Source organism: Gastrolobium bilobum, unplaced genomic scaffold, assembly GCF_033153095.1.
Source record: "Gastrolobium bilobum isolate Gb01-03AN ecotype WA unplaced genomic scaffold, APGP_CSIRO_Gbil_v1 utg6075, whole genome shotgun sequence".
NCBI classification, from domain to species: domain Eukaryota; kingdom Viridiplantae; phylum Streptophyta; class Magnoliopsida; order Fabales; family Fabaceae; genus Gastrolobium; species Gastrolobium bilobum.
In genome coordinates, this window is record NW_026896808.1 from 26,106 (window position 1) to 98,194 (window position 72,089).

General features: G+C 36.9%; 1 protein-coding gene and 1 non-coding gene across 3 annotated transcripts; one reads left to right on the forward strand and one right to left on the reverse strand.

The window, feature by feature from the left end:
- The first annotated feature begins 1,541 nt into the window (after window positions 1-1,541).
- Window positions 1,542-55,065, forward strand: LOC133302161 (guanine nucleotide exchange factor SPIKE 1). 2 transcript variants are annotated; one of them, XM_061501910.1, is made up of 30 exons: window positions 1,542-1,760; window positions 1,859-2,021; window positions 2,288-2,406; window positions 2,519-2,640; window positions 2,738-2,793; window positions 2,938-3,035; window positions 3,142-3,279; window positions 5,687-5,998; window positions 6,537-6,824; window positions 7,609-7,776; window positions 7,876-8,073; window positions 8,192-8,235; window positions 10,930-10,999; window positions 11,976-12,137; window positions 25,156-25,263; window positions 25,436-25,473; window positions 26,980-27,124; window positions 28,225-28,351; window positions 28,842-29,035; window positions 41,658-41,788; window positions 43,785-43,860; window positions 43,974-44,084; window positions 45,354-45,536; window positions 45,714-45,857; window positions 46,001-46,174; window positions 47,197-47,544; window positions 47,644-47,976; window positions 51,410-51,595; window positions 53,429-54,403; window positions 54,647-55,065. In XM_061501910.1, exons 1-30 carry the CDS (start codon window positions 1,701-1,703, stop codon window positions 54,899-54,901), a joined length of 5,526 nt encoding a protein of 1,841 aa, XP_061357894.1. In that variant the 5' UTR covers window positions 1,542-1,700; the 3' UTR covers window positions 54,902-55,065. The 2 variants fall into 2 exon arrangements, with proteins under 2 accessions (XP_061357894.1, XP_061357893.1); XM_061501909.1 differs by having other exon boundaries at window positions 2,519-2,622.
- A 9,234-nt stretch (window positions 55,066-64,299) lies between these two features.
- LOC133302162 (small nucleolar RNA R71) lies at window positions 64,300-64,406 on the reverse strand. The gene has a single exon (XR_009750294.1). It is a non-coding gene; the product is annotated as a small nucleolar RNA R71 (small nucleolar RNA).
- Window positions 64,407-72,089: the final 7,683 nt, after the last annotated feature.

A 72,089-nucleotide genomic window follows, 5' to 3' on the forward strand; every position in this document is an offset into this window, starting at 1 on the left:
TTTCGTTAGTTTCTTCTTGTTCGTTGGATGCTCAATATCCAGTTGTCTTTTTTAAGAGATTTATTTTTCTTTTGAATCAAATTCATATTCTCTTCTTCTTTTTCCCTCCTTGACTCTGAATATTCAAGCATTAGAAGAACCCAGTGGCTTACGCTGGAGTGTTCAGAATAAAAATAAATCTCTTAAGAAAGACGCCTGGATATTGAGCATCCAACGAACAAGAAAAAACTAACGAAAAGATGATACATAACAGTTTTTTTATTTATGAAAAAGAAGGAAGAAAAATTTTCAGTTTTTAATTTTGGAAAAAGTAAGAAAAATATTTGGTGAATCACATGGACTTTAACGGAGTTTATTGTCTCACTAACGGATATGCTTAATTATCTTAATTGCATAGTTTAAGGTGATTAATTGATTCAATTAAAAGTAGAAGGTGCCTTTTTGGATAGAGCTCTAAGTATAAGGTGCTAAATTGTAATTTAACCAAAAAAAAATTTACTCTTAAAATAATAATACCTCCCTTTTAATGCAAGGCACAGCGATGCATCATAAAATAACGTATCTAACCTTCATTCATTTTCTAGCTGTTGCTTTCCTCCAAGACCTTCGAAGCTGCGTAGGTATAAAAAGTAAAATAAAAGAAATGATTTTAAAAGGCAACAGCTCCGCCACTTCCCCCGCCCACTATAGTTACTTTTCTTAGAAGCAAAAAAAGCTTGTAAAAAGAGCTGTAGAAGGAAAATGTAAAATAGTTGAAAAATTAAACCAAAAGATTTCAAAGGGAATTATTTTGTGTGTCCAATTTTTTTTTCTTAAGTTGCTATAGTCATTTTTTTTTTCGGGATAAAGATATTCAAAGCAAGTTGTTAACATTTATTAACTATTAATTTTACAATAAATACTTAAGGGGGCGTTGGGTAGAGGAGAAATTTTTTTTTTATCCAGGAATTCAAATTTTCAAAAATATGATTTTTACATTCAATTTACAATAATATTTGAAAATTAAAAATTTAGAAAAATGTAGCTTCCCGAAAATCCCCAAGAATCCGGCATATCAAACGAGCCCTAAAAGTCATTTTGATAGAGTAAATATTTAACAAATGCATGATTACTCAATATTAGTATTGATATTCAAGAAAACATAACATCGGAATAATGTCCTTTCTTTTTTATTCTTAAATCTCAATTACTTGTTAACTTACATTTTTAATTTTTAAATTTAATATAAAATAAATGTTCACTATACTTTCTTCCATTAAAGTGATATTTTGGAGGATTAAACATATTATATTTTTGTTTTTGAAATATCAAATAAACATTTATCTCAGAAGTATATAAAAAACAAAACAAAATAGAATATCAAGCAAGTTGGAAATAATATTAGAAAGAGACATTGGGTCCGACACCTCTCCCCTGTGTACAAATGAGCCCTCTTTGGCGTTTTCTCTCTTTGGACTTCTTTTGACTTGTTTCTCTCGCTTCCCTGCACTTCCTTGCATAGGTAACCTACCTCTTCTGCTTCTCTCTCTGTCTATTCCCAATCCTCGCAATGCTTAATCATCATCTTCTTCTTCTGCCTCAGATCCAGCAAATGCTCCAGCTTACGTCTACTCTCTTTAGCATTTGAGACCAAAACAACCTTATCTCACTCTCGGTCTTCGATTTCTCCACCCTTGCCGGAGAAAAACCCTAGATCTGCAATGCTTCATCTCCGGCACCGCCGGGATTCCACACCGGCCACAACCAGGTGGCGCAACAAGGTAGGTGACCGTGTCTCGTGTAAAGTCCTCGGGCGGAGTGAGTGCTCTCCAAACGGTGTGTTTGATGTGACGTGTGACTTGTTTCCTTGTTTGTGCAGTTCGACGAGAATCTGGAGCAGTGGCCACACCTCAATGAACTGGTTCACTGCTACACCACGGATTGGGTCAAGGATGATAACAAGTATGGCCACTACGATAGCCTCGGTACGCCGTCGTTTCAAAACCAGATATACGAGGGCCCTGACACTGACATTGAGACCGGTATTTCGCTTTTTTTATTGATTATTGTTATTTTGTTTTAAAATGATGAAATGGGGTTTGAAAAAAGTGTGACTTAGTGTTGGGAGAGTGCGTGCTGTGAATTTGAATGTGAGTGTGTTTATATAGTTGAGGAAAACTATTAGCATGTGGGTGGGCTCTAGGTTTTGAAATGATCTACTTGCTGTGGAATGTGGATGCTGTGATTTAACTTTAGTGATTGTTGCAAAGTTATTTATTTATTTTTTTAATTTGAATGGTGTGCGCAGAAATGCGGCTTGCTGGTGCAAGGCGAACGAAGGGTGAAGATATAAATGAAGATGACATTCCTAGTACTTCAGGAAGGCAATTTATGGAAGCGGCAGATGGTGACTCGGATGTTCCAAAGGTTGTTGGGGTTTAGTTCCATGTTTTAATTATATTGGGTGATTGTATTTCGAAACAATATCAATTCTGATTTTGTTTTGTGCTTTTTTTTTTTCTTTTAATTTATTATGCAGCATATTGGTCAGTCTCCTCTTCCCGCTTATGAGCCAGCATTTGATTGGGAAAATGAGAGGTCATTGATATTTGGACAACGGATACCGGAAGCTCCTATATCACAGTATGACCGTCCTGAGATGTTGTTTCTGAGTAGAATGATTTTTTTGTCTGCTTTTCTTTTCATTTTTTCTCAACTGAGTTTTTCTTTGTTGTTCTTTTTCTGCTCGGCATCTCAGTGGAATGAAGGTCTCTGTAAAAGTTCAGTCTTTACAATTTCAAGCAGTATTAGTTGGTGAGTGCTTTGCTATTGGTATTGGTGGGATAATGTAGATGAATTGCTTCCTCTCTGTGTTGCTGTAATTTAGTTTTTAGTGTTTAGGCTGAAGGTGGATTCAAGTTTCTGACTCAAAGCTTATTTTTGTTCTCTGTTTTGTAGAACCATTTTATGGTACAATTTGCTTATACAATAAGGAGAGAAGAGAAAAATTGTCAGAAGACTTTTACTTTCATATCTTACCTACTGAAATGCAGGATGTAAGCTATACCAGATCAATTTTATCAAATTTTCTTGGATATGTATTTTTTTTCCTTTTTAAATACATGAAATTAATGGGTATATTCCCATTTTCACAATTTCCAGGCCAAAATTACACATGAACCTCGTGCAGTCTTTTACTTAGATGCGCCATCTGCTTCAGTTTGTTTGTTAATCCAGTTGGAGAAGCATGCTACTGAAGAAGGCGGGGTTACTCCTTCTGTTTATTCACGTAAAGATCCAGTATGTATTGATATTTTTCTTCGTGTATCAATCATAGGTGATTTTGTATTTATGGTGTCAATTTATTGGTGATTGATTATGTAATTGAGGGTAAAGGCGGGTCTTGGAGCAACGATAAGGTTGTTCTTTGTGATAGGAAGATTACATGTTTGAGTTTGGGAGACGACCTTTTTGCAAAAATGCAAGTGTAAAACTGTGTACAATCGACCCTCACCCCTACCCTCGCAAGTCAGGGAGCCTTGTGCATTAAAATTTGCCTTGTTATTTTATAATTAAGGATGATTGATCCTATATTTATTGGAATTCTAATATATTTAGGGAGAAGGAGGATGGAGATGGAGAGACTAGGTGCCTCTTGAAAGCCTTGGGCATCGAGGTTGTAGACCCTTGAAGTTTGCAATACTTAGTACTTTTATTTTGTTTTGAGTGATTTGATCCATTGTGCTTGAAGATCATCCTTATTTTATGTTAGAGATATATAAAACAATTAATGTAGCCTCACCCAATAGCTTAAACTTTTGGGTTGAATTGGTTTTTTACATGGTATTAGAACCTCACATCATGGATTCGATCCTCATTGCCCCCATTTAATTAATTAATCAAGTCTTGTGGAGTTTCTTAACACAAGTAGGTGAGCCTATGTACTGTCCATCTTTCAAGCCCAATGAGCTTTCATGTGAGGGGGTGTGTTAGAGATATATAAAACCAGTAATGTAGCTTCACCCAACAACTTAAGCTTTTAGGTTAAATTGGTTTTTTACATTTTAAAAAAAGAAAAAAAAAGAAATATTGGCTCGGATTTCGATAGGTGTGTAACACGAGATAAGCTTTTTTATGTAACATGAGAAAAACATTTCTCTTTGTTAAAATATTTAGTTCCAATCACATCTATTTATTAATTGTTTTTTGACATATTTTATTTCATGGGGATAGAAATGAGAAGATTTTGAGATATTGGTAACTGTGCGAAACCGTAGAAAACAAATGTAATATGGTGTTGGGAAGCTGAGCCATCATAATTAGTGATTAATAGAGATAGTGGTACACTAGGAATTAAAGATGCATTTGTAATAATCATCTAGGAAAATAATTTTCTTTTGTAAATATCAAATGCATTTATTCTCTCTTTGTATAAGTTGAAAGAGAAAAAAATTGAAATATTATTAATCTTTTTGGTAAAAAAAAATGTGCAAGAGTTACATTATTAATACATATAAACCCACCAATCACAATTTCCCCAATTTCACGAAACCCTAGGTTTATAAATTCTCAAGAAACTCAAAGAGAGTCTTAGGCCATTACCTCAATAGCTCCAAACAAAGGAGATGAGATCCAAGCTTGAGGGGGGTGTACTGCACATAAATAGTTCTAGGGTCTCACTAACTTTGGCATAATTGCAAATTTGCCTCAAAACTTTCAATATTTGCACTTTTGTCACGAAAAATGACTTAGCTCAAAATTAGACTTTTTGCCTAATTTAGCCTCTTAATTGCATATAAATTCCCGTTTAATGATTTAATTATTATTTTATGGTGCACTAGGAATTAAAGATGCATTGGAAATAATAATCTAGGATAGTAAATGTCGCTTGTAAATTCTCTATTTGTATATAAATAGATGAAGAGTTTTTTTGAGTTGCAACCCAAGCAATTCAACCAAACGTTGCGTGTGTTAGACAGTATTCTATTTTCTTTACAGTAAGAAGGGTGGTGTTAGTTTGTCTATGGTGCACTAGGAATTAAAGATGCATTGGAAATATTCATCTAGGAGAGTAATTGTCTCTTGTAAATATCAAATGCATTTATTCTCTCTTTGTATATAGATAGATGAAGAGTGTTTGTTGAGTTGCCACCCAAGCAATTCAGCCAAACACTGCGAGTGTTAGACAGTATTCTATTTTCTTTACAGTAAGAAGGGTGGTGTTAGTTTGTCTATGGTGCACTAGGAATTAAAGATGCATTGGAAATATTCATCTAGGAGAGTAATTGTCTCTTGTAAATATCAAATGCATTTATTCTCTCTTTGTATATAGATAGATGAAGAGTGTTTGTTGAGTTGCCACCCAAGCAATTCAGCCAAACATTGCGAGTGTTAGACAGTATTCTATTTTCTTTACAGTAAGAAGGGTGTTAGTTGTCTTTTGTTTCTCTGAAAGCTGATGTGTACTCTTTTATTCTTTCAATTTCTTTAAATTATTAATTAACAAAAGAGAAGCAGGGTATAAATATGCATTTTCCAGTATGACTTGATTTTTCTTCTAGAAATAAATATGTTCTTTGAATTCTGGTTTGCTCTGTGGAAGCTTGCTTATTTTAGTATATAATTTGCAGAGTAATTGGTATTCGTGCATGAAATGATATATTGTCAGAAATTTGCTTGTGCTTTAACGTTAACTTCACTTGAACAGGTGCACTTGACTGAGAGAGAGAAGCAAAAATTGCAGGTGTGGTCTCAAATCATGCCTTACAAAGAGTCCTTTGCATGGGCCATTGTATCGTTATTTGATAGCAGTATTGGCGCAGCTTCGGCTGGGCCTGCTTCTCCAAGCAGCCCTCTTGCTCCAAGTGTTTCTGGTTCAAGTTCCCATGAAGGTGTTTTTGAGACTAGTGCAAAAATCTCTTTAGATGGGAAGCTGAGTTACTCAAATGGAAATTCTGTTATAGTTGAGGTTTCAAACTTGAATAAAGTCAAAGAAAGCTATACTGAGGAATCACTTCAGGTGTGTGTGTCAGGTTTCATTTGGTTGAGACTTTTCTTCTACGTGACTGAATTGAAGGGATAAAAATTCTGGCTAAAGTTTGGTGCTATTTGTAGTAATTTTAAGTGATATTATTGACTTTGACAATTTACATGTGACAATATTGCAATCGTTCAGTATCCATTGAATATTATTGATTTTTTGCTCTTGTATGGGTTTGTTATTATGTTCCTCCATCTAAATAAATGTTAAATTGTGATTTTGTCATTCTTTATGATTTGTTTCTTCCATTCAATGTGATCTAACTTGTTTTTAGTTGGTCTTATTTTTTGGGCTGCAATAAAAAAAAAAAAAACAGAAAATCTGCACTTGATCTATTTAATCTATTGGACACTATGCTGTGCCACTAGTTGTTATACTTTTAAGTATGAGTTCTTGCTGACTGTCCTTTTCTCTTTCCTTGAGAAGACAAATTACTATATGACTGCAATGATTTTAAAATTAGTGTTTTTTGCACTGATTTGTTCCTTTTGGCTGGTAATTCTTAAAAAATGTCAAGGATCCCAAGCGTAAAGTGCATAAACCTGTCAAAGGTGTTTTGAGACTGGAAATTGAAAAGCATCAGATTTCCCAAGCTGATTTGGAAAATGTATCAGAAACCGGTAGTACAACCAATGATTCTGTTGATCCAGGGGATCATATTGCAGATTCATCATCTGGAAAGTATCCAAGTACTGGTGGTGATGATCCTCAAGGTAGTATCTCCAGGTGGAATGTCTACGACGGGAAAGAAGTTTCAGGAAATGGAGCAAATCAACATGGAAATTCAGATTTTAATGCTGATGATGTAAGCATTATGTCTTATGACTGATTTAACACCCCATAGTTACCCATTAAAGTTAAATTTTAGTGTAAAATGTACTGTTTAAGCTATTCATGGTAACAATTTTTTTATCTTAAAAGTTCATTTGTGTAGCCAAGTTCTCAATCGATAGGTTCTTTAGAGTCTTTGCAAGGAAGATAGTGGTGGTTCTAGATATTTGAGTGTATGATCAAGGGAATAGCTTTGTGGTGTATCTAGCTGTTAAGTTTTATCATTATTGAGTAGATTACGAGAATGAAGTTATTAGCTGTTATAAGTAACTCTTTTCCAAAGTTATTGAGTAGATTAAGTTTTATCATCATTGAGTTGATTCAGGGAATGAAGTTACTAGCTGTTATAAGTAAGTAACTCTTTAACCAAGTTATGCTGAAATGCATATATAAGGGTGTGGTCTGCACATGGTATAATTATGTAAATTTGGACATATGCAATGGTAGAGGTTCATTTTTAAATGGTTTATTTCTAATTAATGGTAGGTGAAAAGGGAACTTCTGTACAATCCCTAATCACTTCAAGGAGAGTTTAATTTTCGACACTTGGTAATTCTTAATTCCACTTCTCTTGCTGAGCACTTCTTGAGGAATATATAAATCTTACTAGTCTATATCGTGTTTGGTTAAGATAGTAAATGCCAATGGTGCTTAATTTTGTTAAAGTTGTGAAGGTATTTCATGATTCTGTGGTTAAGTTAATCTCATTTCTATATGCCATATCTCTGCTAATATGCTCTATATTGATCAACTTATAGTTCCATGCTTTTGACTTCCGCACTACAACAAGAAACGAGCCTTTTTTGCAACTTTTTCACTGCCTGTATGTGTATCCGTTGACTGTAAGTTTGGGTAGGAAAAGGAATTTATTTATACGGGTTGAGCTCAGGGAGGATGATGGTGATATTCGTCGACAGGCCTTGGAGGTAATGGTCTTCATTTTTGTGTTCTTTTGTGGCAAGTCATGGTCCGTGCTATACTTAATTTTATTTTATTTGTTTTTTGGGTGTGACTAATCTACTCAGGCAGTGTACCCTAGAGATCCAGTTTTTGATGCATCATTTCAGAAGTGGGGTCACACCCAAGTTGCTGTTGGGGCTAGGGTTGCTTCTTACCATGATGAAATAAAACTTTCCCTTCCTGCTATGTGGACACCAATGCATCACCTTCTATTTACTTTCTTTCATGTTGATCTGCAAACAAAATTGGAAGCTCCTAAGCCTGTAAGTTCGTTTAGGTGTTCCACTTTATTTCTTGTTTTTTATTCATGCTCTTTATGGCTGGTTGTCTAGGGCTGCTTATTGATTCTTTTGAATTGATTATCCTTTTTAATTTTTCCAGGTGGTAATTGGATACTCCGCACTTCCTTTATCATCACATGCTCAGTACGTTCTCTTTATTTGATTTTACTTTCTTTGGTTAGACTTGAATGTTTATTTTGCTAATGAGAGTTCTTGCCAGACTGCTGTTGCTTAGCCAAACCAAATGGACTGCTATAATACAAATGTCAATTAAAACTTTAATGACTATAATGGTTATTGCAAGCATGCTACTCCTTAGCCAAACCAAATTCCCGCACTGCTTTCTTTGCATTTTTTCTCGCCAATCTAAACATTTGCAAGTTCTCTTCATTGGGACTTTTATGCAAAGATCTAAAGTATTCCTTCTTCTGTTTAATTGCCTCTTGCACCTCTCCATTTCATTACCAAGTTTCCTTTGTATGAAATCCATTTTCTTTGCTTTCTCCCAACACCCTCCTTCCCATATTATGAATACACATAGCCATCTCATTCCATATTACATTTGCTCCTCCATCAAACTCCTTTATGCAACATTCTTTCATTGAACTCTCTCTCTTTTTCCTCCTTAAGCTTCTACTATCTTATCCTTGGGTTCTGGGCCCTCTTCCTCAATATAAGTACTTTGTTGAATCGAACCTCCCGGACTACCAACTTATGTTGCGTAGCGACACACTCTCCAGGGTAGACTTTACAGTCTACAGAAGAAGTTCTATCTTCTCTTCTAGCCACAAAGAAATCAATCTGACTACGATTTTGGCCACTATGATATGTGATTAGATATGACTCCTTTTTTCGAAAAAAGGTGTTCTTTAGTATCCAGTCGTAGGCGAGTGCAACATTCAAGATATCTTCTCCAGTCTTGTTTCTTGTCCCATAGCCAAAACCTCCATGAATTCTATCAAATCCTCCATTGCTTTTATCAACATGACCATTTAGATCTCTTTCTAAGAAATTCTTCTCCTCTCGTGGTATGACCCTCAAAACCTCCTCCAAGTCTTCCCAAAATTGGCTTTTATCATTTGGTTGCAATCCAACTTGGGGTGCATACACACTGAGAATATTCAAGTTTAAATCACCCACAACAAGCTTAACCAGAATAATCCTGTCGCCTTTCGTTTTGAAGTCAACAACTTTTTCTCAGAAACTTTTGTCGAGCATGATTTTAACACCATTTCGACTCTTGTTTATACCTATGTACCATAACTTGAAACCAGTTCCATCCACTTCCTTGTCCTTTTCTCCAACCCACTTAGTTTCCTGCAAGCAAACAATATTCACTTTTCTTCTAGCAAAAACATCTGCTAACTCCCTCAATTTACCTGTTAAGGTGCCTTTGTTCCAAATTTCCAATCGCATCCTTAACCCCTGGGCTGTATTGCCTGCCACGTGTTGGGACCTTGTCATATTTCTCACCAAATTCGGGTGAAGACCTGGCACCTTGCCTTGAGGCAAGGACCCTAGCTCATTTATCACTACACCCAGGGCCCGATGTAGCGCCTTTCCGTGTGGCAAGGGACCTAGCCCATTTTTTGCTACACCCGGGCCCCGATGCAACGTGGTGCTATGAAGGGTACGCCTCAACGAAAAATCATAAGGGTTCATCTCATAAATATAGCTGCTTTTTATGGCTGGTTTGCTACACCTGGCGCCAACCCTCTTCCTTTATCCTGGCTTGGGACAGACCATGTATGCAAGCACACGTAGGCGGAGTTTAGTAACAAATAAGGGAATTAGGAGAAAAGTTGAACACATAGCACACATAGAAGGTTGAACACTTTAATTAGAATTAGGAGAAAAGTTTACGCGGTGATGTTTAGCAAACTTACAAGTATCACAATCAAAAGACTCAATTTACTCTTTTGAAATTAAAAAAGGAAATATAAACTTTAACGAAGGAATAAAGGAATGTCCAAGATGCATATGTTGAAGCCAATTTTGAGAACCATCTGCCACCTTAAATGAAATGACATACTATAGAATATCATCTGCCACTTTGAGACCTTGTACGTAGTCATAGAATCTGAAGAAGTCAAGTTGGCCTAGCTGTGGTGAATTCCCTTGATCCCTCCTGCGCTACTAGGGCCTTGGTCATTCCCAAAATGAGCAAGCTGAGGCTAGAGGGCATGTGAATGGGTCCCTGGTAGTGGTTGGATGGTCAGGAGGTGGTAAACCACTTGTTGAGGTCATTTCTCGAAGAAGTTGGAGGGACAATAGTGGGCAGTGGGCAGCTGATGGTGCAAATGGAGTCCTGAGCATGATGAAGATGTAAACAAAGGGAGGAGACCAGCTACAATGAAGGTGACTGCTATGGAAGCTGCGGTAAAGGCAGGCTAGGAATAATTTGCAGATGCAGAGTCTCCCCATATTGGGAGCTCTGGTACCAACTTGAATGGGTGAAACCTGAAAATTATTTTGAATGATTCAAAACTATACACTACATTACAAAATATATACTAAACTTTAAAAAACTTTCCTAGAATTTAATAAAGCTCAATTTAATAACCAATTCTAGTTACAATAATTACAAATGTAATAGATGTGGGACTGTTATAATACAAACCTGAAGAAATTATTTACAAAATAGTAATAACTGTGACCCATGTTGTGTTGTAAATCTTTAATTGCGTCTCTTATGGGTTTAATTTCTCTCTTAATGATAATTGATATTTTGTCCATTATGTGATCGTGTTTTCGCTGCCCCCTCTTTTCTTTTATATTGTCAGAATCAATGATGTCTTCAAAACTTACACTTGTAATTATGTTTGTTGTTCTATACAGGCTGCGATCAGAGATAAATCTTCCAATTATGAGAGAGTTGGTTCCTCATTATCTCCAAGATACAGGACGGGTATGTGTTTATAATATTAGTGTATACCTGTATATGTTAATCGACTTGTACGTGTTACTTTTTATCCCTTTCTCTTTGGTAGTGTGAACCTATGGGTATTTTGGGATTGTGAAGGGAGGAAAAGGGAGGGGAAGGGAAGGTTTAATTAAAACATTCCTCATGTCTGTCAGTTTAATAAAATGGGGAGAAGAAAATGAGAAATCATCATGTGATCTTCCATGACCCTCCCTTATTGTTTTTTATGAACATTTTAAAGTCCCCCTAATTTTGGAGGATTTTAAACATCCAAAGAAAATAAACTTATTACTAAACCTCTCATTCTCTTCCTTTTTCATTTCCCTTCCGTCCAAATATCCAAACTTCCTTAAGTGACTGATTTGTGATAAAGAAGTGTTTTCTACTTTCTTTCTGTATATTTCTGTGACTTGCCAGTAAGCTTACTCTAATATATTTATCTATAAACATCCAGATCATAAAGGGGGTGAACCGGAGCAGTGGTAAAGTTGTTCTTTTATGACCGAAAGGTCATGGGTTCGAATCCAAGAAACAGCCTATTTGCAATTATGCAAGGGTAAGGCTGCGTACAAGGATTACCTCCACTCCACACTCGTTAGTCGGGTTTAACGGGGAGTGGTTTTAACTTTTTTTTAACTATCCAGATCATGCATATATCAATAAAATTTTCTTTTGCCATCTCTCTGAAACTTAACATTTTTTTGTTATTACCAGTATGCTGTTTACCCTCACTAGTCGGGGTTAAATAAAGAGAGTCTTTTTTATGAAGATGCTGCTTCATGCATTATTAAACGATTAAGATGGTTGTCTAATTCTTGTTATGATGGTTGCCGGTCTTGAGAATTGTAAAAAGATGTTTGATATTATATTATACTGCACTTGAGTTTATGTAGTTCTGGATTGTTTTATGCAATTACGTGGTTGAACTTGTGCTATTTTATATATTTTTTTTTTTTGATAGGAGAGATTGGATTATTTGGAAGATGGGAAAAATGTCTTCAGACTGCGTTTACGGCTATGTTCTTCTTTATACCCTATCAATGAACGCATTCGAGATTTCTTTCTTGAATATGATCGACACACTCTTCGAACAAGTCCACCTTGGGGTTCTGAACTACTGGAGGTATCTTTTTTGTCCAGCTTCACTTTTGGTATGACTTGGGTCTTCTTTCTTGTTTGTATTAATTGTTTCTCCTGTGCTTCTATCGGTTTTATATATTTTGAACTCATTATTGGGGGCTTTTTTTTATACCTTTTTGAACGGGAGAGTTTTTTCATTAGGTTTCTGGGTATGTCAAGGTATGCTTGCTTTGTGCTTGATTATACTGCCTGCCTGTATGATCAAAAATTGTTTTCAGTTATACAAAAATGAAAAGAAAGTGCTTGGAAACCTTAAATCTTCTCTCTCTCCCCTTATCGCTGTTTCTCACACATGTTGTTAAATTGCTCTTCTGTTTATAGTAAAAAAATGTATGTTGCTTTCTTACAGCTTAACCTGGATTAATTTATGGATTTTGTTTCCTTAGGGTGATCTTCATATTGTTTGTTGATCGAGTGGCCTGGTCATGGAAATATTTGAGAGCAGTTTTATTAATTTTTCTACATGTTTAGATTATTTTCTTTGTGCGTTTGTGCTTGTCTTTCTTCTGTTGGTTGATTTAGCGATAATTTTTGAAATATGAAAAAATGTTTTTTTCTGAATTGATACAATGATTTACATTGATAGGGGTATATATATAAGAGTAAATGAGAAAAAAATAGATAGGAATGACTCAACAATGAGTCATCAGCCAGCCCTATCGTATTTAATAACGAATTAATAGGAAATAAAAGCGGAAAGATTCTAATCCTAATTTCCTACACTCCCCCTCAAGTTGGGAGGTAAATGTTGATCATTCTCAACTTGCCAATCAGGTCTTCAAAGGATGGCCAGTGTAGGCCCTTAGTGAGGATATCTGCAGTCTGCTCTTTGGTAGGAATATACATCATACATATTAGATATATTGTAAGCTTTAGCTTTGTTAGCATTAGTTTAGTTTACTAATGTACTTTGTTATTTTACTTCTGGATGTATAGTATATATTCTCCTTTTCTGTTTGTAATTACTTCAGTTTGTTAGATCTATTAGTTTCTGATCTGTTAGACTCTCTTGCTCTATAAATAGAGCTTCTCTGTATCTCGCTCAATTAAGAATCATAATATGAAAGAATGGCTTTCTCATTCTCTCTCTCCTCTCTCTCTCTCTTCCCCTCCATCAAACTCTGATATGGTATGAGAGCTCTCTTTTTGAGGGCCTGATCCATTTCCTCTTCAATGGCTTCTGTTACAAAACTTCATCAGCAAATCATAGCAACAGTGTTCAGAGTGGTGCAAACCAAACTGTTCGAAGTGGAACGATGGAGAATAAAGCTCTTACACTTTTCAACTATCAGATTTTAGTAAAACTCATACGATAATTACTTGTTTTGGAACCAAATTGTTGAACCTATCATTAGTACACATCAGTTTCACAAATTTATGGTTAATTCGAAGATTCCGCTGAATTTCTTGACAGAGGAATATCGCGAGAACGAAGCAGTAAATCCTGCATTTCAGGAGTGGCTTATGCAAGATCAAATGTTGCTGCCCTAGTTGCTTTCAACTATTTCAGAGCCTGTAATGAACAAAATTTTAGGAGTTAAGCATTCACATGAGGCTTGGGATTAAATTCACAAGATGTTTCATGGAAAAAAATGAAATTTAAGGCTAGGCAACTTAGATCTGACCTTCGTTTTATCAAGAAAGGCACGAAATCAGTGTCTGAGTATCTTTCCAGAATCAAATCTTTGTGTAACCCCTTGAAAGCGATTTGAAATCTAGTCTCAGAAGAAGATCACATCAATTATATCCTTGAAGGTTTACCTTCAGAGTATAATTCATTTGTTCTGAACGTGCAGAGTCGTGAAAAGGCATGCTCACTTGCTGATATCGCTGTGGATCTAATGGATTATGAACAACTCTTACTGAAACAGAGTGAAAGTTTGCTTGCTGATCCAGTCTCTGAATGTCGCTCAAGCTCAAAAACCAGTGCAACAAAATCCTCTGTTCAACTCTGTATCTTCAAACAGTGAATAGAGCATGGACCAATTGAACCAGACTTCAGGTTCTCATCTTCCAGGTCACTTCAATGCTCCTAACACAGATCGTGGAAGGTATAGAGGATGATTAAATAGAGGTAGAGGTCGTGGAACTCGTACGAACGTACATTGCTAGCTGTTTTGCAAGTTTAGACACGATGTCCACTCTTGTTGGTACATGTTTGATGAGAACTTTGTGCCAACGCTTCCACCTCCCACAGTTAATACACTAGCTCATTTTTTTAAGTTCCACCAAAGCAACATCAATTTACTTGTCAACCATAACAGAACCAGTATCGGCAACCACAACAGAACCTATATCAGCGTCTTTATCAGTATATTTATCAGCCTGTTGAAATTGCTGTTCCTCAAGCAATGATTGCTGCACAACAACCAACTCTACTTCCTACACCAACCACACAATCTGCTTTGGAGTGGTATCCTGACGCTGGAGCAATAGGAGTGCTAGAGGGTTTACACTCAAGTTTTCCCGATTCTTTAAGAGGATCAAGAACATATTTTCTCTAGCTGATAAAAATTAATTCCTTTGAATGAGCTACCTCTATCCCTAGGAAATATTTCAATCCCTCCCAAGATCTTTAATTTCAAACTCAGAGGCTAGCCGTGCTTGAGAAAATGTTTCTCCGCAGTATCATCACCTGTTATAATAATTTCATCAACATATACAAGGAGCACAGTTAGCTTCCTATCTTGGGAGTACTTGAAGAATAGTGTGTGATCTCCTTGATTTTGTTTATATCCTAAGGCCAGCATAACTTTAGTAAATCTCTCAAACCAGGCACGAGGAGACTGTTTCAATCCATACAAGGCCTTTTTTAACCTGCAAACTTTATTTCTTCCATCCATAGAGCCAAAGCAAGGTGAGATTTCCATGTAGACTTCTTCTTCTAACTCGCCATTAAGGAAAGCATTTTTCACATTAAATTGATTCATATCCCAGTTGTAATGGGCAACAAGCGACAATAAAGCTCTCACAGTATTCATCTTTGCAACTGGGGCAAATGTTTTTTTCATAATCAATGCCCTATGTTTGAGTGTAACTCTTGGCAACTAACTAAGCCTTACATCTCTCAAGAGTACCATCAGAATTATATTTCAAGGCATAAACCCATCTGCACCCTAGTGCTTTTTTCCATCTGGTCTATAAACAACCTGCCATATTTTATTTTTCTCCAAGACATTCATCTCATCTTGCATGGCTCGAGCCCAATTCTCATCTTTTAATGCTTCATGTACTGATTTTGGGATTGAGATAGAATCTACTGTTGAAATAAAACTTTTGTGCTGCACATAAAGGTTAGTAGAAGAGACAAAATGAGAGATATGATGTTGGGTACGAGATCTTTTCCCTTTTCTTAGGGTAATAGGTAAGTCATCAGAGGTACTGGGTAAGCTATTAGAAGCAACAAGCAAATCATTAGAGACAACAATATTAGGTTTAGAAACAGGAGAAGTAATAATATAAGGATCAGAAACAAGAGATTTAGGACTTGACATTGGTTCAAGCGATTGGGGTTGTTTGTGAAGCAGTGTGGGCTGCTTTCTCATATGATATACCAACTCAGGTGTCACAATCATTCGTATTTTTGATTTATCAGATGAGTCACACACAGAAGAATTAGAAACAGAAGGAAGAGGTGTAGGAGAAGATATGGAAGGTCCATACTTAAAGAATAAAGGTGATGAATCTACTGAAGAACTGCTCTCCTCCTGAGGATGAGGACTTGGGAAAAAGGACTCAAATTCATGAAATGTGACATCCATTTAGACAAAGAATTTTTGATTAGCAGGATGATAACACTTGTAGCCTTTCTTATCAGGGGCATAACCAAGGAAGATACATTTGAGAGCCCTAGGATCCAACTTACTACGAAGATATTTATGAACGTGGACAAAGACAATACACCTAAACACTCGTGGCTGAAGACTCTGCATAGAGGGAACAGAGGGAAAGAATGAAGTCATTGAGTGAATAGGACTTACATTGTCAAGGACCCGAGAGGGCAAGTGGTTGATTAAGAAAGTTGCTGTAAGAATTGCATCTCCCCAGTAGCACTTGGGTACATGATTCTGAAAAAGTAAGGCACGAGTAACTTGAAGAAGATAACGATTCTTCCTCTCGGCATCTCCATTTTGTTGAGGGGTGTCCACACAAGTAACTTCATGAATCATGCCCTGATCTTGGATGAATTTGGAAAGACGCTGATTGACATATTCAGTACCATTGTCGGACCTTTGTCTTTTAATTCTTTTACCAAATTGGGTCTCAATCATTTTATAAAATTGAAAGAATAACTGTGGTACCTCAGATTTTTCATGTATTAAATAAACCTAAGTTACACGAGTGTAATCATCAATGAAAGAAACAAATCATTTATTACCAGAAGCATGAGGAACTTTAGAAGGACCCAAAACATCAGAATGAACAAGATCAAAAGGCTCAACACTTTTAATGGTACTAGAAGGAAAAAAGACACGATGGTGTTTATCAAACTCACAAACATCACAATGAAAACACTTAACAGACTTAGACAAAAATAATGATGGAAATAAAGATTTAAGCAAACGAAATGGAGGATGTCCCAAGCATTTATGATGGAGCCAAATCAAAGAGTCGGCAGTAGACTGAGACTGAGTCAATAAAGTGTGAACCTTAGCATACTTTGCTGAAAATTTTGGCACCAGATAGTACAGCCCACCTTGCTCTTTAGCACCCCCAATCGTGTTCCCCGTGGTGAGATCCTAAAAAACACAATGAGTAGGGAAGAAAGTTGCAGAGCAATTTAAATGTTTGGTAATTTTATGGATAGAAAGAAGATTAGTGGAGGGTTTGGGAATATAAAGAACATTTTGGATATGTAAGGAAGATTGTAAATATATGTTACCGGAACCTGCAACTGATGTGTGTGAGCCATCAGCTACGACTATTGTATGGGTGCCAATAGTTGGGTTATAAGAGATAAAGGAGTAAGCACAACAAGCCATATGATCAGTAGTACCATAATCGATAATCCAAGAATTTTTAAAATTAGTACAAGAAGTAAGAAAAGAATGGGTAGTGGAGCTCATAGCAGTCATAATCAAAGCACTAGTAGATGGCTTAATCAGAGAATCAAGCATAGTCCGAATCCGCTCGAACTCATCTTAATAGAAATAAATTCCGAAGATGTACCATTTGAGCCCGCCATATTGTTGGGGTGAAAATCACACAAACACAAATCCAAATGATGTCTGACTGAAGAGGAAACACAAATCTGGAAAGAGGAGACAATCTAGAAGTTCTGTCTTGGAATAGTTTTTTTTTTTTTTGCGTGAACAGTACCTCATGAGCAGTGAGCACAGTGAACAGTACCACAGTAGAAAAAGAGTCAAACAAAGATCCTTTCGGTCCAAAAGAGCATGGTTGTCAAACTCACGAGTAAACTCGCAAACTCGGACGAGTTTACGCTTTTGTTCACCCTCAACGTTCCTGTTTCACTGCAAACTCGCTTTTGGCACTCAATCGGTAGAAACGCCGTGTTTTTTGGCAAACTCGTAAACTCTTACGAGTTTAACTATTTCAAGGAAATGGAGAAAAACCCATGGACCCGAAAATTTGACCAGAAACCCATCGTATTTAGGGTTTTTTTAACACAAAAAACCTTAAATACCTGGTTCAGCCGCCATTGTTCTTGCTCATTGAGAGACGACGTCTTCTCTGGCTCATGCTCTACTTCCTTCTCTGGCTCCGGTAAGTGGAGGTTCTGTAGAAATGCGAGCTTCTGTGAAGCTGTGGTTCTCAAAAACCATCGTTGTTGTGGTGCTTCGTCCTGGTTAAGTTGTAGAAGAGAACGTAGGCACTAGAAATCAGCATCAGCGGTGTGAAAGGGGAAAAGAGAAAGGAGGGGCATAATGGGTATTACAAAAAAAGCTAGCTCAATTAATTGACCTAATGGGCCAAGTCCAAAAGCAATGGGTTCTATCCAACCCCTTAAAATAATTGTAGTAGTTATTTTGAATGAAGGCCCAAAGCTTTTAATATTTAAATTTGAGAGAAAAATGCTGAAAATAATAATGTTTTATTACTTTATTTAATTGTATTAATAATTATATGAAATTTGAAATGTTAATGTAAATATTTTTACACTTATAATACATGAAAGTTAAATTAATATTATGTATGTATATTAATAACTCATTTTTTATTTAAAAATCAATTGTGTTATTAAAAGAAAACATATTTGATATTAAATTTTAAGTTAAAAAATTTAATATAACTAACATAACTCTGAATATGGATTTTAAGTAAAATATATTTGATATTTTGTTTTGGATTTTGATCTTTTGTGCTATGAATTTATGTGTTTGAGACATAATGTGATTATGACTATTGTATCACATTATTTTGCTAGTTGGTTAAATTAAATTTGCTTGTTATATTACTTTATATGCATATAAATATAATTTTTTATCCTGTGTTACAATTCTACAATCTGTGTTACGATTCTGCGATTTACGATTTTGGTTTACCCTTCCGCGTTTGCGTAGACTCTTGAGTTTGACAACCTGGCAAAAGAGTCAAACAAAATTTCCCGTGGCGGCTTGATGGCGGTGAGAGGCAAACAAATAGGGTTCCGCTTTGAAGGCGGCAGTCGCAGAAGCAGAGCCCTCAGAATCGAGAGCTCTGGTACCAAGTTGAAAAAAGAGATAATCTTATTGATAATATTGTATATTACATTTGTATAATTGCTCTCTATTTAAAGAGACTAAATAACCTAATGGGCTAAGCCCAAAGAAGATTCTAGAATGAAAATAAATAAATAAAGAAATAAACAAATACAATTATTTACAACAAGTAATTATATACATTAACTATAAATGAAAATGTAAAATAAATACAGTTACATAAGATCCATATTGGAATATACATAAAAACCAACTTGGGCTTGGCCTGCAAAACCCCAGGTCCCATATTTGGGTTAAAAAGGCTTGGTGGTTCAATACAAGAAAATGAAATGTTGTACCAAAAAAAGAAAGAAAAAGAAATAGAACCACACCCAAACTGAGCGTCCACGCTGAGAAGCAGGAGTGTTATACAGCCTCCTTTACCATTGTTGTCCCTGAGTACGAGGATTCTTTCGCCGTCGTCTTCCCCCACCTCCGAAACCACACTACCCTCTTCTCGAAACATCAAATCCTCATTCCATCACCTTCCTCTCTTCTCCAACTGTGACACTTTTCAAAGCATGACGCTTTCCAAGTGCTTCTCTAACACTGAGCCCACCAACCTCATCCCCGTCTCGGGCATGCCTGAATCCGATGGCCTTTTCATAAGAACAGTGGGATACACTACCCCAAAAGCTAGCTCAAAGGGTGGGAGTGCCCAAGGCCTAATAAACCCCACATTAGTTGCCCATACAACCAATGTGGGACTTCAAGTCCTATACATTGCAAATAAGACTGTAACATTCCACCACGTTCCACAACCCCCGCACCCAGGTGGGCTGGCTTTGCGCTAGTCTTTTACTAGCACCGGGCAAACACTACAATGTCGGCGCCACCACCCACGCTGCTCGATTGCAACCGGGAGACATAGTGGAAGGCTGTGTGTAAAGAACCAATTCAACTCAAAAGCTTAAGCCAGTGAGTGTGGGCTTTTAATGTATATTTTTTTCTAACATGCCTTCTCACACGAAAGCTCGTTGGGCTTGAAGGGTGGATGGTGCATCGGACGCAACTTACCTGTGCTAGGAAATTTCACAAGAGTAAGCCGGGGGGGGGGGGGGTGGATGTACCACCCCAAAAGCTAGCTCAAGGGGTGGGAGTGCTCAAGATCTTATAAATCCCACATTAGTTGCCCATACAACCAATATAGGACTTCAAGTCCCATACCTTGTAAATGGGATCATAACCCCTTCACTCTGTTATCGTGGTTTCCTTCTACAAGGTCGCGGATTTCCTAGACCATGCCCACATTCGAAAGCCCTTGAAGCAACTCTGTCAACAACTGGTACTCAATCACTCATTCGTACGGGACGCGTATCAGATACGTTGGAAAATTTTTTTGGGCGTATCAGTGCTTCATACGGGTCCAACACCAATAAAGTCAACTTCAGGAAACTCCTACTATATTTCTTTTATTGATGCTCACACTAGATATACCTAGTTGTATCCCATGAAACAAAAATCTGATGCACTTACTTTATTCTAACAGTTCCATGTGATGGTTAATACTCAATTCCATGTTCCAATCAAAGCTATTCAAACTAATTGGGGAGGGGAGTTTAGGTCCTTTACGCAATATTTGAATCTTCATGGAATCATACATAGATTAGCTTGTCCTCATACTCATCATCAAAATGGAGTAGTTGAGAGAAAACATAGGCATGTTGTTGAAACTGTCTTACCTTATTCTCATATGCATCCTTGCCTATGAAGTTTTGGGACTTTGCTTTCATCTTAGCCACTTATCTCATAAATCGATTACCAACAACCCCAAAGGTATTTGATTATACAAGCAATTCCCCGATTATACCTTCTTAAAGGTATTTGATTGTGCTTGCTTTCCTTTTCTTCGATCTTATAACAGGCATAAGCTTGAGTATAGGTCTTAAGAGTGTGTTTTCCTTGGCTATTCTTCATGTCACAGGCACTGATTCTTCCTTCATTCAGCAGATCATTTCTTTGCTCTATTCACAATTTGCGTTAAAAGATTTGGGAGAATTAGACTACTTCCTTGGTGTTGAAGTTAAACATCATGTTTCAGGTGGTTTGAGTTTATGTCAATCTTAATATATTCGAGATTTGTTAACTAGGGAAGCAATGCATGAGGCCAAGAGTATCTCGTCCCCTATGTCTTCTGGATGCAAACTCACAAAGTGTGGCTCCACTTATTTTAATAACCCTCATTACTATCGATCTATAGTTGGTGGTTTGCAGTATGCAACCGTAACCAGACCGGAAATTAGTTATGCAGTCAACAAGGTTTGTCAATTTATGTGTCTACCTCGTAAAGATCACTAGTCAGTGGTTAAACGCATCCTTAGATACCTAAAGGGTTTCCTTTGGTCTTTACCTTAAAGCTTCTAGTCCTTTCAAACCTTTATCTCTCACTGCTTTTTGTGACGCTGATATGGCAAGCGATCCAGATGATAGAAGTTCTACATAGGTGCTTGTGTTTATCTTGGGCCAAATTTCGTATCTTGGTGGTCAAAAAAGCAGACCAGAAGCTGTACATAGGAGTCTAGCCTTTACTTGCTTTGAAATTCTCTGGATTCAGTCTTTACTTCGGGAACTTCAGGTTCCTCTAGCTATACCTCCGGTGCTGTGTGATAATATGAGCACAATGGCTCTCTCTCATAATCCTGTCCTTCATGCTCGAACCAAACACATGGATACGCTTACAAAGGCATTATCTCCTATTTGTTTTGCTGAACTAAGGAGCAAACTTAGAGTCTTAGATTCCCAACGCTGTTGAGTTTGCGGGAGGGTATTAGATATATTGTAAGCTTTAACTTTGTTAGCATTAGTTTAGTTTACTAATGTACTTTGTTATTCTACTTCTAGATATATAGGATTTATTCTCCTTTTTTGTTTGTAATTACTTCAATTTGTTAGATCTATTTGTTTCTAATCTGTTAGACTCTCATGCTTTATAAATAGAGTTTCTTTGTATCTCGCTCAATTAAGAATCATAATATCAAAGAATGGCTTTCTCATTCTCTCTCTCTCTCTCTCTCCTTATTAGAGATATATAAAATCATTAATGTAGTCTCACCCTCCAGCTTAAGCTTTTAAGTTGAATTGGTTCTTAACATGATATCAGAGCCTCGATGTCACGGGTTCGATCCTCACCGCTCTTCACTTTCTCTTGTGGAATTTCTTAGCACAGGTAGGCTAAACCTGATGTATCATCCACCTTTCAAGCCCAATGAGCTCTTGTATTAGAGATATATAAAACCATTAATGTAGTCTCACCTACTAGCTTAAGCTTTTGGATTGAATTGGTTCTTAACAATCCTCTATCTCTCTCCTCAAACTCTGATAATACGCACACTTCCATATCTAATTTTTCTTTGATAAAGTGGTGATCAACCTCCACATGTTTTGTTCTGTCATGGTGAACTAGATTTTGAGCAATATTGACAGCAGCTTTATTATCACAATACACTCTGACAGGTAGGGAAAAAGAGATCTTCAATTCCTCAAGGAGTCTTCTTAACCAAATTCCTTCACAAATAGCATTGGCTAGAGCCCGAAATTATGCTTTTGCACTGCTTCGGGCAACTACTGTTGTTTCTTACTTCTCCAGGTCACAAGGTTTTCACTGACATAGGTACAATATCCTAAAGTGGATTTTTGGTCCAATGCAGAGCCAACTCAATCTGCATCTGTATATATTTTAATCATCCTCTTGTGTCCCCTTTTAAAGAAGAAGCCACGTCCAGGGGTGTTTTTCTTTCGGAGAATGCATGAATTGACTAACCATGCTGATTGTAAATTCAATATCAGGTCGAGTGTGAGATAAGTAGATCAACTTCCCCACCAACCTTTGGTACTGCTCTCTGTCAACTTCTTTCCCATCTTCAATTCCCAATTGTAAAGAACCAATTCAACCCAAAAGTTTAAACTGTTAGGTGGGGTTGCATCAGTGGTTTTATACTTCTCTAACACGCCCTCTCGCACGAGAGCTCACTGGGCTTGAAGGGTGGATAATGTACAAACCCACCTACTTGTGCTAAGAAACTTCACAATATTTTATTATTAGAATGGAGGGCGGTGAGAATCGAACCCGTAACACCGTGACTTTGATACCATGTTGAAATATGAAAAAAATGGTTTTTTCTGTATTGATACACACTGATTTACACTTATAGGGGTATGTATACAAGAGTAAATGAGAAAAAATAGATAAGAATGACTCAGTAATGAGTCATCATCCCCATCCTATCTAATCACTAAGTAATAGAAAGTAAAAGCGGAAAGATTCTAATCCTAATTTCCTACAATAATAAATCATTCATCTCTGACTAAAAAGTTCTCACAGAAATGACTTTATTTATATCTATAACATGCCTTCTTACACAAGAGTTTTTTTGGGTTTAAAGCTTTAACGATACACATGCCTACTCTCTACCATATGCTAATTCGATCTTTTCTTATTCAAATGAGGATGGCAAAGATCAAACGCATCACTTGATTATAGAGGCTCTAATATCATGTTTAGGATCAACTCTCCTGCAAGTTTAAACTATTAGCTAAAGGCTTATGAATAGCGTTGTTATATTTCTATTAAAGTATTTCTTTGTGAGTACTATTACCTGGTGCTATGGAAGTAGTATAAACACAAAATTAAGAAAACCAGAAATCCTTAACTCCTCAATAATAAACGATGAAATGAAATGTAGTTTGTTGAAGGATCCATTTTTATGGGTTTCTTTTGGGGTAGGATTGTTTTTATGGCTTCTAATAGGAATTGAAATTCACTGAATTTTATTTATCTAAGGGGGATCAATTCCTTACAAAAGAGGATAATCATATGGAGACTACAAACCAGCAAATAAGTATAAACATCGCCTTTATCCCAAACTAGTTGGGTTGGCAGTTGATGAACCCAATTCGATAGATAGAAACAAAGAAAATAGTTTTTCCCCCGTTCCATCCTAAGATAAACATACTACATTTTCCCTGTAAATTTTGGCTGACCTCTTCCTTTTTATGCTATTGGTAACAAACTTCTGTTTTTTACTAGAGCATCTGGGGCCTTGGAATAAGTTGGAAAAACTATCTCAATTTATGATTTCTCATCTTTTTGTGCATTGATATTGCTCCGAATTTTGGTTGAATATTTTTGTTTCTTATCCATGCTTATGAGAGAGTTTTTGTGATATTTTTGTATTATTCTTGATTGCTGACCCTGCTGAATCAATCTTATGTTTCCTGTCCATTCTGTGATGTTATTCTCTCTCTCCTCCAATCAATTTGTTAGAGATATATAAAACCATTAATGGAACCTCACCCTACAAGTTAAGCTTTTGGGTTGAATTGGTTTTTTGCATGGTATCAGAGCCTCGGTGTCACAGGTTTGATCCTCATTGTCCCCCACTGGAATTGCTTAGTATAGATAGATGGGCCTATGCATTGTCTATCCTTCAAGCCCAATGAGCTCTCGTGTAAGGGGGCATATTAGAGATATATAAAATCATTAATGTAACCTCACCCAACTTAAGCTTTTTGGTTGAATTGGTTCTTTACAGAATTCCTGCACTTGCTCACTCGCTTCACTGATTATAATTCCTTCATTTCCCGTAGTACTATCCCTTTTCCTCCTCTCATGCATTCACAGCCCATCCTTCTTCTGTACCTCCCTTCTCCTTCTCCTATACATGGGTCAATGACCCAGTAGCTTGTCTCTCTTGATCAACTAATTGTTGTTTTAGAGGAATTGCCATTTGTTTATGCACAGTTGGGACAGATTTGCTTCATTCTTGATTCTTTCGTATTTTTTCTGTTTTGAAGGACATCTTATCCTCCCCCTAATTGCTTTTTGCCTCTTCTCTCAAACAATATTTTTTCCCCCCTTATCTTAAGAAGATGCCCTTCCCACTCCACTTTTCCAATGCCTATCTCTCAATTGTAATATTGGTTAGGTGTAGAGCAAAACTAAGCATAGACATTTAGCAACAAAACAAGAAACTTTGTATGACATAATTAAGTTGCGACTGTAAAAGATGGTTATTATTATGCCTAACAGTTTAAGTAGTTATATTTTAACTATTGATTACCTTAAAAAGTTTAAAACACATTCATGTATAAATTATTCCGGACTAATTTTAGGCTTTAGTTATGCGTAAAAAAATTGTTGACTGTCTGATTTTTGCACTGTTTACTGGTTGTTTTATTTGGGGGTTTTACCTGTTATGTTTTTTTAACCATTTTAAGCTATAGTTTGATTGTTTTCTATACATATCACGAGGCATCCTTTGTTGGAGTGGCTAATTTATATTCTCTTTTTCTTGAATGCAGGCAATTAATAGTTTGAAGAATGTTGATTCCACTGCTTTACTTCAGTTTCTTCACCCAATTCTTAATATGCTGCTTCATCTTATTGGCAATGGTGGAGAAACACTCCAGGTTTGCTCATAAATTGATCCTTTTTTTGGTAAAGTGCCTTGCTGTTGCATTTATTGTTATATTTTCTCTTTAAATTACATTTTGTTGGTTTAATCCTCTCTCTCTCTCCATTCTTTGCATTTATGGCTTTGCTTCTTTCACTTTATATTCATCTTTCCGCTATTGTTTTCAGGTTGCAGCTTTCCGGGCTATGGTTAATATTGTAACCAGGTATGCCTTATACGGATATCTGGTCCTTTAAAGTTAGTTAAAATTGTATTTGATATGTGGAAACAAATTAATATTTTCATTTATTGTTATATGCGTAAAAAACTTAATGTGTATAAGGATTGCCTTCACCTCTACTCTCGCAAGGTGGTTTTAGGAGTTCTTGTTCTTTGATTCTGTACACCTATCCTATAGTAATCTTATCTTAATGACTACATGTAGAGATATGGTTTACGTCTGTTATGGGCATGGTCTGTGTGTCTGAGATGCTGCGCTGGCGTACACCTCTGTTTATACCCTGTTAAAACTTTTCTTTTCTTTTTTATTAAGTTGTAAATTAGTAAAACCTCTTTGAAAGACACTCAAAAAGAGAAGACTTGTGGCAAACAGGAATTATGCGTGGTCTGTTTTAGTCGTTGTAGTTACATGGGGTATTTGTGTCTAGCTATGTAGCACTGACACGACACGACACTCCAATACGTCAATCCTAAAAAAATATGAATTTCGATACTTTGGGACACGATTGAATATAGTATATATTTCATTAATATTCAATAATTTAATAAAAAAACTAAACTAAATTAATAATACCCATCAACACGTTATAAAGGTGGAAGCTTTAATAAAAAAAAGGAACTGGGATGAGAGAGAGAGATCATATCAGAGAAAGAGATCAGAGAGAAGGAGACACAACAAGAGCGTAACAGGAATGACAACGATGGTGCTGAGATGATCGATCTATTATCTACCTTAAGGGGAAAAAGGCAAAATAAAATAAAATTGATATGATCAGGTGGAAATTTAATTAATATATTTTAATTTTAAAAAAGTAATTTTTTTTTAAAATATAATATTTTTACGAAAAAGCCATTTGACCGTGTCGGACACGGTCAAATTCGTGTGTCGAAATGGTCAAGGTGTCGGAAATGTTGACTGTGTGTCTTGACATGTCAGAACGTGTTGAAGCGTGTCGGACACGACACTCCCTGTTTTTTGGAGTGTCCGTGCTTCCTAGGTGTCTAGCATCCAATTAGTGAATAGGCACTGATTTGTCACACTCTGTTGTAACCAGGTGCACAAACATAAAATAGGAAGGGGGAAAGACATGGAATAAATTTGGTTCAATGTAGGGTGAACTATGCTTTTCAGGTCAGGAACATGTCAGGTCAAAGTCCCTAATTAAATACAGGCCACTTTATGACACTCTTCTTGTGAGTTTGTGGACAGAAGTAGCCTTGAACCGAGTGTCTTGTGTGTTTTGGCAAAACCAGCTATATACAAGAATGCTATCAGGTCAATTGACTGTATCATTTAATTTTTTGGCCCCTCACCCGTTTGCTTGTAGTGGAACCTTGGGGGGAGTGATGGGTGTCCCTTAAAATTTCGAATGCATAGACATTAGACCTCTGATTTGATGGTTGTATATGTCTTTAAATGTTGAAATTTGCTGTTAGGATTTCTACCTGCAATTTGAATTATTGTTATAATATGTGGAAGTTTAATTTGTAGGGTGCAGCAGGAGTCAGTTGATGATGCTGAAAGAAATCACTTTCTAGTCAACTATGTTGATTGTGCTTTTGATGACTTTGGTGGTCGTCAACCACCAGTGTATCCTGGATTATCCACTGTTTGGGGAAGCCTGGCACGAAGTAAGGTATTGCAATATTCAGTATCATTTGTCTCCTCTGCCCCTTGTTCATTGTAATCATCGCGACCATCATCCATCTGTCGTATCTTTTATTATGTATTATAAATAGCTACTTGCACTTTTGTATGTATATGCTGATTTAGTGTGCTAGGGAGTAATTAGGAAGTTCACATTGTTCTCAAGTTTCCAGATCAGGTTGTTAAGCATTAAGCTCTTTATATTATGTTGAGATATATAAAATCATTAATGTAGCCTCACCGAACAGCTTAAGCTTTTGGGTTGAATTGGTTCTTTACATGGTATCAGAGCCTCGGTGTACCGGGTTCGATCCTCAACGCCCCCACTTTCTTTCTAGTGGAATTTCTTTCTTCGCACAGGTAGGTGGGCCTGTGCATTGTCCACCCTTCAAGCCCAGTGGGCTCTCGTGTGAGGGGGCGTGTTGAGATATATAAAATCATTAATGTAACCTCACCCAACAGCTTAAGCTTTGGGTTGAATTGGTTCTTTACATATTATTTGGTTAGATAGGTAACTGTCCGGTTTCTGTTGTCTGTCTGTGCTCCTACTTATTTACAGGTGACAAAAAATGATGTGTAAATATCTTTCTTATTTCATTTTGTTCTTTTGTCAGATTTCATTGGTATTTGTTCTTTACATTGAACCAAAGACCTTTTTTCTCCAACCAATTACTTACAATTTTTGTGGAATCAGTTTTTCAACAGCTAACACAGAGAAATCAGAAATTTCTTCTTAGTAAGTTGAATTTCTGTCCGTAACTAATTTTTAAAGAATCACTTTCACTACGAAGGAAGTGGCAGAAATAAAAATGGATCTTAATTTCTGAGATAGCCATCCATGATTTTCTTCCATAGTTTTCTTCTTCAGCAATTTGACTGACTTTGCATACATTTACTCCTCAATTACGAACTATTTGGGATGTGGTACCTAATTTTAACTTTCTTATTTGTATTCATTTTTTGGATTTTGGATAAATTTTATGCTGTTGTGTAATAATTGCAAACAAAATCAGTTTATTAGCATGATTTTTCAAATGTCTGCTTTGTTTCACCCTTCAGGTAAGTAAATAGAATTAGTGCTTTATGCAGGCTAAAGGGTACCGTGTTGGACCTGTGTATGATGATGTTTTGGCAATGGCATGGTTTTTTCTGGAGCTAATTGTTAAATCAATGGCATTGGAGAAGACTCGCCTTTTCTATCATAGTCTTCCAATAGGTACTTTTAAAAGCTTTTGATCTGATAATGTATGGCCTCATAAATTTCCAATCCTTTTTAATTCCCCAAATTATTCATTTTAGTTGTTATCCTTTTATGAAGAATATTGATATGAATAGAGCTGGGGAAACGAGCTTGAGCTTGCAAACCAGCCCATTCAACTTGGCTTTAACAATGGTTTGACTTTCTTATAGGCCAGTCTGTTTGAAATTTAAAAGCAGGTAAATCAGGCCCCGTCTGTTTAGCACATGGATTAAATGGGTTAGGGAAGTATTGGCCTGCAGGCTAGGCTGCTAGGCTATCTAATAATTTTTAATAAACTATAAACTTTTGGCCTGTTTAACCCATTGATTTAATTCTTTGAGAATATCCATATTTGTGTTTAAAATTCATCTGTTATTGACAATAAAGTTTTAATTTTACACTTTGAATTGGCTTATATTCTGGCTTGAATTTTGATCTCAATCTTTCATTTCTTTTTGTTCAAAAGGTGAAGATATCCCACCAATGCAGTTGAAGGATGGTGTATTCAGATGTATAATGCAGTTGTATGATTGCCTTCTTACTGAGGTGCACGAGCGCTGCAAGAAGGGTTTAAGCTTGGCAAAGCGTTTGAACAGTAGTTTGGCCTTCTTTTGCTATGATCTTCTATCCATTATTGAGCCACGACAAGTTTTTGAGTTGGTACGTTGTTTCTCTGTTTCTATATATTTGGATGCTATGTTTCTTGACTTTAAGTAGGGCTTCTGCATATTAATTATAAATATTGAAAGTATTGAAAGATGTAAAACAAAGAGTTTTTTGAATTGATACATTTGATTTACACTGATAGGAGTGTTTGTACAAGAGTAAATGAGAGAGGAAAAAATTGGATAAGAATGACTCAGCATTGAGTCATCAGCATTATCCTGTAAAAGCAAATTCAAAATTCAAATTCCTGTTAAAGAAAAAAATAAATCACTAATAAAAGTGGAAAGATTCTAATCTTGATTTTCTACACTCCCCCTTAAGTTAGGAGGTAAATGTTGATCATTCCCAACTTGCCAATCGGGTTTTCAAAGGCTGGCCAGTGTAGGCCCTTAGTGTGGATATCTGCAGTCTACTCTTTTGAGCATTACTGACAGCTGTCTTACTATCACAATACACTCTGATAGGTAGGGAAAAAGATATCTTCAATTCCTCAAGGGGTCTTCTTAACCAAATTCCTTCACAAATACCTTGGGCTAGAGCCCAAAATTCTGCTTCTGCACTGCTCTGCGCAACAATTGTTTGTTTCTTACTTCTCCAGGTCACAAGATTTCCCTAGAAATAGGTACAATATCTTGAAGTGGATCTTCGGTTTAAAGAAAGATCTAGTACCTTTTCAAAGAGCAATAGGCACATCTAGGTCGGCTGTATCAGTTTGCTGGAACTAAGGCTCGAGTCAGAATCCTGGCAGTCTAGAGGTGATTTTCGCTTACTGTAATACTTTTCCCATTTACCAGGAGGATCTCCATTCTCTGGCACAATAGTTCCCTTGTCTCCAACGGCAAAGGCAAAACAACAGAATCATTTGGTTTGAAAGACTTATATTCATCTACCCTGTAAAGAACCTTGAGGTCACCACCCCAAAAGCTAGCTCAAAGGGTGGGAGTGTCTAAGGCTTTATAAACTCCACATTAGTTGCACATACAACCAATGTGAGACTATATATCTCAACACACCCCCTCACACAAGAGCCCATTGGGCTTGAAGAGTGGACAATGCAACAGGCCCAGCCTACCTGTGCTAAGAAACGCCACAAGAGAAAGTGGGGGGCGGCGAGGCTCTGATACCAACTTGAAAAAGGGTATTCTGATATATTTTAGAATTGTAAATAATCTGTACAAAGGGTTCTCTATTTATAGAGAATATTTGACCTACTTTTAACCTAATGGGCTTGGCCCAATACAACAAAGGGCTTGGCCCAATACAACAATAAATGACTAAATAAAAACTAAATAATAACTAAATCAATATTATTTACAACACTCCCCCTCAAGCTGAGGAATAGATATTTATCATTCCCAGCTTGCTAGTAAGTTCTTGAAATCTGTCTGAAGGAAGCCCCTTTGTTAATAGATCAGCTAATTGACGCCCAGTGGGAATGTATGTAGTGGTAATCAACCCGCTATCAAGTTTCTCTTTGATGAAATGGCGGTCGACCTCAATATGTTTAGTCCGATCATGTTGAACTGGATTATGAGCTATACAAATAGCGGACTTATTATCACATAGCAGCTTCATAGGTCCCTCACATTTTATTTTGAGATCATCAAGTACAATTTTCAGCCACAGTAGCTCACAAATGCCTTGAGCCATAGCTCGAAATTCAGCTTCTGCACTTGATCTGGCAACCACATCTTGTTTCTTACTTCTCCATGTCACCAAGTTACCGCAAAGAAACATGCAATAACCAGTGGTAGAACGACGGTCAGTCACGGATCCAGCATAATCAGCATCTGTGTAGACTTCTAAAGATAGATTGCCATCACGTCGGAATAACAATCCTTTACCAGGAGTACCTTTAAGATACTGAAGAATTCTCTCTACTGCCTGCATGTGTTTTTCCTTTGGATCGTGCATAAACTGACTGACAACACTAACAGCATAAGCTAGGTCTGGTCTAGTATGGGCCAGAAATATCAATTTCCCAACTAGCCGTTGATATTGTCCTTTATCAACTGGAGGACTCTCTTCTTCATAGCCCATCTTGTGATTCTGCTCAATAGGAGTATTAGAGGGTTTACACCCGAGCTTTCCTGCTTCTTTGAGAAGATCAAGAACATATTTCCTTTGGCTGATAAAAATTCCTTTGCTTGAATGAGCTACTTCTATCCCTAGGAAATATCTCAGTTTCCCAAGGTCTTTGACTTCGAACTCAGAGGCAAGCCATGTCTGCAGAATCTGTCTCTCCACAAAATCATCACCTGTGATAATAATATCATCAACATATACAAGGAGCACAATAACCTTCCCGTTTCGGGAGTGCTTGAAGAAAAGAGTGTGATCTCCTTGACTCTGTCTATATCCTAAGGTCATCATAACCTTAGTAAACCTTCCAAACCAAGCACGAGGTGACTGCTTCAATCCATACAAGGCCTTTTTTAATCGACAAACTTTATTTTCCCCCTTCACAGAATCAAAACCAGGCGGGATTTCCATGTAGACTTCTTCTTCTAACTCACCATTGAGGAAAGCATTTTTCACATCAAATTGATTTATATCCCAATTGTAATGGGCAACAAGGGACAACAAGATTCTCACTGTATTCATCTTTGCAACTGGAGCAAAGGTTTCTTCATAATCAATGCCATAGGTTTGAGTGTAACCTTTGGCGACTAATCGAGCCTTGTATCTCTCAAGAGTGCCATCAGAATTATATTTTAGGGCATAAACCCATCTGCACCCTACTGCTTTCTTTCCGTTGGGTCTATCAATAACCTTCCATGTTTTATTTTTCTCCAACGCATTCATCTCCTCTTGCATGGCTTGAGCCCAATTCCCATATTTCAAAGCTTCATGTACTGATTTTGGGATTGAAGTAGAATCTAGTGCTGAAACAAAGCTTTTGTGCTGCACAGAAAGATTAGCAGAGGAAACAAAATGGGAGATAAGGTATTGAGTACAAGAGGGACAGGAAGAACAAGATTTCTTGGAACAAGATCTTTTTCCTTTTCTTAAAGCAATGGGTAAATCATCAGAAACAGTAGTAATGGGTAAGTCATCAGAAGTATCATGATCAGAAATATGAGATTCAGGACTTACCAGTGGTTCAGACGATTGAGGTTGCTGTTGAGGCAATGTGGGCTGTTTCCTTCTTTGATATACCAATTCAGGTGTTACAATCTTCCGTATCTCTTGTGTTCTTGATGTATCAGTCATAGGAGGATCAGTCACAGGAGGATCAGACATAGACACATTAGGAACAAGAACAAGAGGAAGAGACACTGACACATGTGAAGGAGTAGACACTGACACATGTGAAGGAGTAGACACTGAAGTTTCAAAGAAGGAAGGTGATGAGTCTTCTGGTGAATCATTCTCCCCCTGAAGATGAGGACCTTGGAAAAAGGACTCAGATTCCTGAAATGTAACATCCATAGAAACAAAAAATTTCCGACTTCCAGGGTGATAGCACTTGTAGCCCTTCTTATCAGGAGCATATCCAAGGAAGAAACATTTAAGAGCCCTAGGATCCAACTTACTGCGATGCTGTTTATGAATATGAACAAAGACAACACACCCAAACACTCGAGGAGGAAGACTTTGCAAAGTTGGAACAAAAGGAAAAAAAGAAGTCATGGAGTGAATAGGACTTACATGATCGAGAACCCGAGTGGGTAGACGATTGATCAAGAATGCTGCAGTAAGAATGGCATCTCCCCAATAGCATTTGGGTACATGTGTTGGAAACAATAAGGCACGAGGAACTTCAAGAAGATGACGATTTTTCCTTTCCGCAACCCCATTTTGTTGAGGGGTGTCTACACAAGTAAGTTCATGAATCATACCTTGATTTTGTATAAATTGGGAAAAAGAGTGATTGACATATTCAGTACCATTATCTGTCCTTAGTCTTTTGATTTTTTTACAAAATTGAGTCTCAATCATTTTATAAAATTGAAAGAACAGTTTTGGTACCTCAGACTTTTCATGCATTAAGTAAACCCAAGTTACACGAGTGCAATCATCAATAAAAGAAACAAACCATTTATTTCCAGAAGAATGAGGGACCTTAGAAGGACCCCAAACATCAGAATGAATAAGATCAAAAGGTTCAACACTTTTAGTAATACTAGAAGGGAAAGACACACGATGATGCTTAGCAAACTCCCAAACATCACAATGAAAAGACTCAAAAACAAAGACGGAAATAAAGACTTCAGTAAACTAAATGGAGGATGTCCCAAGCGCTTATGATGAAGCCAAATCAGAGAATCAACAGTTGACTGGCCATGTGACAGTAAGATGTGATCCTTAACATGAGTTGCAGAAGATTGTGACACCAGATAATACAGCCCACCTTGCTCTTTAGCACCCCTAATCGTCTTCCCTGTGGCGAGATCCTGAAAAACACAGTGAGTAGGAAAGAAGGTTACAGTGCAATTTAAATCTTTTGTGATTTTATGAATAGAAAGTAGATTAGTAGAAAGTTTAGGGACATGAAGAGCATCTTTAAGATGTAAGGAAGGCTGTAATTTTATGTTACCAGAACCCGCAACTGATGTATGGGAGCCATCAGCTACGGCTATCGTATGAGTGCCAATGGTAGGGTTATAAGAAACAAAGGGGTCAGCACAACAAGCCATATGATCAGTAGCACCAAAATCAACAACCCAAGAATGTTTGAAATCAATACATGAAGTAAGAAAAGAAGAAATTTTGGAGCTCATACCAGTCATAGCCAAATCACTAGTACCAGATGGCTTACTCAGAGAATCAAGTATGGTCCGAAGTCGTTCCAACTCATCTGGACGAAATGCAGGTTGGGTCTCATTAGGTGTAGGAGCTATATCAGAAGAAGTAAAATGCGCTTGACCACACATCCTTGCCATCTTTTCTAAGACAGTTTGTTTTCCATGGAGGCGATAACATAGATCCTTGATATGACCTGTTCTTTTACAATAAGAACACCAGCGATCATCTTTCTTAGGTCTAGAAGATGCTCCATCAGAATATTTTGGAAAGGAACTCCTGTAAGTAGAACCATCCTTTTTTGTTGAAATCATAGCAGACCCATCAGTGGGTTTAGAAGCAGCACCATCTTTTGATGATAACATGACAGATTTATCAGGGTTCATCATAACACCCCGACGATTCTCCTCTCCCCGAACAATATTGAAAACAGCAGAAAGGGATGGAAAAGTTTCTTTGCCAAGTATCTGAACCCGAATAGGATCATACTCGGAATTCAAACCAGCAAGAAAATCAAAAATACGCTCATTTTCCACCTCCTTGGCTAAAGCAGTAGCATCTGCGGTACATTTCATCTTCAAACTCTGAAATTGATCAAGTTCAGTCCATAACTCCTTCAAGGTGCCATAGTACTCAGTCACGGATAAAGAATCTTGTTTTGTAGTGAATATTTTATTGTGCAATTCATAGCGCGTAGCCATATCCTGTTTCAAGGAATAAGTGGAGCGGACAGTTTCCCAAATCTCCATAGCAGAAGACAAGAACATACAATGACGACCCACGTCAGGAGTCATCGAATTCCACAACCAAGTCATGATAAGAGAATCCTCATTATCCCAAACAGCAACATCGGGATCCGTGGCAGCAGGAGCAGGGCCATCAAGATGAGCAATCTTATTGCGACTCTTGATGGTAGTACGAATGAACTGAGACCATGACAAATAATTTGATCCGTCAAATCGATAACTCTGATGTAGACTTGGAAGATCATTGTGACCAAGAGGGGTCACCACAGATGGGGTAGAATTTTTTTCAGATAAGTTTAGAGTTGAATCACCGTCGGAAGCGGCCATACTGCAAAACAACTCAAGGAATAGTACCAAGAAGCCAAAAAATCACGAAAAAATACCAAACGAGGTCCGATCAAAGAGGTGAGCACAGATCCAGAACGAGCTTGGAGAGTCGATCAAGACTGCACTGGTCCGCAGCCAATAGCAACCGTCACGCGCTGTCACGCGCCGGTGAAGCTGGCGGCGCGTGGGATTCACGCGCAGGGAAAGGAGCGGCGCGTGGAGGCGCGTCTGACGTCCGATCGGGCTGGGCTTTTCAGGCGAAGGTCGTCCAAGGGTTGCGAACCTATCTGGGGTTGATCGGAGTTGAATGGCCGCCAGAAAGAAGGTCAATCGCGATGAACAGTGTTCTTCGTTAGTGAAAAACGCTTTCTGTTTGGAGGTGACGTTGAACGGTTCAGTTTGGGGTCTTGTTATTGAGGAAGATGAGAGAAAAACAAAGAGAAGCAGTGATCTCTCGGTCCAAGAGGTCCCCAGAAAATTTTTCCGGTGGCGGCTGATGGCAGCGAGAGATGGAAAACAAAAAAAGGTTTCGTAGGCGCGGAAGCAGAGCCCTCAAGATCGAGAGCTCTGATACCATGTAAAGAACCTTGAGGTCACCACCCCAAAAGCTAGCTCAAAGGGTGGGAGTGCCCAAGGCTTTATAAACTCCACATTAGTTGCACATACAACCAATATGGGACTATATATCTCAACATACCCCAATAGACTCCCCCTGAAGAGAAGTTGAAGGAAAAAAGAATTGTCTCTCATCAAATGTGACATCCATAGAATCAAAGACCTTACGAAGAGAAGGTGAGTAACACTTGTAGTCCTTTTGGTTGGAAGGATATCCCATGAAGACACATTTAATGGACTTAGATCGAGCTTGGACCTTTAATGGGGAGGAACATGTACAAAAGCCACACAGCCAAACAGCTTGAGAGGATAGAAAGAATGAGCCCGGGAAGAAGGAAAGGTGTGAGTAAGACAAGGTAAAGGAGACTGAAAATTTAGGACACAAGAAGGCATCCGATTGATGATGTATGATGTAGTCAAGATAGCTTCCCCCACATATATTTAGGGACATGCATGGTAAACATGAGCTCGAGCAACTACAAGGAGATGTCTATTTTTTCTTTCGGCCACCCCATTTTGTTGAGGGGTGTTAGGACAAGAACTTTGATAAAGAATACCATTCTGGGTGAGAGTGTCTTCAAGAACAGAATTAAAATATTCAGTACATTTTTCAGTTCAAAGGATTTGGACAGAGGTCTGGAACTTAGTTTGAACCATAGCATGAAAGTTTTTAGAAGTTGATGCAGCGTCAGACTTATCCTTTAGAAGGTATACCCAACATACCCTAGAGTGATCATCTATGAAAGTTATAAACCAACGAGCACTAGAGATATTTTTTTTACGGGTTGGACCCCATATATCACTATGAATCAAGATAAAAGGAGAAGAATCATGATGGACTCTAGGAGGATAAGAAATGCGCGAATGTTTTGCAAACTGACAAATATCACAAGAAAAAGGACTGAGATTTTTATTGATAAATAAGTTTGGGAACAACTTCTGAAAATAAATGAAATTTGGGTGTCCTAACCAACGATGCCATAATAAAACATCATTACAATTATTAGACAAACATATTGAGTGGTTCACAAAATTTTTCTCTTCACAAGGATCGTTTTCAAAATAATGGAACCCTTCTTCCTCTCTAGCACTGCCAATCATCAGCCTCGAGTCCTGTTCTTGGAAAACACAAGTATGGACAGAAAACTTGGCAACACAATGTAATTGAGAGGTAAGTTTGCTGATAGAGATGAGGTTACAAGTAAGAGAGGGAACATTAAGGACTATGTTCAAAGTAATGTGTTTAGAAATTTTAATGTATCCTTTTCCAGCAATAGTAGAGAAGCTGCCATCGGCTGTTCTTATTCGTGTCTGTTGATAGTTGGGGGTATAAGAACAAAACAAGGTTGCATTACTTGTCATATGATCTGAAGTCCCTGAATCAAGAATCCAACGACTATTATTATCAACATGGAACGTCGTACCTTGTTGGGCCACAAAACTACTATTATCAACCAGATTCCCTCACAGACTCCATGGGTTAAAGTTCGAAATTCTGCTGAAGCACTACTTCTTGCAACCGCTGTTTTTTTTTGCTTCTCCAAGTTACAAGATTTCCCCACACATAGGTGCAATGGTCTGAGGTATATCTCCTGTCCACTGATAAACCTACCTATTTTGCATCAGTGTAGAATTTAATTGTCCTATTATACCCCTTTCTAATGAATAATCCTCTGACTGGAATGTTCGAGGTATCTAAGCACGCTATAGACTACACTTAGATGTTTCTCCTTGGGTGAGTGCATGAATTGACTAATCATACTCACAACAAAGACAATGTCAGGTCGCGTGTAGGATAAGTAAATTATTTTGCCAATCAATCTCTGATATTGCTCTTTGTTCACCTCATTTCCATTTTCAATACCTAACTTGGTGTTAGGTTCCACAGGTGTCTCAGAAGGCTTACATCCTAACATTCCTGTTTCCAGCAAAAGATTTAGGACATACTTCTTTTGTGAGAGTGGTGCTCGCTTTGCTCCAAGCAACTTGCATACCAAGGTCCTTTAGTTCAAATTGAGCTACTAGATACTCCTTCAAGGAGTTCAATTCCTCATTATCGTCACCTGTAAGAACTATATCATCCACGTACAGAATAAGAATAACAACTTTACCATCCTTAGAGTGTTTGTGGAAGAGAGTATGATCAGTCTGTACTTGAATGAAGCCTCTTCCTTTGACAGCTTGTGTGAATTTGTCTAATCATTCTCTAGAAGACTGTTTCAACCCATAGAGAGCCTCTTTTAGTTTACACATTGATCCATCTCCCTTTTTAAGCCAGGTGGAGGATCCATATAGACCTTTTCATTTATATCACCATTTAACTGTTGCATAGGCCAATCTCGGTTGGCAGCAAGTGATAAGAGAACTCGGATGATATTGACCTTAGCAACTGGAGCAAAAGTCTCATAATAATCTATCCCATGAGTCTGGGTGAACCCCTTCGCAACTAATCTTGCCTTGTATCTGTTGATGCTATTATCTGCATTGAATTTTATTGTAAGCACCCAATTTTTCCTTTGGTAGGGTCACTATCTTCCAAGTTGCATTTCTTTCTAGAGCATTCATTTCTTCAAAGACAACATCTCTCCATTTTGGATCATTGATAGACTCATGTATATTTATCGATATCGTTGTACTGTCTAACATAGTATTGAAAGCACGGAACTTTGGGGACACTTTACATATGAAATATGATTAGAAATAGGATGAGTAGTACAAAATCGAGTACCTTTTCTGAGAACAATGAGCAAGTGTAGATCATTTTTGTCATGGGACTCAAGTGTCTGAGAGCAATGAATAATGTTTTATGGTACTAGAACAATTTTCCCAGCCTTAAGGATGGTTGATCTAGGGGTGGAACGAACCCGCTCTTGATATCATATTGAAAGATGTAAAAAAGAGTTTTTTGTATTGATACAATTGATTTACACTAATAGGAGTTATTTGTACAAGTGAAAAAATGAAAAAAATAGATAAGAATAACTCAGCAATGAGTCGTCAGTCCTATCCTATCATGACTCAACAATCATATCCTATCATGACATAGCAAATTTAAAAATTCAAATATCCTAATTTCTTACAATAAAATATAACTTTCTGTTTCTGACTAGCAAAGACGGCATGTTTTTGGTCCTTCTTGATGTACTCTGTCTTGAAATCTAAAAATTAAGCCAAATTACGTGAAAGTAATAAGCTATTAGTGTTATGGACTTTTTTCTTGTCTTTTTTGTCTGTCATTTGTTTTGTTGTGGTCAAAATTATAGGGTTAAGGACTTTACATGAGGAAGGAAGATAAAGGAGATAAAATAGACTATAAATGATATTCTTGTGTGTTATTAATGTAACACGAAAGACAAAGTACCAATCCCTATTTATACTAATAACTAACTATCCCAATAAATGATATTCTTTTGTGTACATTAATGTAACACGAAAGACATAGTACTAATCTCTATTTGTACTAATAACATACTTATATCCTAATTTGTTGGTAATTGTAGTAACTATGTGATGGGTCTAAAAGTGAGTGGGTCACTTAGTTATTCTAGAATATTCTGTGAGTAGGACAAAAGGAAGGGAGGTGTGGAGAGTGAGAAAAGCATGTATTGAGTGGATTTGGGGAAGGATCTCTTGGGATCTCTTTGGTGCATAGTTGTGTTGGTCTTGGAGAGTGAGTGAGGTCTTTTGGGTTTATTTTCTGCATTTTATCTTTGTAAGAATCTTGGCTCCATTTCAGTTTTCATCATTTTCAGTTTTATAAAATTAGGTTCCTCCAATTTCCTGAAAGTAGGGAGTTAGTTAGAGAATTATTCTAGAAGGTTCTTAGGGAATAGGATAAAAGGAGGGGAAGAGTGTGTATTAAGGTAGGCAGGTATTCAGTAGGGGAATTTTAGGGATCTCTTGGGTACTTGGTAGTTGGTTCTAAGGGGGAGTTGAGGTCTTTTGGTTTATTTTCTGCCATTAGTGCTTGTAAGGAGCTTGTCTCCATTATTTTACTTAATACAATTTACTGGTTCCATCATTTTGGTGTCAGAGCACTACAATCCTGGGAGTGCTCTTTGATCCAGATCTATCAAAAAAAAAAGAAAAAGGGAGGAATCAATGTTGGAGAGACCGAGGCTTGAATACGAGAAGATGAAGTCTGAGAGTTTTTAAAAAATCGAAGAAAAAAAGAAAAGAAGAAAGAAAACGTAGGAGCGGAAGGAGGAAAAAAAGGAGAATATGCAACAGCCAAAGGTGCAGAAGAAGGAGGAAACGAAGAAGAAGAAATCAACAACGAAAAAGAAAAAGAAATCAACAACGAAGAAGATGCAGTGGTTGCAGAAAAAGAAGATGCAATAAAGAACAAGGAGACAGGAAGACGAAGAAGAAGAGAAATAAGAAAATGAAAAAGAAGATGAAGAAGAATCAGAGAAAGACGAAGAGAAAGAAGAAGAAGAAGACGATGAAGGAGATGAGCAACATCTCTAGCAAAAACTGGAAGGGTTCACTGTGTGTGTGCAAGTGGGAGTGAAAATGGTGTCAGGGGCTGATTGGGGCGAGCTGGAGTTGTTGTTAACAAAGTTTGCTGACATTTTCAAGGAACCACAAGGCCTTCCCCCAACTAGAAGACATGACCATGCCATAATTTTGAAGCCAGTTGTTACGACTGGGGGAAAACAAGAAAACAAGTCACATAGGCAAGAATCAGTCATATGCTTTAAGCAATGGGATCCAGGTGGAATCCTAGTCTCTTCCTTCACCTCGAGGACAAGGTGAATTTTGGACGGAGAGTATTGATGGGCCTAAAAGTGATTGGGTCAGCTAGTCATTTATTATAGAATATTCTGTGAGTAGGATAAAAGGAAGGGAGGTGTGGAGAGTGAGAAAAGCATGTATTGAGTGAATTGGGGGTGGGATCTGAGGAAGGATCTCTTGGAATCTCTTTGGGGCCTAGGCGTGTTGGTCTTGGAGTGTGAGTAAGGTCTTTTGGGTTTATTTTCTGCAATTTAGCTGATATGAACCTCACCAAGAATAGTGAGACCCAAGCTCAATTTAGTTAGAATCGTTTCTATAATCAGGAATTTAAATAAGAAATAAAGAACTTTAACTCATTATCTATGGAAGATAAGAACCAAAGATATAAGAAGGACAAAGACACCACACTCAAGAAAGAAGAAGGTGAGTGATAAGTCTGGTTTGAACACCACAAGAACAAGCTTCTTGATAAGTTCAGAGTTCTAAATAAGAACCAAAGAGAAGAAACCTCTCTATTGATATTATAACTTCAAAGTCTGATTACAAGAATTGTATCCTCCCTTATTTATACTTGGAACATCCCTCCAAGAATAGGAAAAGACTAACAAATGAAAAGACACTAATTTAAAGTTGACAACTTGGAAAAGGAAAAGACTCTAATCAGCCCACTAAACATTAATGACATTGAAAATTGCTAATTATTCCACTCAACCTCCCTTGCATTGATAGCATTAACTAAATTCTGATTATGATTTAATTTGAACTTGAAGTCTTCATGATTAGCCCACATTTGCTGGATCAACCCATTAAGAGCTTCTTTAAACTTCTTGGCATGACCTTGTGATTGGCCAATTTGGTAATTGATGTTGTTTCCTTATTCATGTCATTATCTTTGTTAGGAGCTTGGCTCCATTTCTTTTTTTCATCATTTTCAGTTTTACAAAATTAGGTTCCACCACTATGCAAATAGTATCTTGCTGATTATGTAAATAGGATAGTTAGAATCATGCAATTGCGGTATTTGGATGTTAATTCAAATGATCAATTGCTGATGTTTCACCAATTCTTTGGGAGTTCCTAATACAATTTATTTTTGTAATAAGCTTGACACATTTCCTCTATCTTCTAGCTTGAAGAGGAGTATTAGAAACATGTATTATCATGTAAATGTACAGGTTAAGTGTATAATGTAAATGTAGTAATTAGGAATATTGTATCTTTATATTTATTACTTTCATTATATATATATCAAGCATGTGGTATAGTTGAGACACATGTTTTTCAGCCTCTTTTCTCGCTGTCTCAACAAGTAAACTAAAACATGTGAAATTTGTGAGGTGGTTGTTTATGCTTGCTAAATCTTGTTTTGGTTAGAAATTGTTGCCTTCTTATTTTTGTCTTGATTTCGTTATGTGACTTCATGCAAAGTTTATTGTCTATTGCAGGTATCGTTATATCTTGATAAGTTCTCTGGTGTATGTCAATCGGTTCTTCATGAGTGTAAACTTGCCTTTTTACAAATCATATGTGATCATGATCTTTTTGTGGAAATGCCTGGGAGAGACCCTTCAGATAGGTACTTTATTGGTATAGTGATTATTTGATTACTTTTATTTATGACATGTTATCATCCAAATTAATGAGGTGAGATTTTTAGCTTTGTTTTTTAATTGTTGTGCCTTTTATACTCCTTGTCAATCTTATTAACTGATGATAGTTCTAGTTGTCAAAATGCTCATTGAGATGTCATCATAATGATTATGGATGGTGTAATGTGCCGAACTGGTGTGCTTCGACACTTGTGTGCTCCAGGCATCAACTAGCAAGGATAAAGTTGTCTAACATTTATGCCAGAAAATGGTGAAGTAAACCTTTTAAAGCGCAAGAAAGCTAATAGTTGGGATACCTTTATCGATTGCACCACCGTCCAACGTGATCTTCTGTGAATGGTTTGAGTGAGAGCATAGTTGTTGTTGGCATATGAAGGATGTTGAACTATACTTGAGTGGGAGCGAAGCCATAGGAAACTAGTGAAGGCCTGCACATGTTGACATGCAAATTGTTTGTTTGAGTTGGGTATAAGGGTGAAACAGTATTTAGTTTACTCTAAAGTTTCCCTTAGGATAGTTGCAGCTCATGTGTGAGTTTTATTAGGTAAAGCCAATGATTAGACTTTAGAGTCATCGGGGGCACAATGTCCTAGACTTATTCTAAAACTTTAAATCGGTGGGATGACGTAACTACTATGTAGAGCCTTGCCACGAAATCAAGAGCTCCATGTGGCCTCTTTTGGTGAGCAGAACTAGAATTGGGAGTTTAATGCCTTACTGTGTACTAACCTACACCCCACCAAGGATGTTGATGGATGATAGTTATGGCCCCAAAAGTGTCATGGTTATTCTCTAAGAAGTGTATAACAATTCATCTGCCGAATCAACTAAGCTCAGAAATGGATGATGCTAAAGTGCGCGATCTATTCCTGGTCGTCAAGGCAAGGTAGTTGCTGCAAAACATGGGGCATGAGCTTGGGTGGAGCGATCATTGGAGCCAATGCTATTTAACATGGACCAGTCATTGGCTTGGTCAAGGTAGTGGATCAATGGGTCTCTAGTTGAACCGGATTTATATAAAAGAATATAATAAATATAATAATAGGAGTATTATAACTAACAAGTTGCTGTGACTTAGTGGTTGATGTTACACCTTTCTGTGCTGAGGTATTGGAATCAATACCCACCAACTCAACTGCACTCTTGAAACAATTTCATCAACAACCCAAAAACCAATTCAACTTTAAAACTGGTACTGGATCAGCATCGGTCCAACCCGGTTTGAAATGGTTCACCGGTACAACTCCAACCTATCCAACAGTTGGATAGGATTGGTTGGTGGTCAGGTTCCCAAATCAACTGGCCGGTCCGGTCTAGTTTTAACAACACTGATTGGTTTGGGATGTGGCAACTAACAATAACGTTAAGAAGTTTGGAGATGTCAACGGTGTCCCATCAAGAGTTATTTTTTTTTGTTTAATAGCTTGCCCACCTTGAAAACAGCTTACCTAGAGGTAGGGTCTCCATGTGGTGTCCGCTGAGTCCTCAGCAACCCTTGATAGTACAGATGACTGAGTGCCTTCCACGGTTTGTCTTTTTTATAACCAACAATTCAGGCAATTCAAGTTAGCAAAATGGATCTCCAAGTGTAGAAATTCAGCCAAGCATTGGTAAACGAGTGTAACTCTGACAATTTGTGATGTGTATCAATGGGTTAACGAGATCCCCAGTTAATGGCAGCAAAACTCAGCAGGGAAAGAAGATTGACAAGGAGTATAAAATGCATAAAGAGTTGTTTTCTTTGTTGACCTATCTGATTGGATGTTGTTTTCTTTGATTGACATGAAATCATGCTATACATTATTGGAGTAGGAAAATTGGGTTTAATAAAACATATTGGAACTTACGGAGTAATATTACCTCAGTTATTCCTTATGAACTAGTGAAATTAAGCCAGGGGAAATGCTGAAATTTTATGTATACATCATGACCCACATATTTGACATTGTATTCTCGTTATAGGAACTACCTTTCATCTGTATTGATACAAGAACTCTTTCTTACTTGGGATCATGAAGATTTGTCTCTACGTGCAAAGGTGAGTTTAGTTAGAAAGAGTAATCTTTATTTTCTTCTGCCTGATGAAAGTTGCATAATTTCTGATTCTTAACATTTTCATTAGTATTGCCATCCTTGTGTATGCATCTGTAGGCAGCAAGAATCTTGGTAGTGCTCTTATGCAAGCATGAGTTTGATGTGAGATACCAGAAGGCTGAAGATAAGTTGTATATTGCTCAGCTATATTTCCCACTTATTGGACAGGTGTATAAAGTTATTTTAATTTTAATTTGCTTACATCTTGATTAATTGAAACTTTTTATGCGGACTTTGGCCATAAAAAGTTTATGTGATTGAATATACTTTGACAATTTGGCAACTTGTATTTAATAGTTACTTGACCAGAATCTGTAAGGAATTTATGCAAGCTTGTGCTTCAAAATGCCTATAAGAAGTTAATGGGCATCGTGTAATTGATATACTGGCCACAATCGGAGTTTCTAATTCCTTTCTTTTCTTTTAATTTTTATATAAACAAATATATGTGTTGCAATCTGAATATTTGGGAAAAGAAGTAGTGGACATGGCATCAATGCTTCTCTCATGTGATAGCACTGAAGATTTTTGGGTATATTTGGATTAGGAATATGTGGAGTTGAAGCAAAATCATGACAAGTGGAAACTATATGATGTCGGCACGGATGTTAGGAATAAACTGAAAAATAATATTTATGTAATTCTTTTTATTGTGGCTGAGATAGATGGTTTTGTCAGCAAGATTTATGAACATTCAATTCAAACAAAAGAGCATGAGATGTATTAAGATGGCTTATGTTTATAGATACCCTTTGTCTTTTCAGGTTATTTTGCTGAATTGCTTCTTTAACAGAGAGCTTAATAAATAATAAAGGATGTGGTTTGTCTCATTTTTGTCACCTGCACAAAAATTATTCTAGATTGAATTATTGTGCCAGACCAGTTAATATGGAGATTTATGGGGAAAGGGGTGAGACTGGGCCAATAGATCTAGAACTACATCCCACCACAAATGCGCAAAATTTGGATGTGGATTTAAGCGTTGAGGTTATTCTTTGTAATCTTCATTGATCATAATGAATTCTGTGTTTCACCTGTGGATGTAGGTCTATAGCTCTGTAGATCGAACCACATTAAATTCTGTAATTAGACGTAGTAATTTGGGCCCTGAGACCTACATATTCCCCTATAGATTGCACATGTGACTTTTCTAACGTAATCTGCCTCAATACTAGAAGAGCATGTAGAAAATAATTCTTTGTAGTTCTGCCTGCTCTCCTAACAAGCACAAATTTAGTTTTGCCTTCACTGAAGCTGGACATCTATTTATACAATGGCAAAGGTGTAGGTGACTTGACTTATAGTAGTTTATATTTGTTATAACATCACGTGCCCAATGATTTGATTCTAATTTTATTTGATCAAATTGTTATCATTTTTATAAAATTTTATTTCGTGACTTCCAATTTCTCTGATGTATTTTCTGTGTCTTTTCAGATATTAGATGAAATGCCTGTTTTCTACAACCTGAATTCTGTTGAAAAGCGTGAAGTTTCAATTGTAATTTTGCAAATAGTTCGAAATCTAGATGATGCATCACTTGTCAAGGCATGGCAGCAAAGCATTGCCAGGACTAGATTGTTTTTCAAGCTCATGGAGGAATGCTTACTTCTATTTGAGGTTAGACTTGATGCAGTAATTTGTCATTGATCTGGATCGTTTGATTTATTGGCTTTTATTTATTTATTTTGATGTTTCGTAACATTAATGCCATTAACTTGGACAAGATATCTTTGGCTTGTAATCTTGTTTTTATTAATTTGTTATAATTGTTTTGTTAATTGGCATGTTTTACAGCATAAAAAACCTGCTGATGGCATGTTACTCGGCTCCAGTTCTCGCAACCCTGTAGGGGAGGCTCCTGCTTCCCCCAAGTACTCTGATAGACTTTCTCCTGCAATCAACAATTATCTGTCTGAGGCCTCAAGGCAGGAAGTCAGGGTGAGCCAACTGTTGCTTAGCTATTACTAGTATAAGATTCTAGTATAATTTTCTGTTGCTTGTTATTGTTACTGTTTGATTTGCTTCCTAGGTACAGGTGATTGCATTTTGTGCATCTTATGCCTTAAATTTTTGTGTGGCAGCCTCAGGGAACACCTGATAATGGATATTTATGGCAGAGAGTAAATTCCCAGTTAAGCTCTCCTAGCCAGCCATATTCCTTGAGAGAAGCTCTAGCTCAAGCGCAGTCCTCTAGGATTGGCGCTTCCGCTCAAGCACTTCGAGAGTCTTTACACCCACTTTTGAGGCAGAAATTGGTACTCTTTTACTTTTTTTGTTCGAGTAATTGCTGTTAACATGTTTTCATCAGTAAAAGCAGAAGGATGTAGTGTTTTTCATCCAATTCTTTAATAATATAGATGAAAAACACGGCATTATAGTGCGCTATACAGTGGCACAAACCGCACACAATGCTACAGTATACAGTGGCAGCCGTAGCAGCCACAATTTGAAGCAGCATTCCGCAGCCATAACGGCTCAATTTCCACAATAAAAGGGATGGAGAGAGATTTTTTAATGTTAAGGGTGTTGTTATTAACTAATTATTTAATTTAAAGGGTAGAATGGACTCTTATACTTTTTTACTTCCGAACCCTATCTCCCGCACAATCTATTTACTTCAACTCTTGATCTGCAAAAGTGGCTCTGTTTCATCTCTCTTTCTCACCCATTTTTCGGCAAGCCAAGAAGGAATGCTTCCATCTGACTCTCTCATTTTGTGGCAAGTCAAGCCCAAAAACCGTATGCATTTGTTTCCTTCTCCAATACACCATCGGGTATTATTTATATATATGTTGATATGGATATATGATTAATCTGTTTTGATTTCTCTCTTTGCTAATTTTTTTGAATAAGTTAAATTAATAATTAATATATTATTATTTTATATGAAATAATTATATATTTTATATTTTTATATCACATAATTGAACTTCATTGTAGCGGCTATATTGCTACCCTCTATACCACTATAGCATTTTTAGGCTTGACCACTGGCAGCCGCCACCCGCGATTGATAACTATATTTAATATAAATTCATATTGTAAACTCCCATCTGTTGGCTTCAATTGTTGCTCTAATTTATGGGTAAAGGATTCTCAATCTCATGCCTTTGTGCACAATTCCTAAATTAATCTTCAGCGGTAATGGCTCCTTGAACTTGGATATATGTACTATTCATTTTAAATTTCTACTCATTTGTTTTGTGTGTTTTTACATTTGGTGGCTTACACATTCCTCTCTACTGTTCTTTTTGGTATGGATGTCTGTATATTGCAGGAACTTTGGGAGGAAAATTTGAGTGCTTCTGTCAGTCTTCAGGTTTTGGAGGTGACTCAGAAATTCTCCCTCATGGCAGCATCCCATAGCATTGCTACTGACTGTGGAAAACTTGATTGCATCACTGCCGTATTCATGAGCTTTTTATCTAGAAATCAGCCACTGACTTTTTGGAAAGCATTTTTTCCTGTATTTAACAGTGTATTTGATTTACATGGGGCAACGCTGATGGCAAGGGAAAATGATCGTTTTCTAAAGCAAGTCACATTCCATCTCCTTCGGCTTGCAGTTTTCCGAAATGAAAATATCAGGAATAGGGCAGTTGTTGGGCTTCAAATACTTGTGAGGGTATGTTTTGATCTATTTAAATTTTTAAAAGTAGTTACTCTGTTTGGTTTCATATCACATTGATCTAAACCTTGTTTTTGGTTTCTCCAATTTGTGCAGAGCTCATTTCATTACTTTACGCAGACAGCAAGGTTGAGAGTCATGTTGATTATCACATTATCAGAGCTAATGTCTGATGTGCAAGTGACTCAAATGAGATCTGATGGAAGCCTAGAAGAGAGTGGTGAAGCACGGCGACTCAGAAAGTCTTTAGATGAAATGAAGGATGAAACTAAAAGTGCTTACCTGTTGAAGGAGTGTGGATTACCTGAGGGTGCTCTTGTGGCCATACCAGAAAAAATGACAGAGAATAGGTGGTCCTGGTCAGAGGTGAAATATCTCTCTGACAGTCTTCTTTTGGCCCTTGATGCTAGCTTGGAGCATGCGCTATTGGTAAGTTTTAATTATTTATGCATCATTTTAGCCTTTTATTGCTGAAGATCAATTATACAGTCAACACAATTCACTCTGAACTTCATAGTTGGGCTAGATTGTATATAGTTGGGCTAGATTCACCATTTTAAATGTCTAATCAGCTCTTTCTCTAATATGTATGTTATACACATAACATATTGTTTTCTTTTATAATGGAGGATGATTAATGTAGCTTCCTTTTTCCTGTATAAATGTTTATTTATCCCCTCCAATGGAAAATATGTAAATAATGGAAACAGTAGTATTGAGAAATTGAAATATAAAAAAAATCTTAATTCTAGCTTACTTGAATGTCCAAGTTTTTTCTTTTTTGGATAAATAAATTGTTCAACTGTCCTTCTAACTAAAATGTTAGGGGGAGTTGGTTCATCTGAAGTATGATTAATTCAAATGTGATGTATGATGGGCCCTTGAGCCCATTTAAAAAGGTTTACCAAAGGAGAATGAAAGCCTAAGTGCTTGAGGAAAATAACAATGTGACAGTAAAGGAGGATGAAGGAGGGAAGTTAGTTATTTGAGAAGCCACGTGGCGTGCTATGAATGGATAAGAGGTAGTGGGGGAAAGCATGGGAGGCCGTTCCACGAATGAAGAAACAATATAAGGAAGTTAGGATCTAATAATGGGGTGTTAAGAATGCATTCTTCACATCTAATTGTTGCAAAGGCTAATCAAGATTGGCATCAAGTGATAGAAGAGCTCGGATAGTGTTAAGCTTGGCATCAGGGGCAAATGTCTCCTGATAGTCTATCCCATGAGTCCGAATGAATCCCTTAGCAACCAATCTGGCCTTACTTCATTTAGGGATGTTTGTGAAAAGTTGTGACATATGTCAGCAACAAAAATAGGATAATCTGCTTCCTGTTGGTTTACTTCATCCGTCATCAATTCAATAAAGGGTGTGGGAGGACCTCTCTATAGATTTTATTGGTGGACTGCCCAAATCACATCGTGTGGACACAATTCTGGTCATAGTAGATCGCCTGACGAAATATGCACATTTCATAACATTAAATCACCCTTTCGATGCCCAAGACATTGCTGCTGTCTTTGTTAAAGAGGTGGTGTGTTTGCATGGGTTTCCCAAAACAATTCTATTGCATAGAGATTGCGTTTTCATGCGCAAATTTTGGGGTGAATTGTTCAGACTATCAGGCACAAAATTGAAGTTTAGTTTTGCATATCATCCCCAAACTGATGGGCAAACGAAAGTGGTCAATCGTACCTTGGAAACTTACTTGCAGTGTTTCATTAATGATCATCCTCGCTCGTGGTTGGGCAAACTGGATTTCTTGGGCTGAATTCTTGTTCAATTCCTCTTACAACAGGTCCATTCAAATGACACCTTTTGGAGCATTATATGGCCGAAACCCTCCCACTATTGTCAACTTCGATATAGGAGAGTCTCCTGTTGTAGCTGTAGAGCAATGGTTGGCAGCCCGTGATGCTATCTTAGCTGACCTCCAAATGCATAAGATCAGCAAGGGATGAAGAGTCAGACAGATAAAGGAAGGAGGGAGGTTGAATTTGAGGTGGGTCAAGAAGTTTATCTAAAAATTCAGCCATATAAATTATGTTCTTTGGCTGAGAGACTTAAATCAGAAATTGAATTCAACCTTATAAATTACGTTCTTTGGTTTAGAAATTGAGTCCTAGATTTTGTGGGCCTTTTAAAATTAAGGCAAAGGTAGGGCCGGTGGCATATCATTTAGAGCTTCCTTCATATTCAAAGGTGCACCCTATATTCAATGTTTCACAATTGAAATTAGCTGTCCAGCCATCTGACGAAGTATTAGATCTGCCTCACTATCTGACGGTCCAACTCCTTGGAACTTCAAACTCAGCCTTCTGCCATTTTAAAAACACGAAGATTGCTCAATGGGAGAATTGAAGTCTTAGTGCAGTGGGCAGAACTTCCAGACTGTGATGCTAGCTGGGAAGACCTTGCTGACTTTCAAGAGCAGTTTCCAACTTTCCCCCTTGGGGACAAGGTAAATCTTGATGGAGGGGGTATTGATGGGCCCTAAGCCCATTTAAAAAGGTTTATCAGTGTTGAGATATATAAAACCATTAAAAAGCCCTCACCCACTAGCTTAAGCTTTTGGGTTGAATTGGTTTTTTACATGGTATCAGAGCCTCATGTCCCGGGTTCGAACCTCGCCGCCCCCACTTTACTTCTAGTGGAATTTCTTTCTTCGAACAGGTAGGTGGGCCTATACATTGTCCACTCTTCAAGCCCAGTGGGCTCTCGTGTGAGGGGCCATGTTGAGATATATAAAACCATTAAAAAGCCCTCACCCACTGGCTTAAGTTTTTGGGTTGCATTGATTCTTTACAATCAGAGGAGAAAGAAAGCCCAAGTGCTTGAGGAAAATAAAATGTGACAGTAAAGGAGGATGAAGGAGGGAAGTTAGTTATTGGGGAAGCCACGTGGCGTGCTATGAATGGAGAAGAGGTAGTGGGGGAAAGAATGGGAGGTCGTTACATGAATGAATAAACAATATAAGGAAGTTAGGATCTAATAATGGGATGTGAAGAAAATATTCCAAGTAAGGGGAGTGGAGGCTGCTGAGCATGGTGCTTAGTTGCTGGGTTTGAGACTATTTCCAGAAGACGGGTAGCCAATAGTCTATTGGAAGTCAGTAGCGTATTATTGTGATTTCTGAGTCATAGTTGTAATTGCTCTATTTTTCTTATTGAGACAATATTATATGTAAGGAGATTATTTCCAGTAATGTTGCTTTATTAATATAAGTTGTGTTCTGCATTTTGTTCTGTTCTTGTTCTTTTGGGTACCAACAATGTATCAGTTGATAAACTATTTTCAGCTTGGATAAGAAGAGGCTACAAATATTGTAATCCAATTAAGCCAAAGCCACAAAATGGATTTTTTTGGGTCCTTTTATTTTATTTTTATTTTTTTGTTGTTTATTTTTTTTTGGGGGGGGGGGGTGTTTCTTCTGAATTCTGATGATGCCAACAAACCACACGAGACGGATTTACCTCCATTTTGGAAAAAATTTATTAACTTCAGAAATGATTTTATAACCTCAGGATTCTGATTTAGTTGCTTCATCCTACTACAAATGGAGTAGGAGTAGGAGTAGATTCCGTTAGTATAAACTAAAGTTACTTGTCCCTCTTCCCTCCTTCTAGGTTTTTGTTGGCCCGGGGGGGGGGGGGGGAGGATTACAAGAGACATACAAAATCAGAAAAAACTAACTTACAAAACTAGTTAAGATGCATGCAAGCTAAGCTAACTCATTTATTTTCAATTTGATTTTTTTCCCTTCTCAAGATGGAGGTGGAATGAACCTCCTCTCCAATTTGTATGCTTATCTGTTCATGGCGTGATTCCTGATTTGAATACTAAGTTTAATCCCTTTGTTTCAGTCCCCTGTGATGACTATGGATAGATATGCTGCTGCCGAAAGCTTCTATAAATTGGCAATGGCATTTGCCCCAGTCCCTGATCTTCACATAATGTGGTTGCTTCATCTATGTGATGCACATCAGGAAATGCAGTCTTGGGCTGAAGCTGCTCAGTGTGCTGTTGCTGTTGCTGGTGTTGTAATGCAGGTAAGATGTGATTTATTTGTGCTGTTGCTGTTGCTGGTGTTGTAATGCAGGTAAGATGTGATTTATTTATGCATACATAGTGCAAACCTAAGAATTTTGTGACGCATAAATTATTGTGATGGGCATATTTACGGCTCGGAGGAATTTTTAATGTCAATGTGATCTATAAATATTTTTCTTTTTGTAGGCATATTGATCAGTGTAGTTCTTGGATATTTCTTTCTTTGATTGGACAAGCCGTGACCACACCAATTAGGCTTTAAATCTAGACAGATACAGGGTATGGTTACAATGTAAAGACAAAGTAGCAATGTCCTTGAATATTACTGTCCTTTGCCTCTATATTTCTACTTAAACAATTTTACCTATTTTTTAACATCAGAAGTTGTGGTTGAATGCTATTAGGAGGGAAGTTAAGGAAAAGTGAACAGACAATTTATCCTATTCCTGCATTCTCCTTCAATGGCTAAGTTGCACTTCCCAACTGGCCAGCTCAAATTATCATTATCTGAAAAATGAATATCCGTTTTTCTCTTTTCTTTATTTTTTCAATTTGATATCTGATTAATGGCCCCTAAGATTCACTTGTCTTGCAAGCTTTAGCGTGTAAATGAGATTTTACTTTTTTACCATTTTTAAATATCTCTAACATGTCTACTACTGCAAAAAATCTGTTCAACTTGAACAAAATACACCAAGTAGATGTCTACCTGTATATGTTAATATTAGATTTACTGACAAGAACTGGAGGTGGGAGGGCGGGACGATAAACATTAAAGTTTGAATTTAAACTTTAGTCCCTACATTTTCCATTCATTTTCAGTTTAGTCCCCATAGTTCTTTTCTTTTCAAATCAGTCCTTACTAAACATTTTCAGAATAGTACTTACCACATTTTCTGTTATAATATCATCAATATACTCCCTACTTAAGGTTAAACTTTTGTTTTGGACAGTGGTCTCTTCAAGGTTTAACACAAATGATTTGTTGTGCATGTGTAGACCTCATAAGGTCCGTTTCTCTAATTTTTGAGTTGTGCTTCAAACGTTCTGAAACAAATGGTAACCTCTTTTAGCAATTTGAGGTAGCTTGGCAGCTTTGAAATAAATTGTTTGGAGATTGTTGGATATGTCCACCTAATTTGGAAGTCTTTCTCTACACGTTAGTAGTTAGTGGTTCAGGGAGTAGAAAGGAAAAATAAATGCTTTGGCATTTTGCTCTTATTGCTGGATTTTGGTGAATTTGACTGGAGAGTGATTCCTCAAGTTGTGTCAATAAATTTCATCATCCACACCTTGTATGGGGCACGGTGGTGGTCTTGGCTTCTTTGTGTTTTCTGCTCATGGGTTTATATGGGTGTTACTAAGTTGGAAATGCAAAGAGATTGGGTTGACCTTTTTGAGCTGATGTATTTTTCTTTATTACTTTCTTTTCTTCCCTTGGAAGGATTCATGATCCTCCTGTTTTGTACTCTCTTGCCTCAATGATTTCTAATTTCATTGTAAAAGTTAAAAGCCTAGGCTTGGATATCATATCCATGAACCTAATAGCTTAATTTATTACTTTATTAGTTATTTGAAGCAATAGAGATTATTTATTACTTAGCATAGTCAAATCTGAAATGGTCGGGCTCCCTTCTTTAACTCTTAAAACAATCTCTTTCAATATTATTTGTTTCTTTTACTAATAGCATCCTTTCCATTTTAGGATTCATTCTCTCATTTTTTTACTTTACGCCTGTGGGAGGAGGGGTAGGGGAGAGCCTAAAGCTTCCTCTGATTTATGTAGAAACACATTTTTTCCTGGGCTTACTTCATTGTTAAATTTGATGTAGGCCCTTGTTGCAAGAAATGATGGTGTTTGGAGCAAAGATCATGTTGCTGCTTTACGTAAGATTTGTCCAATGGTCAGCAGTGAGATCACGTCTGAAGCATCTGCTGCAGAGGTAGAGGGCTATGGTGCTTCAAAACTGACAGTTGACTCTGCCGTTAAATATCTGCAGCTTGCTAATAAGCTCTTCTCACAAGCTGAGCTGTTTCATTTCTGCGCAAGCATTCTGGAACTTGTAATCCCAGTTTACAAAAGCAGGAGGGCTTATGGACAGTTGGCTAAATGCCACACGTTACTTACCAATATCTATGAGTCAATACTTGAGCAGGAATCTAGTCCAATTCCTTTCACTGATGCAACATACTACAGGGTTGGATTTTATGGTGATAGATTTGGGAAACTTGACAAAAAGGAGTATGTATACCGGGAGCCTCGTGATGTACGTCTTGGGGACATAATGGAAAAGCTTAGTCACATATACGAGTCTAGAATGGATGGTAATCACACTTTGCATATTATTCCGGATTCTAGACAAGTGAAGGCAGAGGAGTTACAGGCTGGTGTCTGCTACCTACAGATTACTGCTGTTGATCCAGTTATGGAAGATGAGGATTTAGGAAGTAGAAGAGAAAGAATTTTCTCTCTTTCTACTGGTAGCGTCCGTGCTCGTGTATTTGACCATTTCTTGTTTGATACCCCATTTACTAAAAATGGCAAGACTCAAGGTGGATTGGAAGATCAATGGAAGAGACGCTCAGTACTTCAGACAGAGGGTTCATTTCCAGCTTTAGTAAATAGGCTATTAGTAATCAAATCTGAGTCCCTTGAATTCTCTCCTGTGGAAAATGCAATTGGAATGATTGAAACACGAACAGCTGCATTAAGAAATGAACTTGAAGAGCCTCGAAGTTCTGAGGGGGATCAACTTCCACGACTCCAGAGTCTACAAAGAATCCTCCAAGGCAGTGTTGCAGTACAAGTATGTTGTAGTATTGGTTCTTAATTTCTTATTACCCATCATATTTTAAATGCCATTTTTCCTGCTGCTTTCTCAGTCTTTTCATTTTAATTTTGGTTGCAAGAAATTCAGTATTTCTTGAGACCCCATTTTTGGTTTCCCCCCTGATGGTGGGAGTTTGGGTGGTCGCTAAACCCCCGATATGAATATTGCCTGCTTTACTTTCAGTTTCTCAATTCTGACAGCAAACTGCTTTTTGTGCAGGTGAATAGTGGAGTTTTGAGTGTTTGCACGGCCTTCTTGTCTGGGGAGCCTGCAACAAGGTTGCGATCGCAGGAACTTCAGCAACTAATAGCTGCTCTTCTTGAGTTCATGGCTGTTTGTAAACGTGCCATCCGAGTACATTTCAGATTGATTGGTGAGGAAGATCAGGATTTCCATACGCAACTTGTAAATGGATTCCAGTCTCTGACAGCAGAGTTGTCACATTATATTCCTGCCATTCTCTCAGAGCTATGACACTGGCTCAAGTATACAAGTATTTGCTTTTTAATATTGTTCGATGTGCTCATATGCGAACAGTTTTTTTTTTTTTTTTTCCTTTTCTCTCAAAGATGTGCAATCACATTTGCATCATGGTTCTTATGTTTAGAATTATGCGAACCAGTCGATTCCAGGAAACATGAATCATCCTATTTGTGTATCATCTTGTCTCCACTTTCCCCTTTTTTGTTTGTGGTGCGGGAAATGATGTCTTATTTCTGTTTAATATCTTATTGTTTAAAGTGGTTTTAGCCATACAATTATTGTGCACTACATGTGTAAATCTTAGAGCACTTTTGCATGGAGAATGGAAATGAGAATGGAATAAAATGCATGAAGGAGCTATTGGCAATCAGGGGAATGATTATAAATTTAAATATAAGTCTTATGTACTTGTAAATGGACAATTTTAAATGGACATTAAAAAGGGTCAATGGGCTGAGTAATGGGCAACCTCTTAGTATGTGTGTGGATTTATATACTACAAAAATTTCAATCAATATTTTCTTTACGGGTTTTATAAGAGTTATGTTGTAGGAAAAATGATTGTTTTATGTTATAGAGATTCGTTTTGCGTGTCAGAGTTTTTTTTTTTTTAAAACATGCGGATCCCACAAAATGTTGTGTGTAGGAAACTTTTTGTGGTCATGTTAAATGATAGAATGGAAACCCTTTCTTTACAAGGATACTAACTACAATTATTCGTCAGTGTAAAGCGGATTGAATCGAACCGAATCGAATTACTTTTGAACTGAACCGAATCACTTCCGAACTGAACTAGTTTTGAACCGAACTGAATTATTTTCGAACCGAACCATTTAAACAAATTCGGTTCGATTTTTCAAAAAATCTGGTTCGATTCGACCCATGCACATCCCTAGCTGGGAGGTTACATTTACTTGATTTTATAATTTGCGTCTCAGTTCTCATCAACTCATTTTTTATTTTTTATTTTTTTGGTATCTCTAAGAAACCCATTTTGTGTTCACATGTCAAAATTATAATTTGATACTCATCTTCTATTTTAAATAAGGTAACGATTATCTAAAGAAGACCATGCTCAATCAACATATATACAGCTTAGGCTATGATGCGCTTGATAAAGTGACAATTGGTTGCTTCTTCGATGCCCAAGAAATAGCACCTGTACCAATCATAAAAACATAACCTGATGTGCTCTTCCTGTCATCTTGATCTCCTGCATAATCACTGTCAGTAAATCCCACTAAATCAGATTTTACACCCTTCTTGTAAAATATCCCGAAAGTTCTTGTTCCTTGCAAGTAGCGAAGGATTCTCCTTAGCCAAATGGCTTGGCACGAGACACGATACGACACGACACGCCGACACGTTAATTCTAAAAAATGTCATATTTCGACACGTTGGGACACGTTTTGATATTAAATAATATTTTTGATATATATAATATAATTTATATTTAACACATAATAGCCTATAATAAGTCATATAATCAATCAAATATTCAAATTTCATAACATAAATATAAACAAAAATAATTTTTCGTACTTTGTTAATTTTTCATGTCAAATTTCATAACAGAAAAAATTGATTTATAAATGATTTTTTTTATTTTTAATTTTTAAAATAAAATTAAGACTAAAAAAAAAAAACGTGTCGGAGCGTTGACCACGTGTCGGAAAAAGTTGACTGTGTGTCGGAAAAACGTGTCGGTGAGTTGACCACGTATCCTAAAATGTTGATCGCGTGTCGGAACGTGTCGGAGCGTGTCCGTGTCGGACACGTGTCTGACATGTACATTTTCAAAAAATTAACGAGTCGGTGCTTTAGAGGCCGTAGGTATCTTTCATTTTATAACTTTTAGTCTTTTTTAGGTGTTGCTTTAAATTGTCAACGTTTGTGAATGACTACGTCCTCTCTTCAAAAATTACTGAATTGATTTATCACATTAACTCGATGAATATTTCGTTTGTTTGTGTTAAATTGATTTTCCAAGCAACCTCAAACTTTTAAGATGTGATTTTAACTGGCCATCTTGTGAATATTGTAAATAGAGAGTAGTTTACCACGAGGGATCAGAGAAATTCTATTGCGTAATTTAGACACATGGATTTTAAAGCATGTCGCAGTATACAAAAGCTAATGAGAGAAATCCTATTTTTAACTCATCTCTTCGTGGATCCACTTTCCATTAATGAAAATATTTTTGTCCTCCTAGTTTTTGGACTCTTGCTACGTTTTTTTTCGACAACTATCCTTGTAAGTTTCTGATCACTGTAATTTTTTCAAAGTTTTTTGGTCAACTTTCCCACAATTTTGACCGCATTCTTGTAACACCTCGTTCTGGACCGGCATATTAACACACATATGATATTACGTATAGTTATAATCACGGCAATTGAATTAAAATACGGTAAAACTTTTTCTTTTATAAACGACGTTTTCATTTAAAACAACCGTATTTAGAAACAATTCTCAAAACATGATCATAACCAAAAACACTTGTTGAATATAAATTTCGACTGCTTAAATATCACACAAAACATATACAAAGATTGCTAAGTGGTTCCCATATACCAACAAAGCAAAAATACGCTGTTACGCATTGAACCAACCTGATATAGGTTTGGTTTTTACAAAACTGCACTTGACTTGTTTACAAAGAAATTTTAATCATTTAGAATTTTAAACTAGACACTCGAAGCTTTCCAACAAGGTATCATAAGCTTAATTTGAACTTCTACAACTCCATATATGTTTACCGTAAGTTAACTGCTCAAAACTGTCAACATACGTCAATAGCGAGTCTGCACTATTTTACAGCGTTCCAAACTGCAGCAAAACCACTTATATGTTTTCTCTCAATTTTGGATATGTTATATTTGACACCTAGACCTTCAATTTTATATATTATAAGCCTTGTTTCAACAAGAAACGAAGGAGTTATGAATTTTCTAAGTTAATCAACTTCTGCCGTCAATTCCATTGCAAACTGGGCAGCGAATATAAACAACATACTACCCCATAATTTCTCTCTTTGTTGTCCCATATTTTAGGACATTACAGCTCACATCCTAAGCTTCACAACGACAACTCACACGACTCATTTGACAAAGAATTGAGTGAGATATGACTTACCAAAATCATACACACTACACTTACATTTTCTTATAAATTTTGACAGTATCTCCATTGTTTTTCCGACAATTAGGAATTTCACAATTTCACTTGGTTAACAACACTTAATTAACACAATATTCATTCCATTCGAACTCCATAATAAAGATGGCTATGTGCCATTTATTTAAACTACCACACAATGTTTACATATATTCGTTATTCTTTACAACATATTTACACAGGCAACGTAGGCCTTTCAAAACATTGTCTCCACTAGTTATCACATCAAAACAACTATCAGCTTCTTGCATAATTCTAGTCTTCATCCACTGCCCTCTTACCATTATCCTTATCTTCCATTCTAGAAGTACCTAAAATATATTCCCATAACGCGGGTGAGATAAACTCAATAAGCTCGGGGTTTATGGAGAAGTCTCCACCCACGAGTTCACTTCCTGCATTACATGTTAAATTCCCAAACACCGAAAACACCATATATTTTCATATAATACAATTTAGTATCTTCACATCATTTTTACCTTGCATTAACATACATAACCTTTCACTTTAGAGTTTCTTTACTTACTTCACAAACATATTTAACAATCTTATTCTAGCAATCATAATCAACTAGAATATTCTTCAGAATCAGAGACTCTTATCAGAATTATCCACAACAGACAATTCTCATAATCAAAAGATTGGTACTTTACACTAATCAAGTTAACTAGAACCATCAGAGTACACAAACATCACAATCATCAAAACACATCAAAATATTATATATTCTTGTTTTACAAAGTAGTCAGAACAAATCGAAAATCATATATGTTCACAATAATACTTATTCTCAGTAATTCCACCAGAGATATCCTTTTTATGGACACACTCAACTTGTACAACCAAATTATTAATGGGCATCGTACTAGAATTCTTATATATATATATATATTTCATAACACTCTTACTCCAAATCACAACTATTTATACCGGTATACTATATTTATACATTATGCTTTAATTTGTTATCAAATTAATCACAACACAACATTCTTTTTGCTGACAACAAAATCATAACAATGCATTAAGTACCCACAACACATAATTTCAACACAACATATTCACATCAAAACAGAATTCCAATCATAAACACAATCAATTAAACACGTCAACAAAACATATTAAATCAATCAAATCATGTCAAATAACACATCAATCAAATATAATAAACAACTACCACATGTTATCTACAAATTCAGGTTCAACATCATTTATTAGCTAAGATCATCAAATCATACATATTACACACATTGACATGTTAATCATAACAATCATACATAATTCACATTATATCAACACATTCATCATTTTGCATTTTAATCATAACAAATCATACAGTTAATACAATGTTTTTTAGCTTGTTTTAAACATTTACAAGCATAGTTTTACATAATTTTAACATATAACCTCAAAACAACTTCAAACCACATCAAACAGCATCAAATATTCATGATCTTCACAAACCCTAATCAAACTTTAACACCATGAAATATTAACTTCCAACAATCAAAATTAAGAAGTAATACCTTAAATAGCTTCCTTGAACACAAAGCTTTCTTTTCCACCAATCAATTTGTCAAAAACATAACTTTCTCTCTCTAGGTGAATAGTACCAACTCTCCTTGGATGAAGGTTTCTCTCACTACAAAGCTCTTCAAGAAGAGAAGGAAAGAGATTTAGGATCACAAGATCAAAAGCTATCACTTTTGTGTAATAGGTTTTATCTAGAAATACCGAAAACCACTTGAACTCTCTTGCTCTATCTCTCTAGACACAAGGTTCGGCCATGGAGAAGGAAAGGAAGAACACACATGTGTGGGACTCTTATGAAGAGTGTATGACCGGTTATACTTAGTGAAATATCACTAAGTTACTTAACTTTACAACTTTACACATTTGCTCATATCTTATTGGTCCTTAAACTTCCCACTTACTTTGTCATCTTTTCCTACAACATTCTAGATCCTTTACACTTAAACAAACCGTCCAACAAGTGTAAGGGTGACTAGGATTGCTTACTTGGCAATTTCTACACCTTTAGACTTTCAAACTTTTCATTCATTGGTCCATTTTTTAAGACTAGTCAACCTTGATTCCAATTGGTTAGTCAACACTAGACTTTGACCTTTAAGAATTCAAAAAGTTAAGTTATGTTACTAACTTAACAACTTTGCGTTCATCTTTGACCTAAACTAATTTTCATTGGTTTATTAATTTTCCTTACTTTGACATATTTTTAGAAATTAATCTAGACATTTTTTGATCATAGTAAGATCACTTTGAACCCATGAAATTAACTCTAGAATTTAATTATATCATTAAAATCAAACTTTGACCTATTCTTGGTCAATTAACAAAGTGATCCTGACTTTTCACATAATGACATCTACGTCCCCACATATACCTTATATTTATTTTAGGGTCTTATTAGACTTGTTTGGCATGAACTGTATTCTTAAACGATTTATCATGTCAATTACATGATTTATCGTTTACCGTTTCCTTGAATAAAATTCCACTTAAACACTTTATTAATTCACTGTCATCTATTTGACAATGAGGGTTGTTATAATTCTCATGGCGGTCCTATCTATCCAAGACTTAGCCTCCGCTTCCAAGCGATGCATCCTCACTCGCTTCCCTAAAAAGCAATTCCTTTGTCCTCAAAGTGACATGTGGAAGCGAGTGCGCTATGCATTCCACTTGAGACTTGAACACAAAGGTTTAACCTTTTTTACTAGTCCCAAATCTGTTAGTTTCAACTTTTTTGATGATTGCGTGGAGGCTTTCCCCTTCTCAGCACAACTCTTTACGTCCACCTTATTTTTTTAGTAAATACTCTTTTTGGGTCCTCAGCAAATTTCACGATGCCTGCTTTAGTCCCTAGCAAATAAAAAGGCTATTCGTGGTCCCTAAGAAATTCAAAATGGACTCATTTAGTTGAAATCGTGATCCTTCACAAATTCAAAAAAGACCCACATTAGTCCCTCAAAAGGACTAAAATGGGTCTTTGAATTTCTTAGGAACCACAAATAGCCTTTTTTATTTGCTAGGGATTAAAGCGGGTATCGTAAAATTTGCTGAGGATCGAAAAGGGTATTTACTCTCTTTTTTGTATGACTCATGGCTGATTTTGAACCTAGTGATGCTTTGAAGCTTTATGTACCGATTTTTAATATTTACATTAATGTTGTGAAAACAAAGGGTAGATGTGGATCCTATGCTTTTGAGATTGATGTCTTTGATGGTGCCATGTCATCATGGTTTTGATGATAACAAAAAAACTTAGATGAGCTAAATACAAAAAAAAAAAATCAAGAGGCAATCTACTCATGTCACTATGCAAGTCGAAGAACACAAGCACCAAAATATGCAAACATGGAGCTAAGTTCAACCACTCATCATAATATTGCTTTAGGACTTAAAATATGATTGTAAGAGTATATGAGAACTAGCATTGCATGAGCTCAAGCATATATAACATTGCATAGTGAAAAAGTGCATGACATTTATGGTTTAACATGTCAAAAATGGATTTGAATGACTTTATTGTGATTTGAACTGATAGACATTCATCCATAGCTAACTTACACTGCTCACTTGGTTAGAAACAATTTTGGACCAAGAGAAATCACATTTTGAGGTTCAATATTCAAAAAGTGTATGAAATGGTTCGATTGATACTTCAAAAATTGATTTAAGAGGTTGAAACATGTTTTTGGGTCACCAACAGTCTTCAATAATCTATTTACATGTGTCCAAGGTGTTTTGGTTTACAATCATATTTGCAATCATTATACTCATCTGCCATGATTTATCCTGAAAAGTGAGGAAAAATCCGGATAAATGGTATTTATCCGGATAAATTGTGAGACCATATGTCTCTTATGCTTTGAGCATAACGAGCAGGTACCAGGAAGACCCTAGAAAGGGTCATTGGACAGCAGTTGATAACTCTCTAAAGGAAAGTTATTTTTGGCTTAATTATGATGTTCTGAGGCTACAATTACATATAATTCTCTTGATTTTATATGATTAATGCATGAATTCTATGATTTCATGATTTAATTGAGAATTATGTTAATTATGAGTATTTGGATATAAACTCAGGTATTGGAAACATTTAAATGCATTTGTTATTTTACTGCAGGTCAGTGCTGTAGCATTGGGAAGCAGTATTGTAGCAATGCAGATGAGGTCAGCAGTACATATTGTTGACATCAGCACTAGCAAGCCATGGATCCAAGCCCAATTTGATGGAAGAAGCTTCTGAACGTGTACGCAAAGACCTGAACTGGATACACGCTCAAAATCTTCAAGAAATCACAAGCTAATCTTCATCAAATCAACGATTACAAATCCGATTCAAATCAGAATTACAAATCTAGAAAGAATCTGATGAGATATGCAATAGCATATTCTGTCAGCATGACAGTAAAACAGAGTCCTAATCTCATTCAATCATAAGACAGATTTGAGTGACGATTTGCATGGATAAGAAGAGCTGATTGAAGCCCAGAATATCAAAGCATATAAAAGAACGAACCCTACACACAGAAGACAGATGGATATGTTTTGAGACACTCAATTAGAGGCACATTAGAGAGGGAAAGTGGGGGAAACACTTGGAAGGGAATTGAAGGTTTGTTGAGAGAAATCCAAGGGATCAAAGGAAGGAGCTAGGGTTCAATTGAGAGATCATTGAACCCAGTAACTTGCTGCATTATTCCAGCGGCTGAAGCAAGGTTGATGGTGGTGGAGCTCATGGTTGCTGCGAGAGCAGTGCTATAGCAACGTCCCTCCTTTCTTTGCTTTAGCTTTATGGAATCCTTTTCTTTCTTTGTTGTTTCTTTCCACCCATTTATGGGCTAAGTTGTTATGATTGGGTGATAAAGTACCTTTATTGTGATGTAAACAGTATTGCCTAAACTTTGTTGCATGATTTTCCTTTCAGTTGCTTAATAAAGTGTGATATTGTCTTTAATCTTGTTGGTTCATTGAGAGAGGATTGCAAGGTACTTAGGATTTAGGCTATAGAAATATAGGTAAATCCTGAATATTATTAAGCATTGTGGTTTAACTAAGTAAAATTAGTTAATTGTAAGTAGAGAGATCACTTGCACCACAAAATCATATGGAACTTGAACTTCATGAATTCATAACTTTGTTGGCCATATAGATGTGGGACTTAGTATACATGTATTGTTGGTGAGAGCCCTTGCATGCATTAGTGTTCTGATTACTGAATGGATGATTGTTGTAGCATAGTTACTGCATTCTGGTGAAATTGCAATAATGGGGAAATTGATCCCAATCTGTCTTTAAGCATTTGGAAAACTTATTCTGTTACTGCATTTTCTTAGTTAATCATTAATCTTAGATTATTTTATTTCTTAAATTGTCAAAGTAGTCCTTAGTCAACAACAATTCATCTTTGTTACCTTGATTGCTTCACTTAGAGCTATAACATTATATAATCTCTATGGGAACGATATCTGGACTCACACATCCACTCTATTACTTGTTGATACGTGCACTTGCGTACTTGTGTGATTTATAATTGATTGCAAAATTGCACAACAAGTTTTTGGCGCCATTGCCAGGGATTATTATAAAGCTATTATCTTTTTGTGAAGTAATATTTAATCCTTTCTTCTTTCCGTCCTATCAGGTATTCCAGCTAGTTTATGAACATACCTCCTAACCAGCCAGAAGTTGCATTTGATCGAGAGATTGAAAGAACTTTTCTAGCAAAGAGAAGGAGGCAGAGACAGAACATAGTTGTAGCAATACCCAGAACTGCAGACATGGAAGTAGAAGGATCTGTGAATGGGTATGAACGAGCTGAGATGCCTATTAGATCACATGGAGTCCCCACACTCAACAATCTCCATTCGGGGATTGTACAACCTGAGGTTGCAGCAGCAAACTTTGAGCTAAAACCTGTGATGTTCAGCATGCTGCAAACAATTGGCCAGTTCAATGGAATGCCAAGTGAAGATCCACATCTGCACTTGAAGAACTTCATGGACGTGGCAGATAGCTTCAAAATACAAGGAGTCACAATTGATGCAATAAAATTGAACCTATTTCCTTATTCATTAGCCAACAGGGCTAAGACTTGGTTGAGCACCTTAGCCCCTAATTCCATCAGAAGATGGGAAGATTTGGCTGAGAAATTCTTAGTCAAGTTCTTCCCTCCAGTCAAGGCAGCTCAACTAAGGAGTGGGATCACATCATTCCAGCAGAAAGAAGGAGAATCATTATATGAAAGTTGGGATAGATTCAAGGAATTGCTTCGGAAATGCCCCAACCATGGCATACCCGAATGGCTTCATATGGAAACCTTCTACAATGGGCTGAATGAGCAAACCCGTGGCATAGTAGATGCATCATCTGGAGGATCCCTCTTAGATAAGACATTTACAGAAGCATATCAGATTCTGGAAAGGATGGCCAATAACAACTATCAATGGCCAACCGAGAGGACAATTGCACAACAGAAGGCTGCAGGAGTGCTGGAGCTGGATGCTATATCATCACTATCAGCACATATATCCTCTTTGACTAATACTATTAAAACTTTGAATCTGAACACTGATGCTAAAGCACAACCACAACAAGCACATGCAATCTCTAATAATTCTAATGTTGTAACATGTGTTTTCTGCAATGGTCCTTATATCTATGATGATTGCCCTCAAAATCTTCAATCTGTTTTTTTGTAGGAAATTATAACAGGAACAATCAATATTCAAATTTCTACAATCAAGGATGGAGGAATGGGAATACCATGCCTTATTCCCAAGGGCAACAACAAGGATCAGGCTATGCTCCAGCACAGCAGATGCAAAGGCCACTATTCCAGCAGCAGCAGCAGTTCCAACAGTCTAGACAACAAGCTGACAACTCTAGCTCATTGGAAAATATGCTGAAGGAATTCATGGCAAGGAATGATGCTATTGTTCAGAGTCAGTCAGCATCAATAAAGAACTTGGAGAATCAACTAGGGCAGTTAGCTGATGCCATGCGAAACAGACCCATAGGCACACTGTCTAGCAAAATTGAAAATCCAAGAAGAGAAGGGAGTGAACAGATCAAAGCCATAGCATTGAGGAGTGGGAGAGCATTAGATGAACCAGACCATATAAAATATTACCACAAGATGAAGGAGCTGGAAGGCCAGAATGTAGGAGAGAAGGTTGTTGTGGAAGAAGATGTTGAAGAGCAACAGGTTAACACTCAGACCAAAAGTCCAGAACAGAATGTTGCAGTAAAGAAGCAGCATAGTCATCCTGTTGACAAAGCAAGTAGACAACCACCTCCTTTTCCTCAAAGGCTTCATAAACAGCAAGATGACAAGCAGTTCAAAAGGTTTATGGACGTGCTAAAGAAATCGCATATCAATGTTCCATTGATAGAGGCTATTGAACAAATGCCTAGCTATGCAAAGTTCATGAAAGACATTTTGTCAAGAAAAAGGGGAGTCAAGGAGTATGAGACAATAGCTCTCACCCAAAAAAGTAACAGGTTCTTGAACAAGTTGCCACCTAAATTGAAAGATCCAGGGATTTTCACAATCCCTTGTTCAATTGGCAACACTTATGTTGGTCAAGCATTATGTGATCTTGGTGTATCCATCAATTTGATGCCTAAGAGTATTTTCACCAAATTGGGAATCAGAGAAGCATGTCCAACCACTGTCACCCTACAGCTTGCTGACAGATCCATCACTTACCCTGAAGGAAAGATTGAGAATGTGTTGGTAAGAGTGGATAAGTTTATGTTTCCTGCTGACTTCATTGTTCTTGACTTTGAAGCAGATAGGGAGGTACCTTTGCTCTTGGGAAGACCATTCCTAGCTACTGGAAGAACTCTTATTGATGTTGAAAAAGGAGATCTGACCATGAGGGTCAATGATGAGAAAATGACCTTTAGTGTGTTAAATGCTATGAAGTATCCAAGTCAAATGGAGGAGTGCTCTGCCATAGAGGATGCTGATGAGCCACTGCTACAGCAACAGAAACTAGAAGCTGAGAAGGAGCCAATGGAGATTGCTATAGCAGAAGAAAGTGCAATTGACAAAGAAGAGGTGGAACCATGTTTAGCTTGGATTGATGCTCAACCAGTGATGCCATTCAGAGAGAGAAACTTTGAGTCTCTGAACTTGCCAGAAAGAAAAGCTCAACCACCAAAGCCTTCAATTGAGGAACCACCATTGCTGGAGCTTAAGCCACTGCCTGATCATTTGAGATATGCATATTTGGGGGAGAATAATACTTTACCTGTGATAATTTCATCTCTTTTGACCAAATTGCAGGAGAAACAGTTACTAGAAGTCTTGAAGAAACACAAGACAACATTGGGGTGGACCATAGCTGATATAAAAGGAATAAGCCCCTCACTGTGTATGCATAAAATTTTGCTGGAGGAAGGCTACAGCAGTACTGTACAGCATAAGAGGAGGCTAAATCCTATAATGAAGGAGGTTGTGAAGAAAGAAGTTATAAAATGGCTAGATACAGGAGTAATCTACCCTATTTCAGATAGCCAATGGGTGAGCCCAGTCCAATGTGTCCCTAAAAAGGGAGGAATCACAGTGGTAGAGAATGAAAATAATGAGTTAATCTCTACAAGGACTGTAACAGGATGGAGAATCTGCATGGACTATAGGAAGTTGAATGATGCAACAAGGAAGGATCACTTCCCCTTACCTTTTACTGATCAATTGTTGGATAGACTTGCAGGCAAGGAGTTTTATTGCTTCTTAGATGGGTACTCAGGCTATAATCAGATTGCTATAGCACCTGAAGACCAGGACAAGACTACATTCACATGCCCTTATGGCACCTTTGCATTTAGAAGGATTCCATTTGGACTGTGTAATGCTCTAGCAACCTTCCAGCGTTGTATGATGGCTATATTCACAGATATGGTTGAAGAATTTGTGGAAATATTCATGGATGATTTCTCAGTTTTTGGGGAGTCATTTGCTTCATGTCTTGCTAACCTATTAGATGTACTTCAGAGATGTGAAGACACTAATCTCATACTCAATTAGGAGAAATGCCATTTCATGGTCAGAGAAGGCATAGTCTTGGGTCATAAGATCTCAAAGGAAGGACTTGAAGTGGATAAAGCCAAGGTTTCAGTGATTGAGAAGCTGTCTGATGCTCACCGGCAAGTATACCAATCGCACAAGTAATACAGTGATAAGAAAAGTATCGTCTCCACAGGGATTGTGATCGAATATCAAATAATTGTTCCTTTTAAGACGGAAAGAATGCAAATAGATATGAAAAATGTTTTGGATTTGAGTAACAATAAGAACTAAGATAAAAATGTATTTTTGGAATTTTGTTATGAAAAATAAAACGAAGATTGATTTAATAAAATATAAGAAGACATTGTAGCTGGAGTACACGCACCATATGATCCCCGCTGTAAACTTTGGATTGATTGATAATGTTCATTCAATTTAATAACTCAGACAAATTATCATCTAAAATAATTAGTTAAATCTGAATCCCTTGGCAATCTAACCCTTTAATTCAATTGGAATCCTAATTCCTTAGCAATTCCGCATGCAATTAAGCATTAAACACGATAATTTAAACGTCTGCAATCCACACAAGTCTATCCCTAGAGCATGCATAAATTGTTACTTTACCCCCTTTCAGAATCAAAACCCCAATATTCCTATTGTGAATCCTAATTCCCAAATTATTATCTCCTATTAGGTTGATCAAGTCTAACAGAAATAATATCAATACGCATAGGGTAAAAATAAAATATATTAAAATAAACAAGCGAAAATAGTCAATCCAGCGTAAAAAGGGTTCACATAGGGTTTGTGACCCTAACTACAATAAAGAGAATTAGCCAGCCATAGACATAACTGACATACAATTATAGAATAGAATTCAAAATAAAATTACTATGAGAAGTGAAGAATGATCCTATGCTCTTATCCTCTCTCTGGAATCCTTGTTCTGCTCCGTCGTCCAAAAGTATCCTCCAAAAAACCCTCGCAGCATCCTTTTAAGTTCGAAATTGCTTCCACGCTGAAGTCCGCGCGGGTAGCGCCACAATTTTACACTAGGTTCGTTTCTCGCGCGGGTAGCGCCAAACTGGCGCTGCACCCGCGCCAACTCTCTGGTCTTTGTACTGCTTCGCTGAAGTCGGCGTTGCAACAGCACCAAACTGGCTCGAGTAGCGCCACTTTCCTTTTTCAATTTTTCGCAATTTCATATTTCTTCTTGCTTTAACCTGTAAAAATTATAGAAATTAAGAGAAATAAACTGAAATGGAAAAACTAAATAATAAAAACAATTAATATACAAAAAATGCTCTTTTATGATTAAATTCTTATTATTTTTGGCTTGGAAAACATCACATGCCAGAGGCACATCAAATCATTCCCAGATTTAAACGTTGCTGTCCCCAGCAACGAACAAGACTCAATCCAGGAAATAAACAATTAATCCAGCATAACAATACAAAGGCACTCTCAGACACACTATACTAAGCATGACTGATCCAACATCACAAAATTCCAATAATATCATCAGCTTCTTAAAGATGCAAGTCTACATTGATTACCTCTCACAAAGATAAATAATATTCACTCAACACTCAGTGTTTTAGGGTATCATAAGCACTCAATCTAACTCAGCTATAACACTACCATAAGCTTGATCATATTCTCAAAATTCTTAAAAATGAAGAATCAAACACATGCACCAGTTGATCAAAAGGACTTCACAGGTTTTATCTTGGCCGGGTGAAAGGGTAGGAATATATGGATAGTAGCTCAAAACAACAATGAGATTGAAAAACTGATATTTTTACACTTTAACACATTCAACTCAATGGTCTTGCTCCACTAACATTCCCACGGAATTTCAGGAATTAATTCCTTTCAGCCACCTTGTATGCATAAGTACTTTTTTTTTTTTTACACAACCCCTTATCTCTTAAACTTTATGGAGCTTACCTCAAGTTCTTTATTTGTTTTCAACATATCAGTAGTTCAATCTCAATCAGGGTAAGTCACATGGATATAAGCTAAGCCATTAATCAGGCCACTGGTAATTTATCAACAAAATATGCTCAGGCTCAAGGGGCTAGCAATGGAAAATTTTTATACATGTGGGCTATTTTGGCCATAGGCTAACAAGAAAAAAAAATGCCTTAATCATCTCAACCAATGCATGCATCACAGAGAAACAAATCAAGTTCTAGAGTGTTACAACAGTGAAGTCTCTCAACAAGAAAAATCAGTGTTTAAGCTCAAACCTCACAGCTATGGTATCAATATAGACTCATAAAAAAAAATTAACCTCAGACATTATCAGAATTTCATAACATCAGTTCAGACAAACGAGCAATCATATAATCCAATTATACCTATGCAATGTCATGTCAGAATGTCATACAAACATACTTCCTAAGATTTTATCAAGCAGGTTAATTGGGTAAGCACATTTAAACCTGAGAATTGCTTTAGAAATATATTTCCAATTTTTTTTTATAAGAGCAACACAAACCAACAACTAACTAAAAATAAAATGTAAAGAGTTTAGAATGTCTCCCCTGATAGAAAAGATTGCAGTTCCAGAGTGCTTTCCCAATGCCTACCATTTCCAGATTTAAAGAATTGTTGTCCCCAGCAATATTTAAACCCAAGATTATCGAAATATCTGCACCATGGAACAAATAGCAGTATATAGAATAAACTATAATCGGCACAATAAAAACATCATAATGTATGGGACATATACCAACCTACATCATCTAAATGACCCTAACATCAACCTATGGTCATAATAAAACAGCAAAAATTCTGAAAAGATAAACTAAAATAATGAAAATAAAGCAATCTCCAGCAGCAAGGAGATGTAATCAATCCTCCATGTCATCTCCCTCAGCAGCATGGGATGACTCAGCATATGGAGGAACTGGTGGTTTCCTGGACCTCCGCAGAAACAAACCGAAAATCATCAAAAGATACAAAAGCAGAAATCTTAACCCTTTTGGTACTGCCAGTTTTTTTCTTAGACTTTCCAACTTGTGAGCCCTGAAAACCAGAAAAATTTCCCAATGCACAGAATATGACAATAAGGAAATTAGATCACAAGTAATCAAACAGGAAGTATATAACAAACCACCATTCCCAGATTTGATTCCAACTATATCTCAAGAATAAAAACAGAAAAATTCAACAGTTGGAATCAAATTCAGAAAACAGAATGTCAACTCATCTTAGTATACAACTCAGTATTTTAAACCAGATAGTCAACATAGAAAGAAGTTCAAGAGAAACCAGTAACTAACTAGAAAACAACAATTAATTAATACTAACTAACTAACTAATTTTTTTTATTTATTTTTTGCAGCGCGGGTCTCGCGCCAATTCTCTGGTTTTCCCATATTCTTGCGCTGCAACAGCGCCAAACTGGTGCGGGTAGCGCCAGTTTTTTTTTTAGGCAAAAATAAACTCTACATTGGGTTGCCTCCCAATGAGCGCTTGTTTAACGTCACGAGCCTGACGTTTACCTCTTTCAAGTGTTGTTTCCTCTGAGAGACAGAGTCTCAGTGTCTCTCTCACAGGTCTTCCTTTTGGCGGCATTCAAACTCCGGTAATCCACACACATCCTCCAACTAGTAATAATTCTGGTCGGAATTAGTTCATTTTTTCCGATGTGGACCGCAGTGACGCCTCCCTTCTTCAGAACAGTCTTCACTGGACTTACCCAACCAGTATCTGAAATCGGGTAAATTATACCAGCATCAAGAAGTTTCACCACTTCCTTTCTCACCACGTCCTTCATTGTAGGATTAAGCCTCCTTTGAGGTTGTCTCACTGGTTTGACATCATCCTCTATGAGAATTTTGTGGGTACAAAAAGAAGGATCTATACCCTTCAAATCAGAAATGGACCACACTATGGCGGTCTTGTGTTCCTTCAGCACTTCTATCAGCCTCATTTCCTCTTTATCAGAATCTTTCTTTTCAAGAACCACAAAGACATCAGCAATCTCATCTTCAAAATGAACATGATCACGGGTTTTCAAGTCCTCTTCAAGCTCTTGAATAGGAGTTTTCTCTTCATGAACCACCTCATCTAAGACATCAAGTCTGAAACAACCACTGTTTTCAAAAGGTCTTCTCATACAATCAAAAACATTAACAGTAATTGTTTCTTCATTCATTCTCAACACCAGCTTTCCTTGCTCTACATCAATCATTGCACGAGCTATGGCTAAGAAAGGTCTACCCAAGAGAAGAGGCATTTCATTTTCTGCCTCCATATCAAGTACCACAAAATCAGCAGGAAAGACGAACTTATCCACTTTTACAAGAACATCTTCAATTATACCACTGGGCTTTCTTAAAGATTTATCAGCAAGTTGAAGAGATACCAAAGTAGGCTTCAACTCAGTGATCCCCAAGGATTTACAGACAGAAAGAGGCATCAAATTAATGCTAGCCCCAAGATCGCATAATGCCCTGCCAATTTTAGTGTTACCAATTTCAATAGGAGTGTTGAAACTTCTGGGATCACGAAGCTTAGGAGGAAATTTCCTTGTAGTAATAGCACTGCACTCCTCAATAAGTGCTACAGTTTGGCACTCTTGTAATATAACACCTCACAATTTTAAATCAAGTAATTAAAATATTAAGTGAGCAATCAAGCGATGAATTAGTGAAAATCCTAAAGATTAGGCCAAAATACAAAGAAAGGGCAAAACGGTAATTAGCCGACACGCAACCCTAGGAAGATAAAAATTGAGTAGAAGGTCTCAGATGGTAAAAATAACCCTGGAAATGGGTTCAGAACGAAAAATTGAGTGGATAGGCAAGATTCAGAAAAATCAGTGAATATTGTTTTTCGCGGGTAAAAATACCGCGTTACGATTGCACCGTAAAACGTGCCAGTGGAATTTTGAGCTCTAGGTTTCAAATATGAGTTAAAAATGGTCTAATGAGTTAGGAAATATGA

Coding starts and splice junctions, on each gene's coding strand:
- LOC133302161 (XM_061501910.1), top strand. CDS start 1,701: ATGCTTCATCTCCGGCACCGCCGGGATTCCACACCGGCCACAACCAGG. Junction 2,794..2,937: donor ATTTCAAGCAGTATTAGTTG/GTGAGTGCTTTG, acceptor TCTGTTTTGTAG/AACCATTTTATGGTACAATT. Junction 47,977..51,409: donor GCTTGGAGCATGCGCTATTG/GTAAGTTTTAAT, acceptor CCTTTGTTTCAG/TCCCCTGTGATGACTATGGA.